Source organism: Tinamus guttatus, unplaced genomic scaffold, assembly GCF_059628265.1.
Source record: "Tinamus guttatus ecotype Peru unplaced genomic scaffold, ASM5962826v1 Tinamus_guttatus_pri_ptg000150l, whole genome shotgun sequence".
Taxonomy (NCBI): domain Eukaryota; kingdom Metazoa; phylum Chordata; class Aves; order Tinamiformes; family Tinamidae; genus Tinamus; species Tinamus guttatus.
In genome coordinates, this window is record NW_028288684.1 from 10113457 (window position 1) to 10185545 (window position 72089).

At 40.3% G+C, this 72089-nt stretch overlaps 3 protein-coding genes across 3 annotated transcripts in view; 1 reads left to right on the plus strand and 2 right to left on the minus strand.

The window, feature by feature from the left end:
- Positions 1 to 5175: 5175 nt before the first annotated feature.
- On the minus strand, positions 5176 to 25102 carry MPHOSPH8 (M-phase phosphoprotein 8). Its single transcript, XM_010219143.2, has 14 exons — positions 24800 to 25102; positions 21109 to 21264; positions 19442 to 20293; positions 15980 to 16076; positions 14645 to 14896; positions 13940 to 14065; positions 13765 to 13853; positions 12410 to 12550; positions 11504 to 11590; positions 9851 to 10005; positions 8239 to 8393; positions 7045 to 7172; positions 6386 to 6469; positions 5176 to 5610 (listed from the first exon to the last, which is right to left on the minus strand). The coding sequence occupies exons 1-14, from the start codon at positions 25037 to 25039 to the stop codon at positions 5569 to 5571; spliced, it is 2604 nt and encodes an 867-aa protein (XP_010217445.2). The 5' UTR covers positions 25040 to 25102; the 3' UTR covers positions 5176 to 5568.
- A 1972-nt stretch (positions 25103 to 27074) lies between these two features.
- On the minus strand, positions 27075 to 59346 carry PARP4 (poly(ADP-ribose) polymerase family member 4). Its single transcript, XM_088522150.1, is given in 30 exon segments — positions 27075 to 27339; positions 28706 to 28750; positions 28752 to 28824; positions 28967 to 29041; positions 29044 to 29068; positions 29461 to 29550; positions 30691 to 30863; positions 32114 to 32169; positions 32171 to 32200; positions 33884 to 34071; positions 35557 to 35627; positions 35826 to 36021; positions 37765 to 37811; positions 37814 to 37898; positions 39501 to 39512; positions 39514 to 39583; positions 41260 to 41324; positions 43042 to 43212; positions 43652 to 43732; positions 43891 to 44040; positions 45678 to 45802; positions 46299 to 46498; positions 48146 to 48278; positions 49198 to 49256; positions 49391 to 49551; positions 50770 to 50943; positions 52964 to 53016; positions 53019 to 53092; positions 54304 to 54449; positions 59245 to 59346. Coding segments are annotated over 30 exon segments (3081 nt in total). The 3' UTR covers positions 27075 to 27188.
- A 3205-nt stretch (positions 59347 to 62551) lies between these two features.
- Positions 62552 to 72089, plus strand: part of CPAP (centrosome assembly and centriole elongation protein) — a 15859-nt gene continuing 6321 nt past the window's right edge. The window contains exons 1-7 of the mRNA XM_088522299.1: positions 62552 to 62955; positions 64094 to 64217; positions 65079 to 65372; positions 65688 to 65835; positions 66813 to 66918; positions 67187 to 68792; positions 70131 to 70263. Coding sequence (XP_088378425.1) covers positions 62563 to 62955; positions 64094 to 64217; positions 65079 to 65372; positions 65688 to 65835; positions 66813 to 66918; positions 67187 to 68792; positions 70131 to 70263 — 2804 coding nt within the window. The 5' untranslated portion in view covers positions 62552 to 62562. The remainder of the gene's footprint in view (positions 62956 to 64093; positions 64218 to 65078; positions 65373 to 65687; positions 65836 to 66812; positions 66919 to 67186; positions 68793 to 70130; positions 70264 to 72089) is intronic.

Here is a 72089-nt window from a genome sequence, read left to right on the forward strand (position 1 = left end):
TGCAGATGAAGATGGACTTGTGCAGAATCCTGCTTCTGCCTTATGACTGCATAAAGGCAAGATCCTAAAACAAGTTGTAGCATAAGGTACGTATTAGGTTATTTAACTTTTTTCAACAACCAGTGAAATTAGGAATCTGCTTTGTGTTCGCATTTGCCAGTTGAAGTAGAATAATTCTGCTTACACTTCAACTAATAACTTACTTTCGGGTAATACACGTCTGTTCTTTGCGTAACTCCTGTCTGTGCTTCATGTGTTTCCCAGTGCGTGGAGGCTGCGCATGGCGCTTTGCGGGCAGCTCCTCCGCGCACCCGTGTCCCCAGGCCACAGGCTGCCTGGGGGCCGCCGTGTCTGAGCTGATGGGTTTTGCTGCGGCCCTGTGCTCAGGAGCCGGTTTGAGTGACAGCGTTGTCCTTCCCAGGGCTGAGCCATCTTCGGGATCCGCACGGAGGCTCTGTGGGAGGAATCTGACTTGCTCGGGGAAGCTGATTTCACTGTAAAACTTGGCTGGAATTCAGCTGCCTTGCAATAGGGATTGAGTTTAACCTGCCCTAGGTGTTGGCAGCACCGGTGTGCAACTATCAGATACAAGTTTTCATGGGAGATTTATGCAGCTTGGTTCAGTTTCCGAAAGAAAGAGTACAAAAAAACTGATGGGGATTTAAGATTTGCAAGTTATACCATTAGTAATTTGGGCAAGTTCTGCCGTGTTCATGTTTGGCCTTGAGAGGTGCCTCGGTTTCTGTATGTACTGCCTCTGTAGTGAAGCAGCACAGTGTAATGCCCAGCCCTTGGGGGCTCTTCTCCCATCTCGCAGGTCTGGGGGAGGCCGCAGGTGGCTTTTCCTGTGCCGAGCCCTGCGGCGCTGCCTTCTGTCCGGCCTCCGCAGGCCCGGACGCATGCGGGAAGCGGCCTGCAAAACCAAACGGTGCCCCAGAGAAGGCCCCACAGCAAGGAAGCAGTCATAGGAAAACTGCTTGCTTTATGTATGCTAAAATAAAGTCCTAAGAGGTTTCCCCCCTTCAACTGGATTTGTCTTGAGCAGGTAGCGGTTTGGTGATTCTCCAGGAACCACAGAGGTTTCCTCCCCTTGACCTATGCCGTTCCCTTTCTGTGAAGGGAAGAGGGGGCGGCTGGGGTTCCTTGGAGATACAAGCACTGCCTTGGCTAGCAGCTGAATGGGGACTTGGTCTCAGTGGAGTGATATAATCCTCGCTGCTCCCCTCGTCTGCAGGGCAGAGCTGAGGCTGCAGCTCGGCACGGCAGCGTGCGCCTGCTGCGCTGCCAGCAAAGCCGAGGAAAGGCCAGCACGAAGCGCGAGGGGCTTCGAGTGCAGCTGGGACGTGCCTCGCTGCAGAAAAAGGCAGAAAAGATTGGGGGAGAGTGAGGCAAATCAGACCAGATCACCCCTGCTCAGTTTGCTCTTTCTCAACCTTTAGATGAGCAGTGTTTAGGGAAGTCAGTGCTGGCTGCAGCCTGCATGCCCCCCCTTCAGCTTTGGGAATGCACTTCTGCTTGTAGTTCAGTTACACGAGGAAGTGTACTGGGCTGATTTAATTTCTGTTGAAGCTAAAATGTTCTCTTGGTCTTTTTGCTGCTGAAATACCTAAAATGTAGAAGAGTTTTTTAGATAACTGCTTGGTGGTGCTTTTTAGAGAATCCTAAGCACCTCCCAGCTCCTGATCCATCCACCTGTATTTGTGAGTATTTAGAGCTTGCTGTGTGCTTTTTGCTATTGGCTGCACTCCAGTTACAGAAATACTTTATCAGGCAGTTTCTTATCACTGAGAATATCGTATACTTCAGCCTAAATCTTAACTTTGTCAAAACATTGCACTAGGTTTTAATGAACGCAACCACAGGCCATCCAGCCTTGGAAATGGAAAATGTTCTGCTGGGCTGTGACCACGTGCAAAATTCTGCTCTTCAGGTCAGCACCGAAAGGATCCCCCGTGTTGAGAATATTACAGTGTTTTTAGTCATGAGAGCATTCCCAGTGGCTGAGACACTTGTGAGGAGACTGTGTGCTGGCTGCCAGATAGTTGCACCCTGGATCTTGCCTGTGTGACCCTGTGCAGCACATGCTGCCACCCGAGTAATCCAGTAAAAGTGTCATGAAATCCTGGCACTGGTTGAGTAGTGCAGCAGGATGAGCGGGTGCAGCACTCGCCGAAGTTACCCCCTCTGCTCTGTGCTGTCCTTGGCAGGTTCTGTCCTGCTGCACCCTGGGAGATAGGGCCCATGGATTGTTCCTGCAGAATGATGCAGTGCGGACATGTCCTGATCCTGGGGGCTGTTCAACTGCTTTGCTCCCATCGCTACCAGCCACCCCACAGTGGAAAAGAAGCACTGGAAAAATCTGCTGATGGTCAGGATCCCTATTGCTCTCTGAGGAGTAGAAGTTGCATCTTCTCCCCCAAAGCACCTGATACAGGAGGCAACGTTGAGCATTTTCTGCTGTGAGGAGACATTGATGCTTAACTTAGCTTTTGACTCCTACTACAGCCTAGACTGTACTGGGAGGTGGATTTAGTTTTCAGGTCTCTAGTGGTGTTTTTGGGAAATGACATTGATAAAAGGAATGGAATTTGCAGATACTACAATTGGAGTCAAGATAAATGATGCATTAAAATACTGTTTCTAGATTATTGTTTTTGGATTAATAAACACTATTGGGGGGGTCAATGAGTAAGACTATATTAAAGCACTGATACAGAACAGAATAAGGGAAAATAGAGTGCTGGACTTACTTAAACACAAAATTCAGACTATTGTTTTAAGCTACCGTACCAAGTTTTGGTTACAACAGTCATGGTAGTTACCTAGCATGAGTTGTGGGAGGCAGCAACTTAAAAATAGTGAGAGAATGTGAACCACCTGAGAGACTAAAGCTGTGGGGAGATCCCATGAGCTATGCAGTGAAGTTTTGCACTTTCAAGCTACAATAAAAGCACTTGCTGTTTTAACATAGCCTAAAAGAGAAAAATGAAAATTTATTTTGATGTGTTAGATGTTAACATTGTGCTGTAATGTACCACCTGTGTAACTATTTCAGGGTTTATTTTTCCAATAAAATTATTTCTAATAAATCTGTAAATAGCAGGAAGCGTGGTTTGTATTTCCTGAAGGGGGAGGAGGCCCCTGGGTGCAGCCGTGGCTCCAGGTGCGCATGGAGGCTGCCAGGAGGCTCTGGCGGGAGCACGGCCTCCATTCTAGGTGAGGGGAGCGAGTCCAGCGACGGTCACCGGGATGAGGGGGCTGAGTGGGTTTTGTGAGTCACAGGCAGCGCATAGCCCCTCATGGCATGGAAGGGAGCCAGGAACCCAAGGGCTGCCCCATCCTGGCCAAGGCAGGTTACAGGCTCCCCCCCAACACACCTTGCCCTGCCCTGCTGCTGGCAGCCCTGGGAAGCTGTCAGTACCTCCATGTCCTCCTTCACCCTGCCCCAAGAACTGGCTTTTACTGTAGTTCCTTTCTCTACCAAAACTTCTGAGCAGGTGGGTTACAAAGATTTAGTAAATTAGACAAAGCTTCAAACACCTCCTCAGTGCCCCTTATGCACCTTCTACAGGGATCTTTGTATCACCCAAAGGAACAATGCCTACGAAAACTCTCTCATGAACTCAAGGTTGTTACTCTTGCCTGGCCCCCTTCCTCAAGGTTCAATCCAACTGTGACAACTGAGGCTTTTAGCTTAGACTGTGCAACAGCAGCACCATAGCCCCTGAATTACTGCATGGACATTTGTTCTGAGCCCTTCTGTGCCACCTTTCACAGCCCATGAGCAGCTCACGCTTCCCCAGAGAGGTATGATACACAACTTACCACACCTGCATTGTCCTCTAAGGGCAGAGTGCTGGAGTAACTGCAGAAGGGGTGAACACACTGCACAAAACAGTCACTCCAACTGGAGGAAAGACCCTGCCCTTATTAGGCTTTGGGATTCTTCCCTAATACCTGGGTATAAAGAGTCATGATCAGTGACTACAAGGAAATGCAGCTGCAGCGAGTTCCCAAGTGCAGCCAGGGCTGTCCCCGAGTCCCAGCCAGTCCTTGCTGTGTCCACACTATAGCAAAATGAGGCATTTACCACTTTTCAGAGAGGCACTTCCCCCCCCACACACAAACACCACCTCTGTGCAGAACCAGGGCTGTTAACATCCCCTCAATACTGGTTAAGCCAAAAAAAAAAAAAAAAACTATTTTAAATGAATGTAGAAATGAGTATTTATATGTCATAGTGCTGTTCTGGTTTTATTTAGCTTCATGTGACATTCCATATATTTAAATAGTGTGCTTAGTTCCTACAATTTGGCATATCTTAATATGAAAGTTTTGAACTTCCAAGAACCAAAATTAAAAATTGGTTCACTGAACTTTACATTAAAAAGTCACAGTTCTTAAAATACATGAATAGATTTGCACCATTTTGATGGTGAACACTCAGCTACAGTAAGAATTTATCCACAACGGTTTTGTTAACAATATAGGCACAGAGTGGCATGTAAACTACAGCTGGCACTCAGAACAGCAAAGGCACAATCTGGATCTTTTTACTTTTTAAGAGGTTGTTTAATTTACAAATAAAAATACTCCATACTTCATGCTGAAGTTTTACATTGGTATTTTATAGCACAGAACCATTACAGAACTGCTGTCAGCTGCTAAAATGGATCAGTTAATTTAAGAGGACAGCCACTCTCCGCACCGAGGACGCCAGTATTGGAACGTGAGGGCAATGCCCGCTGTCCCGTGGCAGGTTTGGGAGAGCCGCAGTCCTCTGCGCAACCCTGTGTCTAGGGCAAGCGCTGCCTCGTGCTGAAGGTGGGTCTGAGCTCCTATTTCAGCTTGTGTTTGTACTGTCTGTCACCTGATTAAGGACTCGAGAGTTAAGATACCTGCAAAACTATCCATTGCTTCTCTAATACAAAAAACAGCGATATAGCCAGGACTGAGCGCAGTGCCCCAAGGATGAGACCTCCTGAGCTCGTGGTGCTCCTGCCTGCAAAGAGCCCCGCGCTGGGGCTCTCCGCAGGGCGCCACCAAACACGGAACCACCTGCTCAAAGTGCTTCAACCCAGGACCCAGCCCAGCCTAACGCCGTCCCTTCAAACTGTAACTACACCCACAGCTCTAAGGATAGACAGTTCTGCATTTTACATAGAAACACCAAAGTTAGGACAAGTAGAAAATTCTGGTTTACAAATGGAAAATGGCTTTCTATTAAAAAAAGACATTTTGTGTAGTTACTTTAAATAGTTATTATACGCACCATTCCACATTGTGGAAAAGCTCAAATATGCAGTCTGGACTCCACAAGTTAAACAGCATTATGTGTATTGGCACAAATACTTACACCTACATCTGTACAAAGTAACCCCAAGCAGGAACCCTGGCAGCCTTGCCCACCAGGGCAGCCTATTGGGATGCTCTGCCAAGGGGTGACGAGGTGGCAGCTTCGTCCCAAGTGCAGTGCTAAGGAGTTCCAAACTGCTCGGTCAGTCCCTGAACGGGAATCAGAAGGATGTCCAAATGGCCAGTGCCCTCCCCACGGTCACAACTTCGAGGTCACTGCAGCTGCACTCTGTAGGCTCCTATCAGCAGCTTCACCTGCAAGAGCAAACAAAGGGTTCATGTGAAAACTGCTCCCTCGTGCGAGTACCGAGACCTCAGCCAGTGTAAGACCAGGACAAGACAAGGTACATGTACACAGGTGCTAGGGACTGGACAAGCAAAGATTGCTCACAGTTTGTACTTAAGAAAAAAGAAAAAAAAAAGATCAGTCTTGGGTAAAAGAGATTCAGGTAAACATTGCTATGTTGGTAGGTGTTTAACAGCTGACTCCCAACCTGACCTGGCGCCAACTGCGCACATTTACTGCTGGCGAACACTTTCCAAAAAATAATACTTAGTAGAGAACATAAGAATAAAGGAAGTTTGAATTTAGAAGATGTAGAGGCTTCCCAGGCCTGTGTCCTGCGATCGGATATCGCTAGTGGAACAGGACGTGCTGGGAGCCGCGGCCCCGGGCCCAGCCCAGTGCGATGCTGCTGGCGCCGGAGCGGGACTCACACCCGCTGCCCTGTGCACGGACCCAGACGATGCCCCGAGCACCTGCCCTGCAGGCAGATCCTTCAGACTGCAGCGTCGCTCATCTGGGCTCTCGTTACAGCAGGAAAATGCTTATGAGGGAACCGACACAGTCCTCGGTTCAGCCCCCTCCGCCTTCCGGCTGTGCCGCAGTGGGAACTGTGAGCGCTGGAGAGAGGGTTGGGGAGAGGATGAGGGGTCCCCAGTGCCTTCACACTCGCACCACACGCCGAGAAGCCCTTGGGGCTCTGCCCCACACTAACAAACACACACATGTCCCGAGAGCGCCTGGTACCTTGGCAGTAGGAGCGTCTGCCAACCGTATAAAAAGCTTGTTAAGGCCTGCAGTAGGGCTGAAGGAATAAATAAAGTGACTATCCTGAAAAGAAAAAGAAAAAGGAGCAGGTTAATGACAGGGGTGGACTTTAGGGCACGAGATTCAACCTATACATTTTTGAAGTCCTGAATGCTGCAGAGACACTTTAGTGCAGCCACAGGGTGAACAAGACTACTTGACAGAGTGTGCACAGCAATGTTCTTAACAGGGGGAGTCATTGGAAACGTGGGGAAAAATTTGTTTCAACAATACAAAGCACTTGTGCTTTAGTGTAGAGATAGCCTGAGTCAAAAATTTGAGGGGTTAGGTGAATTTGGGGATTAAGAGAGCTTTTAAACTCAGAAATCTTATCTGTCTGCTCTAACCCCGAACTCTGAGGTCCCTGCCTTCTAAGACAAATTTATTTTTAATAGACTCCAGTACGGGCAAGGCTTGCAGCTCCCCTCCAACTATAAAGGAAAATTCAGTTTTGTGTAGCACCCCTAGGCCAAATCACAACAAACAAATGATGCATTACACTGCTCAAAAGCCCAATTAAGGATCTCAAAGCACACAGATTGTTCTGTAAAGATTTTATAAAGCCGTTTATAGTCAACTAGTTATATGAAAAGATTTACCAAAAACACAGGAAGCTGAAATTTATCGTTTAAAACCACAGCTTGTACACTGCAAGGTCCACAGAGCCGAGCGATCACTTCTTTACCAAAGAAATTTGTATGGAAAACAAACAGAAGAACTCCAGATCCTGGAAAGGAAGGAAGGGAAGACAATTAGGTGACATGGCCCTGGGACAAGACCCAGGATTTAAAACAACTGCGTGCACTAAACTTTAAGACACTCTACACAGGTACTATAGCCTCCTGTTGTTCGCAATGAGCTAGACTTTTTCCCCTCCAAAAAAGCTACACAGGACTGCACACAGCAACAGCACTGCACACAGCAACAGCAATACACTGGATGCATCTTAAAAACATATATATATATTTAGTATAAGTACTGAATTCAATGCTGCATCACAGAACTGCGGTTCAGAACTGCCAGCTCTGCTGTGCCCCAGGCCGAGGGCCGCGAGCACCAGACGCAGCCGCCTTGGCCGCTGAGTTCGGGTCTTCTGGCAGCAGCAGTTGTGTGGGGCTACCACAAGAAAAGGCAGGACAGGCACGGCAAGCGAGCACCACGTGTCCATCAGCGCCGCTCTGAGGTTTGTCTGCAGAGAGCTGGGAAATTTAATGCAGTCTGGGGTGTCTTTTCGCTTAGGAAGGGAAACGGAATCTAAACAATTACAGATTTTTGGGAACTGCAGGGAAATGTAATGAGTAAGAACTTTCAACACCCTCACATACCTCGAGTTTCTCTTTTAACACATGAACAAATACTATCTTTCTTAATTCTGTAATTCCAGGTCCCAAATAAAGAATGTATTAACACAACCACTTACAATGTTTACAAAGCACTTTGGTCAGAATAATGTACTATTCAGAGAAAGTCAGCACCAGCAGATACTGACCCCTTCCCCAATATACACAAAAGGTGAAAAAGCTCAAGGTGGAGCCAGGAGCTGGACTTGTGCCTGACAGGATGAGAAACGTTCCCCAACGCCTCAAACACAACCCTGAGCTCTTCGCAGGGCTGAAGGGCAGAGCCAACCAGCCCCAAACCAGCCCACCCTGGTTTGGGCCTCAGAGCCGTCTGGCTGCCCCTGGCCAAGCTCCAGGAGAGCAGCAGGCAGGGCCTGCACGTGCTCTTAACAGAACAGTTAAACACCCTTAATACAGAAGTACTTGGAAAGCAGACAGTGTTTTTTAAATTACCTTCTGGCACATTTTGTGGTGGTCTATAGTTAAAATCCGTGGAGAAGTCTGGTCCCTCACAGAGACGGTGGCAGGCAATGGGGAAGACGGGCTCCAGCAGGGCGAGACGCGCCTCGAAGTACTCCCGGATGGTGTCCTCGGCCACGCGCGACAGCCTGGGGCACAGCAGGGAGGCCGCGCGCCGCACGCGGCGCCCAACGGCTCCTCAGCCGCGGGCGCCCAACGGCTCCTCAGCCGCGCCGCACGCAGCAGCACCGTCTCCTCAGCCGCGGGCGCCCAACGGCTCCTCAGCCGCGCCGCACGCAGCAGCACCGTCTCCTCAGCCGCGGGCCCAGGCAGCAGCAGCTCGTTACCACACACCGACCCGAGCGCCCACGCAAAATTCCCGGTTACGCGTTCCAGCCTCCCCCTTTCACGGGACAGGGCCCTCATCGCTAGCACTCACACACAGATGACCCCCAGGGCCTGAGACTATTTTCAGTTAATAAAGCATTTTATCAGTGATCTGTTTGTGAAATTTGTCTAGCTCGTTGCTAAAACACAAAACCATCCTACGAACAAGAAAAAAAAAAAAATCCAGGTTTCCAAATTCCAAAACTTCTCCCTAGTCGTGAGCTTGGAAAACTAGTTACAGAGAAAGGTCTCCCTGAGCACTGCTCTGTGCAGAGGCCAGGCAGGAACAGGCTGTGCAAGTACTGGCAACCATGACACAGAGTAAGGACAGATTCTAAAAATCTAGTTGATGGGGAAACATTAGATAAGAGACAGAAGTCAGTCAAGAACTTCTGTAGACCGAAATAGTTCAAATAAGCTTGACTTATAAGCTACCTGTTAGATATTACCTTACATTATATAGATGAATCATCCAGACAAAATCATCATAAACCAACAAAGGATCCTGTAACGGGACAGCAATCCTCTGGCACCCAACAAGCCTTTCATAAGGAAGTTCTAAAAATAGCTTTAAATTTTAGCCAACTTCATTCAAGCTTTTAGACTGTTGGTTAAGATTTTTCTGACCTAAAGGGTTAACTCTTCAGTATACTTTTAAATTACTATTTAGAGAGCAGCTTACTTTCTCCTCGCATCTATTTCTGTCTCCCTTTGGCATCTAAATTAGTAAGTCAGTATTTTACATGGTCATATCACAAAAAAAACACTCCACATGCTACGTATATTGCACAGATCTTGCTTATCTTGCTTTTTTTTTTTTAAATGAATAAATATTTTCTTTAAGGAAAAAAAAGTCCCCATGCATTTTAGGCTTTCAAGCAAGCTGCTTTATTTAGCATATTCCTAATGAGAATTTACATTGAATTGTCCTCTGTCTCTGCACTTTAAAGTTTTCCCGCTTGCTTTATTTCTAGTTTGATGAATGTCTTTCACTTCTAGTGATTCTCATTTCCTCCTTTCTACCTTCTTACTGAATGTTTTTATTAATCACACACATTTTGATTCGCATCACTTATTTCACATTGATTAGTTAGCTTTCTGCCCAAAGGATATCTGGGTCCTTCTCTGATACTGCCCCTCTTTGTGATTTAACTGCAATATGTCCAATATTTCTAACTTTACCGAAACACACACAGAACTCAAAAAGCAGTTTACTTACGTTTCCAAATGGCTCTTGAGCTGCTCATACACCAGTACATTATTACACTGCTTAGCAAAATGAAGTGCGTTGTTCTGGTGCTTGGACAAAATGTTACAGTCTGCTCCACTTTCAATCATAAGCCGCACAATATCAGAATTCCCTCTTTTACAAGCCTGCAAAGAGTGAGTGGAACAGGTAAGGATGGACAACAACCACCCCTTTAAAGCAAACCCAAAATGTAGAAAAAAAGCAGAATTGTGGAAGATAATTTTTTTAAAAAAATCTAGAATTAGTTACTGGCCAGAAAGATTTTTTCAAGTATTTGCCCTCTGAAACCTAACAGAGTTGGAATTTGAGATGGCACTTCAGATAGCTTATTCAAATGGCCACTTATCTTCTGAAAGTACTCATGAAGATGGAAAAAGGCACAACAGAAAAAAAAATCTAATTCTTTTGTTTCAGACCTGAACTTACATCTGTGTTTTCCATCCATGATTGTAAAAACAAATTAAAAATCCTCATAGAAAAGAATAAAGTGTCAAAACTTTTAAAAGATCCAACACATAAGGCTTTAATAAGAATGACTTGATAAACACATTTAACACTTGTCCTGGTTCTTAGCATCATTACAGCAAAATAATTATCAGTCTCCTTCTCTGGAGATCTTCAAAACCTGCTTGGACACAGCCCTGTGCCACGTGCTCTAGGTAACCCTGCGTGTGCAGGGGGGTTGGACTAGATGATCTCTAGAGGTCCCTTCCAACCTTAAGCATTCTATGATTCTATGATGATTGTTCAGCCTGGCAGAGACAACATGTGTCACCATGCATTAAACATGAAAATCTGGTCTTCAAAAACTGCAAAGCTCAAAAATGAAGTTCAGAGATGTAGCCAAATTCTGAAAGACCTGGGGGTTACGTGACTGAGGAAATTGCACGCCTATCAGAACTTTTCTTTACAGTAGATGTGAATTCCCTGTGCCTGTTAAGCCTCGCAGGAGGGAAGAGAAAGAATATTGTACCATTTTGAGGGGGTGGGGGGAAGATTTGTAAGCTCTTCTGCAGATTTGCTTAAATAGCTTCTATATGAATAGAACTCCACCAGGAAGGGCAATTTTTTTTTTTAATCAATTACACAAAACATAGGAAACTATCAAGAGGAGAACAGACTATTTCGAAACTCTTTGAATTTTCCCAGTACAACAAAACAAACTGTTATTCTTTCTAGTGTGTGTCGGGGGAAACACAGAAGAGTCTTTTCATCCCTGCATCTCCAAAAGATCCGATTTACAATCAAAGCATCTCTCGGGTGAGATGCTACCTCTGGAGTTTTTTGTGTTCCTGATTACAAGCAGATCATCTCAATTTTAAGACTACACACAGGTTTTTTTTCTTTTTAATGGAAATGGAAGGCAGTGGAAGAGGACAACGAACCCCACGTAACACTATGCTGATGGCATGCAACTCCACTACTTATATAAATTAGTATGATAAAGGATCGATTAATACACTGGATGGAAAAACTAGAGTCATTTTCTATTTCAAATGTACCCCATGTTCCCTGACTAAACCAACTCTGGAAATATGCTTATGCCCTCAACCCCAAAATTAGCTCACCAAACATTAAGCATCATTTATTATTAAACCACATGAGGACAAATTCTGACTTTACCTTCATTAAGGCAGTTTCACCACTGCTCTGCTGCATGTTCACAAATGCTCCAGCTTCCAGAAGAATAGCTACTGTGGTTAGAAAGTTCTTAAAAACAAAACCATAAGTAAGTACAGAATACTTTGTTTTGGTTTCAGACTATAAAAAAAAAATCAGTAAAAGGCAAAACATGAAGCATGACACAATTAGGACTGTTCTCTACTGCTCGTGAAGAACAATTTATACTCAGGCAAGTAGGTAGGCCTGCAGCATCTGTTTTTTCCTGGGTATTTCCTATTACAGAATGAAAAAAAAAAAAAAGAAAAAAAAAAAGTAGGTTTGTCTATTAAATGAGCTGCAATCAAGCTTGCTTTTGGCCTTTTGCTTCCTGTAATCACATGAAGAAATGAACCAATTTCAACAACAAAAGCTCACTCCGCAAACCATCATTGACTCTGTGGTCGAGTTAGTCTTAATTTGAGAAGGACTGGCCACTATCTCTGTCCTCCTAACTCTCAAGTATTAAATTCAGAGATTAAAATCAGAGATTTATTCTAATCAGTTCAGCTCTCATGTAGCCAGAGAATACAATAAACATTTTCAAGGACTTTCATCACTCAGGATAGGCATAAATAAGATTTACCTCAATTCTCCTTTTAGCTATGATATTCTTTCCTCGGGGCAAGGCCTGGGGATCACCTACAAGGCAGCTCTGATTTTTTATGTATTTCTTTAATTACACGCTACAGTCACCATGGCCCTCTGAAATATATAGTTTACATTGTCGTGCTGTGTCTAGTTGCCTACATTTTAGACAGAGCCAAATGACGGGAGAGAGAGAGTGTGGAGGAGAGGGATCTAAATTCAATACCACTTTTAAATGTAAATATAGGAGACCAGTACTAAAAATATGACAAAGAAACTGACCTTTTCAGCTGCATGTATCAATGCAGTTGTTCCATTTTTCTGTCTGCCATTCACTTTAGCTCCTTTCCTGATGAGGACCCGAAGAAGGTCATCATGCCCCCCTGCAGCAGCAAGCATTACCAGGGTCATTCCACTGGAGTCCTGCAACAACAATTGTCATAAAGCAAAACTGCAGAACAAATTGCAGATGTGTCAAGAGATTTCAGCAGAAAACAAACAAACATCCTCCTCCCCTACAGGAAGATTCACAGAAGAGTAATTACAAGACACTGACAGTCTATCAGCTCCTACTTCTCTTCTTCCACAGGCCCTACTGGGAGCTCTGTAGCCTTTGCTTTACCTAATAAACTCAGAAAGAGAGCCACAACGCAGAAGAAAACCACAACACTCTAAAAGAACTGGCAATAGTCCAAGACAACAAACTAAAACCCCATAAAAATGTCTCAATTTCTTGATCCTAACAAAGATGATAGCTCAAATTTATTTAAAACAGAAAAAGACTTCTATTTAGCTACTCTGAATTCAAAACTAAAATATTTTACTCTGTTTTGGTGTGGTTATGCCAGCTACTACCACAAAGGTGCTTTCAGATTTACTCTAAGCATAAATATGGAGAGACCTCTCTGAGTGGCCAGTCTTAATCACTCTTCATTTTCCACTAGATGTTACAGTCCAAAACCTGCACTCTTACTTCAGTCCTTCACCTGGCATCACCTTTTCTACTACTCAGCAGAAATTTTAGCATAATTTATGGCGAGAATGTTACACAATACAAGTAAACAAGATCACCAATTTAAAAAAAAAAAACAAACAAACAAAAAAAAACACACACACATTAGCGTAAGATCTAAATTTTCAAAATTTCCTTTGGAAAGATCTCAAAAGATCTTTGAAAGAAAAACAAACAACAACAACAAAAACCAATTAGAGCACAGCTGAAATGAAGAACTGTCAGAAAACAGATTTCCGATGGGAGTGAAGCAGTCCAAACCAGCCACACTGAACATTTTGTTTTTGCTTGCTTGAATACGTATTTTTATATTTTAGCCATCTGACCTGCCAGATTTCAGCCTACCTCACAGCATAAATAGTTTTACATTTAATATTCAAATAAATCTAGCAGACAAGTCTGTTCCTGATCAAACTACCAAAATACTTCTGAAAAGCTTTACTTTTCTTTAGAAGAAATAGGGAACAAATATCAAAGCTTCAAATTCTACACTGCCTTCTCTTGTGCTTACATTCACCAGAGCAGACAGAAAACTGCTCCTTGCAAGAGAGACAGGGAAAAGCTTTCAGAAAATCGTTCTATTTTTTTTTCCCCAATATAATTTCCCTTCCCTCAGAACAATTACCTCTTGATCCAGATTATACTCTTCATTTGAAGAAAGTGCCATCTTCACTGTCATATAATCTCCATTTTTAACTGCATCCCTCAGGAGAGCTGTAATATAAATTTAATGCAGATATAGGATATTTCTCTTTAAAATGTCAGATAAGAAATGTTCCTTCTTCCCAGCAACTACTCACTACTTGATATTGGTTCTGTAGAGATAAGATTCTCATCTTCTCCGTCAAGGTGTTTCTGAAAGTCTTCGAGTGTCAGCCATTCCAACTGCATGTCCATACCCAAACTCAAGACTTGTTGCTTGCCATCTATCATATATTGGATTTTATGGAAGAAAACCAGAAAATGAGTATCAACTAACTACTGAATTGTCAACTCATTCACTTCTCGCCATTCCTTCATCAATCAGCAGTACAACATACATTTCTTTTCCCCTCATTCAAGCCCACTCTGAACACAACTGTTAGGGAACCGCTCCCAACACTGAAGGCCACATTACAGATATAAAACATGAGTTTAAGTAACACAAGTCACCACTGGCTGCTACTGCCAACATAAGTTTTTGCTTAAAAACAAACGAACCCAACAACAACCACCACCACCATTCATTTGGTCTAAGCAATCAGGCTAAAGTGTTCACACGTGGAATACTCAACTTCTGCAACAGCACAAGCATGCTGCATACTCAGGAAGATTATCAGAGGTTTTTTTTTGTTTGTTTGTTTGTTTTTTTTTAATAAAACATTGTTTTAGCCTCCTGGAAAACATGGATTTCAGCACTAAAAGATGCATTTTTATTTTATTTTTTTCCCTAACAGAAGGGAAAAAAATAAAATAAAAATGAATGCAAGTGCTCGGCTTTCTCCTGATTTGTTTCTACTGCTCACCAGGGCTCTCCTCCACCTGACACACATCCATTACTTCTCGATCCCCTTCTGCAGCAATGTAGGTCCACGTATCTGTCTCGTCTCTCACACTCCTCCTTTCCTTGTACACCTTGCTGTCTTTTGATTTTAATTCTTCCACAATTTTATAGTCCAGACAAGATTCTTCTCTTTTACGGTTATTCTCAGAATATTCATTTTTTTCTTCTGAAGCTACATTGAACAAGTCAAATGCATTTTTGATGTCCTTATAGCCTAGAATATAGTTTAAAGACAGATACCAAGAGGGATTATTTGAGTCTCTATTACATAAAAAGGCCTCATAAATGAACCAGAGTCAAGTTTAAAAACAACAACAACAAAAAAATCTATTCCCTTTGAAGAAGTCCATCACTATGTAAGCACAGCAGTAAATGTCACAGCTTAAACCAAAACTAGGGAGAACTAGCTCACTTTTGGCTAGCTTGAGTGCATTGCTTTGAACCCAGTATCATCTTTAAAAGAAAAAATATATTTAGAATTATGTATAAATTACTACTTTGAAAATCATTCCATATTTCTGATAAATGTACAAAGGCCACAGGCTAAGTCTTGAAGAATAAATATTAATTTTTAATTAATTTTTGTTAAAATTAACAAATTGTCAATTTTTCTAAGCATTGTAAATATCTCAAAAGATGTTTCTCTTTCACATGCCATAGTTCCTCCTACATCCATTCATAAGCAGAGGCAATTACCTACTTTCCCCCCACCCATTGTCAGAGCAGTGAGAAAACTTACCCTGAATAAAATGACACAAAATTTTACTGAGATCAGAGGTAGTACCATTAAAAGTCTATTATATGGCTAAAAATGGAAGTAAATGCATTAAACTTAGGCATTTTTCTTCATGTTTCAAAGCATCTTGTTTTTGTGATATTGTAAGGTTCTCACAGCTAACACAAGAGGCCAAGCAAGCTGTCTCAAGGGAAGTTACTTTCTCTAAACATACCAAGCACACATTCAGAGTATTATCAAAACACTAAATTGTTATATGAATTCCTCCAAAAAGATTAATATTACCACCATAATATGAAAGCATAGCTGACAATATGAAATGGAAAAAAAATCTTGAGTTTGTCTACAAATTCCTAGAGATTTCTATGTATAGAAAGCCTCCATGTTTCATTCACTCATAGATCAAGAAGCCATTAGAGACTTTTGCTTCCTAGAAATACAAGCAAAAATTGTTCTTTCTGATGACTGTTACAGAAACATAACTATTGTGCTCTTGGGGAAGCAAGAGGAATATATACTGAATGGTCATTCCCTTCTCTCTTTTAAGCAATTAGCACTTACTTTTTAGGCCCTTCTGTTCTCTTCTGCTCTTTTCTTCTTTCTCAGATTCTCTTTTCTGGGATTTTTCTTTTGTTTCATTTTTCTTTACTTCTTTCTCCTGTCATTGAAAAAGTAAAAAGATTAAACCGGTAGAGAGAAAATTAGAAAGAACCTCCTTTCACTACTCAAATGAGGCCATGTACTTGGAATCGGTACTACTCAAAACTGTACGTAACACACTTGTGAACTTTCCCCAAAACTAAACTGGTGACAGTGGAATTTTTCTGCGACAGCTTCTGAAGTTAGAGAGCAGATGCCATTTCTAAAATAAAAGGATAGATCTTCAATTCTTTCTTTTACAACACCCCAGTCATGCAAGATACTTTACAGCATGACATGCAGATATGCCAAAAGCAGTTATATTTAAAATTAAGACTATATTGCAACTTGGCAATCTGGTATCAAAAAGCCTGCAAAGACAAAAACCAACAGGAAACCTATTTAACACTGTGGGTCTTTAAGGTTAGTTGCAGCTTCCTATGTCAAGCAGGTAGAAACTAATATTGTTAAAGGCATTCTGTCTATTATAACCAAGATAATTTGTAGCCTTGTTAAGATGGGATTTCAGTTAAGGAAACATCAATAAATATGTGAAATATTTAAGTAGCTTCAAGTATTTATTTAGTAAAAGAAAATTCAATAATACAAAATTTTTATTTGTTCTGAATGTATAACGTGAATAGAATAGAATTATTTAAAAGTATTTAGCATCTTTGCAGCATTGTAGTCAAGGCAGGTACAACAGCATCAACTTCGGTCGTAACGGAGAAAACTGTATTTGTACATACAAGTGTCTAGGTGTCCCAGCAGATACAAGCAGAAAATTACAGCAACAGTAATTTGTTAAAAAGGGACAGGCAGACAAAATCTGCTCCTCCCCCACCAAAAAAAAAAAAAAACCCAAAACAAAACAACAGACTGAGTGTAGCAATATCCTGCATCAGGAAGAACTTCATGGCAGACGTGGGGATAATCAAATCCAACAAATCCTACACCAAAGGCTTCCTTTCTCCTCCTATAATCCTTTTTCTTTATTTAGCTGGCAAATTCTGAACTGCAGAGTAAGTGGCACAGGGTTTTGTGTCAGCTTGACACTATCTGCTATGTGGAATCGCATGTGCTTTGGAAACCCCTCACAAATAACACCCCACAACACCCTTGGACCATGAATTTGTATTAAATGTTACGATTTTTCTAAACACAGGACAAGTTTGAATCAAAAAGGAAGAATTTAATATGGCATAATGTGTTAGCAGAGCTGTGACATTTAATCCTGGTCCCCGCTTCCTATCCAAAAGTGCAGCTTCTGATCACCAACATTGTTAACTAGTAGCTGTTATTCCCTGCTGATGCTCAGTAATCAGGAAGAAATAGAAATTCACTAAAGGGATTACCAGATATTTACTAAACAGAAGAGCTGTTAAAAACAGTAATTTTCTATTCCAGACTTTAGATATTGATTGGATTCAAAATGTGCCCCACATGTTTATTTCTGGAGCCAAAACAAGGGGAAACATCAACATAAAGGAGGACTCCAAACAGAGAATGTTGTATTACGAACTGTCCTGACAGTGCTCTGTAGTCACCAAAGGAAGGACAGGTATTTGAAACACATGAAATTACAAAACTTGGAAGAAGTAATGCATTTGGGACAATAACTTAACAAAACACAAAACCAACAAAAAAAACCCAACAAATGAAACCCACCACCAGAACGGATCCACAGCTATTCTGAGTATTAACTAACCAGGCACAGAAAACTTGGCTTGGTTTCTGCAGGAGACTCAAAACAAAGGGCAGACTTAAGACTGTCTTCTGCCTCCCTGGTATCTCCAATCCACAAGAGCTCCAGGAATGCAGCTTACTCAAAAGCTAAAAGCAGACACCTTTTCATCTGTTTTCTTCATATTTGTGAAGATGGGATTTTTATTTCACTGGTAAATCAAATAAAACTCCAAAGATGTGTCTGATTATCATCACTGATTTATGTTTCTAAGGAAGTTATGGCCTCAGACCATAACAAAAAATACTTGGAATACGAAAGGGCCATAACATTAATAGAGAGAATTATTTAGATAACTTTTTGAAACACAGCTGTGCCTCATAGCTATGCTTAACCTTTTTTTTTACAAGAGCTTTCACCCCAAGTTCCATCATTTTATGTAGCTCTACACTGAAATAGCTCCACGCAACATTTCTCTATCCAAAAAACAATTTGCTCACTCTTAACGAGGCCAATTTAAGGTGGGCTACTCCATACGTTCAGTCTTAAACAGAGGACCACAGCCAAGCTTAAAGAAATAAGACACACGCTGCCACGGAATTATGACCTCAGGCAAAGCAGAATATAATCCAGTGGGTTTCAAGGGATTTTGGCTGCGATCCTGTTATAAATCATAAAGTGGTTTCCTTTGTGCAGCCAACAAAATTGTTGCATATGCAAACTGTGTTAGAGTATTTACAAGCAGCTGAAAAAACACTCACAAGTATTTTTCTCAGAAATATTTTAGAAATACTGCTTTAACTTTTCCATATTTACACTTTCTTTTCTTTTACCAACCTGCTTTTTTGAAAGCAATAGTGCACCCAATGAAGAAAAGTATTTTAGTCACCGATCAGCTCATTTTATAGATCCAGAAAAGCATTTGTAATGAACATAGAATCAAGTCATTAAACTAAGCACTTTTTTTTTTTCTTCCTTCACACACACACCACAGATTCTGGCAAGAAGAGCCACCCACGGAACTTCCTAGGAGACGCGGATTTGGGAGCCATTTCAGTATCCCATTTCCTAGGTAGGTGCTAGCTGCATGGCAGGTTTTTGAGACAGGCCAGGTGCCCACGTCAGCTCAGAAGGGCACTTCCCTGCGCAGCGCTAGATCCAGCAGAGCGAACGCCTTGCCCTACACGCCGACTACACAAGCAGAAGGAAGTCAAAGTGAAGCAATGGTTGGAGGCAGGGGAGACGAGGCTAAAACTAACAGCACATATTTGCAGAACCAGTAAATTGCATTTTAAGTAAATATAACAAGTAGGAGAAACCTCTTGCTTTTCTGGTTACTCAAAAAAAAAAAAAAAAAAAAAAAAAAAGGTTATATACAAGCTTGATTCTGGAATACCACTTTAAGATTACCTTCAATAACTTGCCTCTATTCTTCCACACCTTCTCCATCCAGATTACATTTAAGACACTCCAAGTTGCTTCGTCCTTTATAGCATTCAGAATCCAGAAATTTTCAGCGTGTCTCAAATTATGCAGTGGGCCTTGCCTTTCTTTTACCTTTCTCCTAAGTCTCCCAATTTGTATTTTTCTCTTTACCACCAGAAAAAGTGGCCTTTTGAAGCATTTATGTCCCTCAAATACCTGCCTGACCTAAGCAGCCTCCTCTTCTCCCCGCATCCCAGTGCTTCCACACTGCTTACCTCCCCTGCTGAATCAGTTGACTTGCGGCCTCTTTCATCAGTGCTCGATTTTAAACCCTTCTGCACTGGTACAGGTGACACTTTTTCCAAATCTGCAGTGTCTACTTTTATTTTCTCTTGACTTCTTTGCCTTTTGTGTATGCTTTTCTTCTCTAAATAGTTCTCTGATTTTCTACCTTCCTCTTTATAATCTTCAACTTTCTGAATTTTTTTCTTCTTTCTTTTAACCTTAACTTCAATACTATCATCTTCATTACTAATTGATCCATCAGGATGCCTATCAGAAATTGAATCTTTTTCAGCAATATCTTGTCCCAACCTCTCCCTTCTGCTTCTTACCTTTTGCTTTTCTTCTTTGTTTTCAGAATGTAAGTCTGAATTTTCAATATCAGCTCCTTGAGAAAATGCATCATCTAAAGTGCTTGATTCTGAGTCAAACTGAAGGTCTCCCTGCTTCTCCTTCCGTGATCTTTTATTTTCTTTAGAGTCTTCTTTAGATTTGACTTTTAAATCTTTAGATTCTCCCTTCTTTTTCTTTACTTCTTTAGTATCTTCTTTCTTTTGTTTCTTTGGATCTTTTGAATCCTCCCTGGAATCCTCCCTGGTTTCCGAAGTTCTTTTTTTTGGTTTTGAATCTGAAACCAAACTATCTGAAGAATTTTCACGTTCTATTTTGGGTTTTTCTTTGAGTTTTGCAGACTTAGACTTTTTCTTCCTCAGCTTATCTAGGCTTTTATCCTCTCCATTTTTTGACTTTTTCTTTTTCTTCTTTGGTGAAATATCTTCTTTTGTTTCACTTTGCCAGTCACTGTCCGATTCTGCTTCAAATACATCATCACTTAGAGAAAGTTTCTATAATGCAAGGAAAAAAAGAGAAATAACAGTAAAAAAAAAAAAAAAACTCTTTAAGCTGAATAATGTAGGCACAAACTATACAAAGCTGAAACCCAAAAAGATTATAGCTAGTGATGGTGAAGAGAAAAAATAATCCTCCTTAAACGCTGCGAGTCTTATTCCTCATTGCTAAATTGTAACATTCATGAATGTTACAATTCTGTTTCGTTTACCTAAATCACATTACTAACTGCTTGGAACAGAATCTACACAAACAGCTAAACCAGACACCCAGCAGGGCCAGAACAGAACTCAGCCTCACTCTTCTACATCAAGTTGACCTGATTTTTTGCAAAATACATCTACAGCTTTCTCAAGAGGCTCCAAGTTTCCAAAAAAATTCTTTATCATGATTTTGAAGCTAATCAGACAGTTTTCAAAAGGGTACATGCCATTCTTCTTGCAAATAAATTTTCGTCCTTTATTTTTGCCTCATTATTTCATTAATTGCAATGATCATGTATTATTTACATGGTCCCATATTAAAATTACATTTACACTGTCCCATTAAAAACTGGCATACAGGTGAAATGGATTTAGAGAGTACAAGCAAACTCATCAGTTCAAACCAATTCCCTAAACATACAATTGCAGCCATGTTCAGTTTCACCTGAAGCACTAAACAGTTTCCAACTGAGGAGATTCTTCACATTTTGCTTAATTTCATACACAATGCCTTTCTTTATCCCTCTCTCTATCACCCTCCCCCTCACACCAAAGTCTTCCCCAAAGAGAAGATGTCTTCAAGACACAGTACCAAAGGTGAAACATACCTGGATGTCTTTTTTAATAGGTTTGGGCTTATTGTCCACAATTTTCTTTCTGAATTCAAGCAGCACTTCTTTGCAGTCTTCCAAATGAATCTCTGGTTCCCAGGTATCATCGTCAGAGGTGTATCCTTTCCACCGTACTTTGTAGAGAATTTTACCCTGTAAAAATGACAATGATAAAACAGAAGAAACAATTCATACCTACAAATCATATATACACATGTATATATATATAGAAATTGTGCGTGTATGACTTTTAATGGAAGTTCAGCCTGCAATTGACATGATGATCATGGAAATAATTGAAAAAGTTGTCATGTACTGAATTAGTACTGAGCTACTACTAACTGAATTAGTTAAAATGTTTAAAAATTTCAGAAGTCAGAGTGATTTTATCCAGGAAGTATGAGTACCTAAAATTTCTTCATAAAAGCAACAAAGTAAAAAGATCACATAATCCCAATTATTTTACAAAAATAGATTTTCTGACAGCTACAAAACTAAATATTACTATATTTTTATCTTTTAATATAACAGCTATAAAAATTTCAAGGTTAAATTGCTCCTTTTTGCTGAAAAAGTTACCAAAATGTGAAGATCAAAAATACAATAACACCATTCACCTGATTTTATATTGGAATTTATAACTTGGGCTAGATCTATGCAGTTCTTCATAGACTAAAATATCAACAATAATGAGGGGAAAAAAAAAAAAAAAAGAGTCAATTATATTGAGACAAAACCTGAGCTTCTGTGTTTCAGCAGGGCTGTTCTTAAAGATTTCGGTAAAGATTACATACCATAGCCCTCAGCCAATTGTTTCAATGGTATTTAACCTCACTATAGTAAGAATAAAGAGCTTAGTCTCTATCTTGTAAGTTTTTTTTTTCCCTCCTTAGTTTGGAAAGCTTTTTACCATTAAAAACAAAACAAAAGAAATTAAAGCCCAAAACTTTCCACCAAATCACCTCTTGCCCTTCTCCTCAATAAATTTGGTAGTCTGAATCCTTCAGTCTCTCAGGCCAGACGCTTTTTCCTCCTGAGCTTGGGCTCGGGCCTAATGCTCACACAGCCACACAAGTGGCAGCTCTCACCTCCCACACGAGGCTTCACTGCAAAGCACAGTCATGTCCTACAAGATCGGCCTGGCCATCCTGACTGACTGAACCTGCGGGGAAGACTAGAACCTGCACCAACCCTAACAAAATCCGCCTTCCTTAAACACATACTGAGTACCAGGCAACATGATGACAAAACTTATTTTCTGAAAGGAAGTCTCGACTCAGCATAGGTACTAAGGAAAACACCTCTGGAGAGGCAAAACAGCAGTAATTATTTCAGGAACAGACTGGCAATGCTCCCAAGATCCTACGTTGTTAATCAAGCTTGGAGAAAAGAATCTTCAGAAGAACTGCCATTTACCACTTACTATTAAATATATTTCTACAACTTTACATTTTTGCCAGATTATCATTAACCATTTTCCAAGGTTATATGCATATGATATATGTGCTACTCAACTTCAGGGAGCAAAACTGGTTATACTCTTTATCAGTATTTTGATTCACAGTCACTTAGATAGTAGCTAATATTCACACACAGTAGCAAGCTTCTCCTCTTGCTATTTAGCTTAGCAATATACCTCTGATTCAGGAATGTGCTTTCAAAATCACTTTCATCTGTCTCCCTTTCCTTATTTTAATGTGGTCCCTCATCAAAGAAGCAATTGGGAGCCCCCTTACTACACTCCATCTCACCGCCATCCTCACAGCAAGAGATTCTTCCTTGTATTTAATCCATTTCCCCGCACTGCAGCTGGCGTCTGCTGCCTCTTCCCCTTTTGCTGGGCACCTCCGCGATGGCTCTGACCCCATCTGCTCACGCCCTGCCCCGAGTGGGGCAGGCAGGGCTACGACTCTGACTCCATCTCCCAAGGAGAAGAAAAGCAGCTCTCACCCTCTCCTTGCACCTCCTGGGCTCCAGGCCCCTTATCTCCTTTGCTGGACCCACTCCAGCAGGTCCATGCCTGTCCTGGAGACACAAAAATTGGGCACAGCTCTCCAGACGTCACCCCACTAGCACCGAGCAGAGGAGAAAAACACATTTCCCTTGATCTGCTGGCTACACCCATGGATGCATCTGCAAAAACTTCTCTGCTGCAAACCCTGCTGACTTACATTACATTAACTTGTTCGTGGGGAACTTAACACGTTCACTGGAATGTAAATACAACTCTAAGTTTACACTATGTTTAAGAAACGAAAGTGAGACTATTCAGCTGCTGAACGACTCTGGGTTCAGTACATGCTTAAACAATATATCAAAATGAATTAAATCAAGGCAAGAGATGATGTTCATCATATTAAAGACGTAGAGACTTTCACTCATCTGCCAGAATTATTTTACTCGCATTATTATTTGTTCTGTTATTAACAAATAATTGAATATTTTCAAGTGTTTTTATACTAGTGCAGCTTCTCTGAGACTTAGCCATAGGCCAAACCCAATTCTTATGGAAAGGGCTATCACCACGTAATTACAGAGCAAGTTACCTGCTTATAGGTTATGCTATAATTTGTCTTGGACATGTTATTTCTGAAGAATTTTTGAACAGCAGAAGCAGCTTTCTAAGTATGTAAAAAAAGCATTCCCAAACTTTCGTTGCCAACTGCCTTAAGCAGCACCCTCAACGGTTCATTTAACTCAGAACCTGCTTCTGAATACACAGGAGCCACAAAACAGGGGTGGGCAAAGTGCACCAAACTTGGCTTTTTTTTATTTTATTTTAAAAAGAAAGGACTGTAATTCATTTACACACTGATATTCTTCAGAAACATGTGGAGTGCTACAAGCCGCTGATACACAACTTTTGCATTCCATCCTCGCAAGGGAAAGGCACTCATATTTAAGCCTGACTCTCTATTTGGACCTATGATTCTCACAGACAAAACTACAAACATTGTCTCTGAAGTATAACACGCATGAGAAATCAAGACACAATCTAACTGGGGCAGCATCACGGACATTAAAGAATTCTTGGTCCAAACAACCTCTGATCTAAGGGTTTCAAAATTCTGACACATTACATGTTTGACTGAAGCCTAAAGCCAAACTTACAGATCAGTTGAAATAACAAATCTATGCTTGCAAGTTGAGAGCGCTGCGTTTTTTTTTTTTTTTTAATGTATGAAATTTTAGACTTCAAACAACGCAGGCTGCTTTCAGAGAAAGAGCACACGACCTTTCTCTCTAAACAAAGATGAGAGGGGCACTATGTACAGCTATCTTCACTAAGCCCCTCTGCTCGGAACACTTGATGCACTGGTCGCGTTTCTCAGTGACCGCACTCTGAAGCTCCTTCAGGTTCTCTGTCATACTCGGTCCTGCACATTACAGCACTCCAAGTTCACACTGAAACACAGGTACAGGCTAGGCAAAAAAGAACAAGGAAAAGGGGAAAGCTGGCGGGATATTCCAGATACATCTTGCATTAACTGAAGGAATAGCAGGAAGGAAGAAGAGCTTCTCTGCAGCACTGCTGCTCCGAGCTGCGCATCTCAGGGCGCTGGAGCTCGGCGTTTCCCCTGCACGGAAGCGGGGCCGCGCACAGGAGCAGCCCGAAACACCGTCCCCCGTGCAGCGGGGCGCCCCGCCGCGCTGGGGGCCGCTCTGAGGCGCGGAGAGACCCACTCACCCCCTCGGTCTTCACGTCCAGGATCTTCTCCACCTCGAACACGTCCTCACCCTCCTCGCTCTCACCGCCACCGGCGGCCGCCGCCTTGGCGGAGCCGCCGCCGCCACCACTGCTGCTCCCGCCTCCGTCCTCCTCCTCGTCCTCCTCATCCTCGGCCGCGGCCGCCGTCTCCTCCTCTTCCGCCGCCCCCTCCCACCTGGCCGCCGCCTCAGCGCCGCTCCCGGCCGCCGCCGCCGCCATCTTGGGCCGGATTTCAAACGACGACGGCGAGAGGCGGCTGCGCCAGCGCCGCCGGGGAGGGGCGGGGCCTCGGGCGCGCGGCCAATGGGCGCCCCGGCAGCCCGTGACGCAGGAGGCGGGGCCGCGCCGGGGCCTCCGCAACCGCTGAGGCCGCGCGGGAGCCGGAGCGGAGCCGGTGGCGCCTGCGGGGCTGCCCCGGCCCGGGAGGGGCGCGCGCGGCTCCCGCCGAGGGGGCTCCCCCCTTCCCGCCCCCGCCCTTCCCGCCGAGGGGGTTCCCCCCTTCCCGCTCCCGCCCTTCCCGCCGAGGCGGCCCGGGAGGCGCCTTGCCCTGGCAGTGCAGGCGCTCGAGCGGCCCCCGAGGTTTGAGGGAAACGCACAAAAATGCTTCGGGAAGGGGCGGATGGTGGCCTGGGGAAGGGGGTTTCCCTCTAGGAAAGCGCATTCAAACAAACAAACCAACCCCGGAACACTTTGATTGCCATAGTGCTTTGTATCTTAAAATAATTGCCTATAGGCAAGCACAACTGCTTTAATGTAGCGCACACAATAAAAACATCCTTCTTGTGTGTGTGTGTAAAAAAGAAATCCCATTCACAATGCTTGTTTAACTGCCTTTCCTAGATGCATTTGCTAGGTCCTTTTTGTACCCCACAAACACTTCCTCAGCAAACGTGCACTACTCCAGGTCACGCTTGAGCCTGTGGAGATGTGTGCAAGTGTCTGTGCAGGATGCAACGCTGCAACGGTGACAATGCTCAACCAGTCTGAGTCTGTGCAAGGTGTTACTAAAATAATCTTTTATTTCCACCCATGGCCACTTTCTAACAGGGCTCCACCATCAGTTGATTGAATACTTTTCAGCAGACCCTGAATCTAGCTTAGAATTGCATTAATTCAGTCTTTCTAGATCTTATGACACCAATATCCTGTTTCTTTTCAACTAAAGTGTAGCCCAGCTCTTTCCTTTGTATTATTTACTGGAAAGAGCAAGAATCTTACAGACAGGAAAACAAGGATTCACAGCACCTCGGATCTCGGGGTACGTGTGTGGCAACTGCCTGCACTCACACAGGACGAAGTCACCCTGCTCCACCAGTGGCAGATACTTGCTTAGCTTCTCCTGAAAATACCTACAAAGGAGACTGCACAGTTTGTTTCTGTGTCACTCCTAGAATGCACTTGGATTCCTCAGGCATGGTAACATGCAACCTATGAAGGCTGATGAATCGTCTGCCTCTGGTGTTTAAAATAAATTTTCAAGACAACGGAAGAGCATGTCCTGAACACCCTGAGCAGGTCTGAGCGCACGCACTTGTGCTAAGCCCCTAGCTAAAGCTCTTCAGACCACAAGGTACCTGGCTGCGATTCTGCCCAGCTCCATCATCTAGAAGACATAATATGTTCATTTTAACACCTTTTAACACTTTAATGAAAAGTACATTAAGATAAATCACTTTTACTCTGCTTTTGTTACCAGGCTTCAGTATTCGGTCCAGTTTGAAATAACATGTCAGCTTTTTTCTGCAGGAGAAAATCAGAATACTGACTAACAGCAAGCAAAATAAAAGGGTCCCCATTCATTCTCAAAAACTGACCTATCTATTCACAAATTTACCTATGATAAGAAAAGCAGTGCAGGAGAAAATTAATTGTTCTGCTGGCATCCTGAAGGAGTTACAAAAACTACCCAATTGGAAACACTCATCTGTTACAAAAATATTTATTAGTTTTTCCTTAAATACATTCTATTATCTTTCAAAACATACACTGCAGTTTTTTCAAATTGGGTTAGTATTACATTAAATTTGCATAGTACCATTAATAAAGTATACAAGAGTTTTCAAGAAATCAAGACATCAAAGACATCATTAAAGCACTAATAATGTTCAATGAACCAGAGATTTATGGCAAATAATTACTATGGCACTTAACAGTTGCAGGTAAGTTTGCTCCTACTAAACTACTACACATGCAAAACTAAGACTTTAAACTAGAAAATCCTGTATCTCCATACCTTTAATTGAAGCCTTAGAGCATTAAATGTCCACATTTAAAACATTTTATGTAAGATTGCAAGGAAAACTAACTCGGCTGTTATCTTAAAGAATCATGATGTGATTAAATATTTTAATTAGAAGGAGAACTGATGTTAATTAAAGTTAATACCCAGTATCTTCTTGGTGGCACAATCCCAGTCCTTCCCAAGTTCAAGTTGATAGTAAATAGCTGGAAAATGTGGTTCAGCTCTTCTCACCCACTCTACTGATTTCTTGATCAACACAAAAGCCCAATGAACAGTGCTGCGGATACAAATAAAGCTTTTCAGAATAAAATCCCCAAAAGAAGCAAAAAACATATTTTCTTCTAAAAAATTACCTACAGCACAATGACCCAGCTTCTATACAAAATAATTTAATACAGGAAACTATATCAGCATCTGTCCTGCCCAGATCTTTTCAGAAACATCCACATGGAAGGTATGTAGACTTGCAATCATTCCTTGTACTTATTCACATTATTCCGATCAGTTCAGTGAAGCAAAACTGATCTGTACAATGTACAGAAGGAACCTGAGTCCTCAGTACATTCACCTATATCAGAATTCTTTCACTTTTCACTTTTTTTCACTCAGCCTGCTTTCATCCAGCAGTCAATGTGACTTTATTTTTATTTCTGATTGGAGTAGCCAAAGTTATAAAAACAAGACAATTTATCCCTCTGTCAAGGAATTTCAAGAGAGGATGAACAAACTGTATGTTTTTATATTCCCTGTAAGTACAAAGGGTGTCCCCAGCTTGGCACAAGAGTCTGTTGGTAGCTGGGGCAAGCTGGAATTTCTGGAGACCTGCTCCTCCTTGGCCCTTTGTCTACATCAGAAAGTTTCCAAGCTGACAGTTGTTCACCACACTACAAATGAAAGGGAATTTCTATATTCCCTGGGACACACTGAAATGAGTGGTCCTTGCCAGAAGCAAGGCAGCATTGGCATCCCCTTGGGCTAGTAGGGAGGGCGGAAGCTGCTGTGAAGAATCTTCTGCCCTAATGATTTCAAGTCATCTGCAATATTTTATGGTGTATGTTTGTGAACAACATCCAGCTATAAATATAATTATAAAAATATTCACATTCCAAAGACTACAAAGGGTAAGAGCTGGCACACAAGTTACATTAAGGAAAAATTGATAGATACATTTTATTTTTCCTAATTTCCAGGGTAAGTGTAGTTGAACACTGGCACAAGTGGCCCTGAAAAGTGGTGGGATCTCCAACCTTAAAAATATTCCAAACTCAACTGGGCAAGATCGTGAGCAACCTTTCTAACATGAAAGTTAGCCCTGCTTTATGCAAGGGATTTGGAAGAGATAACCTATAAAGGTTGCTTCCAACTTGAATTATTCAGCGACTCTAGTAAGAGGTATAAATATCTTGTTACTGCAATACATTGTTTTTTATATTTAGCATTTTTTGAAACACATTTTGTGGATTCCCTCCTCCGTGCATCCTCTTACAAAAGGAGCCATATGCTACCAATATCATTAATATTTTCTATTCCCTTCACTAAGCAATACACAACTGCAAAATCACTGACTCTCCACAATAAAATCTTCTGTATGTAGAAAGGGTATATGAGTACATTAAATTATAAGACTGTATTTAAGAACACACCTTGAAGTTGATAAATCACCCAGTTTCATCAGTGATTTTCCCTTTCTGTGTGCAGTGGATGAACTGTAGCACAAGAAGAGTAGCAATCAACTGCAGTAACTTTTCTTTTCCATTTTGACCTAAAGAATGAGAGAAGGGAAGTAGTAGTATTTCTATTTAGTTTTTTGGCTTAACAAAGCATCTTTTACTTTTCTGCAAAGTCTCTATAGAGCACATTGAACCAGTATTTGTCCTGATTCTTAATGAGATAAAATTATTTACCAAGTGACTGAATGACTTTTCCGATAAGGAAATCATTAATTAAATAATTAACGTCAAATTCTAAGATTTTCCCAACTGTGAATTGAGATTCCATGAGCCATACTAGGGAATAAGCAAAGATATGGGTAAGTAAAAACTTGAGACACTGAAAATATATTTGATAAGAACACAGTAACAGACAGGAAAAATATTTTTAAATAATCAAAATCTTACAAAAATTCACAAGCTGAAGTTCGCATCTAAAAACCAGCACTCAAATAACAAATAATCATCTCGATGTACTAAACAACTACTTTATGAACTCACACAAATAACTTGCTGTATTGCAAAAGAAACAAAAATAATTGCAAAAATCATTAATTTCAGCTCTACTGTAAAAGAATGAACATTGTTCAGCAAAAGGAGAGACTGTTTTTGATGTCTATAAGGCTACACAATTTAGAATCTTTTGAAAGAGAATCCAAAGGAAACAAGATACTTTAAAGGAAACATACCCTTTTCTCAACTGTAACAAAGCTTGTAAATTGGGTTAGGATCGAGTTCTCCAAACTGAGATTAATAATCCTGTTTTTCAAGATTTGCTTCTTAGATTGTTAAATATTGAAAAAAATATGATCAGCTAAAAGAAACACTGATGTCAAAACTGAACACATACATAGGAATGAGCACACTTACACACTCTGAACAGGGAGACGTTCAAGGAAGAACTTGTACGAACACACTGGCCTGCCTAATATCGTACTCCTTCTAACTTTCCCTAACCCCTCACTCAGTTTTGGGCAGGAACATGCATTTTCCCTATAGACTTTTTTGCTCTTGCTCTATTCTTCTTCCAGGCTAAGAGAAAGTTGTACTCACAATTCTTACAGGAAAAAATGGTCTAAAACTCTCAAATAAGCTAAGATAGAGGAAAAAAAAATGTTTCTAAATTTTCAGCTAGCTAAAAGCCAATTTTTGGAAATCAGTTCCTTAAGGCAATCTGTAAAAGAAAGGTAATTATCTTCCGCATTATATAACAACTACAGACTCTACATTTCAGTCTTCAAGTCTTCAAAACTAAAGTTTTGCCTAAAAACATTTTCCCTTACAGCAAGAGGACAGTCACAAATAAAGGAACCCAGTCTTTATCCAAGGCAAAAATGGACATTGATATATCTGATATATTGAGAAAGATCACATATTGAAGATTGTCTTCCTCTAGCAAGGCGTTTAAACAGTTACTTAATGAGATTTGAGTGGCTAACAGGTGTTATCAGCAGCCAATAGATGGCTGTTCTGCCATTCATAGGGACCTCAACAGAATGGAGAGGTGGGCAAAGAAACCTCATGAGGTTCAAAGGCAAGTGCAGGGTCCTCCCCTAGGGAGGAATAACACCAGGCAGGAGGACTAGGACGGGCTGGGGGAAAGCAGCTCTGCGGAGAAGGACCTGGAGTCCCTGCGGATGTTAGAGTTGAGCACAAGCCAGCAACGTGCACAGTGCTAACCTGGGGTGCATCACGTTGTAGCCACCAGCTCGAGGGAGGTGACTCCTCCTCCTCTGTTCAGCCCTGATGAGGCCACATCTGGAATTCTGTGTCCACATCTGGGCACCCCAATACAAGAGGGACGTGGAGAGAGTCCAGGGTGGGCCTATGAAGATGATTAGGGGCCTGAAGCATCTCTCTTATGAGGAAAGACTAAGAACTGGGACTGTTCAGGCTAGAGAAGGGATATTTTTTTTTACCAGAGTACAGTGAGGGATGAATCCGTAGACAAGAAGCCTCTCGTTGTTAAACAAAGACTGCATTCGAGCAGCAGCCTGCATTGGCTCTGGTGCATTTATATCAAACTGTTGCCATTTAATAGAAACAGAACTGCATCCCGGAGAAAATATTCTAGATACTTGGCTCTGTATCTGTGTAAAGACACAAAACAAATTACTCAGCTTTCAAAAAAAAAACCAATATTTAATTTCACAAATAATATATTTTGCTATGTGTATGGAAAACTTCCAGATATTACAGGTAAAAATGAATGTAACATTTGGAAGTGATAAGGATGCTCACTCAGCCATTATTGCACTGACTTCTGGAATAACAGGATTCCTTCTAAGTGAAAGCTGACACTTAAAGGGTATTCATCAAGGCTGCCAAGCAGCCTAGGGAGTATGGCACCATACAGCACCATGGCTGACGCGTGAACTCACCTCTATGCAGAGTACTGCACATCTCCATGGCCTGCTATGGCTAGTGCTGCACACATCACTGACACTCAGAATAGCAACACCGATAATTTATGCTCTCATCTTTTCCCCCCAACACAAAACAAAGCAGAAAAATGAAAAAACAACAACAAGGTACAGGCCAGAGACCAGCCTGCTGCTGCTGCTCTACTGACACTGCTTCAAGAGTGAACAGACCCAATGCACAGGGTAGAGCTCTAGGAACAACCACATAGAGAGCCTAAAAAAATTACACGTGGGGTCCTGGATTATTTGAAAATCATAAATACATCCAAAGTTAACCATTAGAAGTTAAAGAATATAACTGCTACAGGCTTCATCATTATAACAAGGCCGCTGTTGGAGATGGATGGTGAGTCATGACAGAAGTGAAGCACTGTTTTTCCATCCAGGTACAGTACATATACTGACAGTTCAGAGTCCTTTTCTAAGTTATGTTACTGCACTAACCAAGAAAAGTATTGAAGATCTCCCATTAAGAGTAGGAAAACTAAGTCATGGCTTCCTCGCTTTAACACATTTAGTGCCCATTCTGGCACTAAGGTGGGAAATGAGCAGCAAATTCCCTCCCTTATCACAGAGCCTGGGGTGTTCTACAATTCTCATATCCTTTCTTAGCAACTTGTGTTCCTGCTGAAAACAAGGAACAAACTTGAGACCTTAATAATACTCAGACTAAATACTTTCCATTCTCACTTCAGTTGCATTTACATTAAAAATAAAAGAAAACTTAGTAGACAAGCATCTTCGATCTTTTATCTAATGCATCTTTTTAAGTTATGCTAATGCAATACCAAAGCCACGTGATCCCATGTAACTTAATTTCCATTTTGTGTTGTTGAAGATTTTCAGTATGAGATATTGATATATTCATATATTGATATCAATTATATATTGAAGATATTCAGGATTTATTAACATAGCTTTTCCTTCCAGTTATACTTTGATTTTGAGTCAAAGTATTCAAATGCTCCAGGACCATGATCTCAGAATGTGACGATTTGCTGTGGAACTAACAACACAAAAAGTTTTCTTCATGCATTACTGAGTTAAATTTGTCATCCAATAGCATTTCCAAATACTTTATTTTGATTAGTGCTGCTATTTTTCTAAATTCCACCCTCTTTTTAGGATACAGATCAAACAACAGCAACTGAGCCAACAAATGACTGCTTGTTACTGATTTCCTAACAACATCTGAGGGAATTACCTGGCACAAGAGTTTTTATGTGGCATGGTGGAACAGCTCAGGTAAATTAAATTAGGGTCAAACACCTATAAGGCTGCATCGGCATGATTCTAATATTCAGTCAATTAACCTTAATTTTAGCATAACTATTTAGTGAGGACACAGCTAAGTGCAGTGTCAGCTAGAGAATGTTACTGTCTGGACAATATGGGTGTAACTGATATAACACTTATTAGCCTGATAGAACAGAAGGCTTTGCTTACTAACAGGCCACTGTCAAGCTATTGTGTGGGTATGAAGGCAAATGAGAGTTTTATAGAGGGTTTAAAAGGAAAACAATTAAGTAGATGGGAATTTTTGTGGAGAAGAAAGAAGCAGTACACCTCAAATCTTTCTCAAAAAGTTAACAGAATCACTCCTGGCCAGAGCCACACTCCTGTCCTAGTGAAAGCTTGGGAAACTCTACCCACTAAAATCCCTCAAGGCAAAATAAATGCAATGCAACTATATTTATTCTAAAAACATCTATCATCTGGGATTTAAAAAGGTTTACTGTCCTCTTAAAAGCCCTTTTCCGGATTTTGCTGCTTTGTACAACACAGTAAATTGAAAGTCTTGCACTATATTTAAAGATTCTTCATTCTCCCGCAAAGAATTGTTATTACAGACAAAACAGAATTTCAGTGAGGTTTTACCTGTTCCTCTGATCTTTGAGAAGTCATTGTAACACAGATAACCAGAGTTGACACCTGATGTTCCCAAACGTCATTTCCCCTCCCGCTGCCCTCTCCGGGCAGGCAGTGCAGGGTGAAGCACAAACTGTGCTTCCCTCTGCTGCCCGCTCCAGAGGAGTAAGCACCAAGTTGGCTTCTCAGGAAAATGTTCGCTGTCTGGAACAGTCACTCCCTGTCTTGCCTGCTGAAAGGCAAAGGCTGTTTTGGGGTAGAAGAGGTTTATTTTGGCATCATTTTGAAGTGGACTGCATTCTAGGAGGAACACATGTACCACAGGCTGATGAATGCCCACAGGTGTATAGTGCTTCAGAAAGCTACTATCACTTCTTTAAGACATTACCTTACAAAGCAAATGAAAAATCAAATTATCAAATCATCAAATTTTATATTATAGTACTATTTAAGATATAATTCTGTCACAAAAAATATGATAAAATGATATTTGCAACTATCTTAATGTTATACTGAAATTATACTATTGAAATTACATTATTCCAAAACATGAAATTCAAAAATCAAAAATTCAAAACTCTCTAATTATATTCCTTAAAAAGTAAAGTTGTTGTCATAAGGAAAGTTATGAATACGTAAGACTACTTGCACACAAACTTGACTTAATCTACAAACATTTCTGCATTTAATCAGAGCATACATGCATATTTAATACAGCACACACTGGTACCTGACAGTTCTCAACTCATTAACCCCTTGCTTCAAATCAATTATCAGTGATTTTAAACCCAATGCATTTGCTAGCTAACTTTGTACTTACCCAACCCCACACGTAAATAACCTGGTATGTAGGACATTATCTTTCACAATCTGGAAGGTCACACTCTCATTCTGAATGTGTCCATCAGATATAACAAGAATGTTACGCTGCCCTTGAGAAGAAAAAAGCAGACCAAAGTAACGTAGGGCCTTCTATAAATCAGTGTTTCCCAATGTTGCAGTAACAGACTGAAAAGTAAAGAAAAACAGTTTTAGTTTGACTTCATTGCCTTTTCTAAAATAGCACAATGCATAATTTAATCTTTATTTTACTATACATTTTCTTCTGTTTTCCAAATACAAATGATTAATTCATTCTTAAATTTTATTCTATTCCTGCTCTTTTATAATTATTATTATTAGAGATAGAGAGTAAGGTCCATCTAGTCCTGCATCCTTGGCAGGATCTCCTGTATCTCCTGTAGCCTTGGCAAGAGGATGCTTAGTCAAAATATTTGAGAAACATGGTAAGTATTGTTTGGGAAGTATTCTCAGAGCTCTCAGCAATTAGTAGGTTAGGACATCTTGTATGTCCTTAAACTGTTTTCATCCACATTATTATGTCTACGAGCTACTTCAGCTGTGTTTTCTAACGCCTCTAACCCTCTTTCTGGACTTGATTACAATTCTAGACTCAACATCATCATGTGACAAGAAAGTCCACTATTTACTGAATGCATGAATATTGCTGCACATCCTGTGATCCTCATGATGTGAGAAACAGTAAATAACCATCCCTATTCTCCTTTTCCTCTCTGCTTATCCTGTAAACAGGTCACTGAGCAAGGCAGCAATAAAGACTTATAGAAAAGCTATGAAGAGTCCTTTCCTGGCACAGCAGGTCTTCTGCATCTCCAGCCATCTTGCTTTTCTGTCTCTCTACCTTTTCTAAGTCTCCTCTGAGAAGAGCTTACAGCATTCAAGATGCCCGAGCAAAGCAGATTTATGCAGACCTTCCTGTGTGCCTTTTGACTGCTGCTGAATATTAAGCCACTGTTTAAAAAAAGGACTATCCACAGAGCTCCAAATTCTCTTTCCTCCATGAAGCCCTGTATTTTATATCTATATTTAATGTTGTTTTCCCCTTTATGTTACTTTGTATTGAACTCCATCTGCCATCTTCCCATCCCATGTTCAGAATATGCATTATGTTAGCATTTGAAGTGTTATGCTAGCATCATACTCTTTAGTTGCAGATGAGGAGCCTGTATTTGGGAACAAGAGTAATAACAAAAACTGCTGTCCTAAATAGTTCTTTCTGATATTTTGGTGTCAGAAGCATTTTTCTTTCAGTAAAACTGCTTTAGCCACTAAAGTGCTAGTCTTCACTTACAAATTATGGACTTCCAGTGGAAATTCTAACATTTCTTCTGCTGTGAGCAGGCAATGGAGAGGCGTGAAACTCAAAAAGGTAAATTGAGGGGAAACACTGAAAAACGTTCTAACACTGGTATCTACTAACCTTCAAAATAACCACTTAAGCAGTCACTTAAAATCAAACCAGATCTGTTTGCTAGGGCAAACAGATTTCAAACAGACTAAATGATAGAAGAAATCCAAGATGTTGGCCTAGAAAAAATAAAAGAGTAAGAAAATCTGCACTAGTATTTTACAATTACGAGTATCCCTTGCAAAGAAGCGTCCATTAGAACATGGCCAAACTAATTTGCTTACTGTGATAAACTCCTTCAGTGGTGACAAATCATCCGAGATGCTCTTTGGAGATGAATAAAATTTTGTGAAATCTGTGAATAAAGATTGATGCTAAGAGCGTTAAAATATTAAGACTGTGACAACAATATGGACATTAAAGTTCAGTTTTATGACTAGAATATCAGAATATCAACTAGAATTCCATATTGCTAGATGTTCCAGATTGAAGTTCAGTCATGATACGGAAGTAAAAGTTGGCTGTTATTTAAAATGGAAACAAAGAAACTCACTTGTGCCAAGTTTGACAACATTTACTCTTCATCTTAAATACAATTGTTCCAAAGCGTGTAAAGCAATCTGCTTTGCTTGCTGTAGGGCTGAACCTGCCATGGAATTGGAGCAATCTAAGCAAATAACAATTTTGTTGGACAGTGGCACCTCTGCAGCTGCTGTCATGTGCTCTGGCTGGAATACAAGCATGCAAGCCTGAGGAGAAGCAAGATCATCACTGCAGTCGATGAATGTAACTTCATTTGAAATATACACAGATTTTCTTATTATGAGAGCAGCATATAACCATATATCAAAGCTTTAGCAAATATATTTAATTTATTCTTAATACGGGAAAAGCACAACCTCCTTGTCTTTTACCTGCTCTCAAATGGAAACCTAGAGGAGGAATTTTGTTGACTTTTTGTTCCTATCCAATTCATTCTTTTGCAATCAGCACTGGATTCAATTCTCTAAGTTAACAAGTTGCAAGTAGTATGTTTTATAATCACCACTGCCACCATCAGCTTGCGAAAAGGTACTAGAACTAAGAGACATGTGAAGCAGAAAAGTGCACATTGCCTTCTCTATGAGCACAAAGTACATACTAAAAAAAATATAAAAGCTCTGAAAAGTGGAGCAATAAAATGTTCAAGGAATGAAAGGGTTTCCAAAAGAAAGGAAAGCTGTGTGTCTAAAAACAAAATGCAAATTTCTTTCTCATCTCAGGGGATCAATATTATTTTAGGCATCAGAACATAATCCCTGAACTAAGTAATCCCTTTAAACAGGCAACTCTGATTAAAAGAGGAAAAACACAATGGACATAACTAGACGTAAGTATCAAAGAAAACAATTCTGTCATTTTACCGTGATATTACCTTGAAATTAATCAATTTCAGCACTGAATTAACAGAACTGGTAACACCAAACCTTACATGTCACCTCTGCAGCATTTTGTCTTATTTAAGAAAATACTTTGATAAGAAGCAGCTGAAATTGGTAACACCAAACTTTACATGTCACCTCTGCAGCATTTTCTCTGAAAATAGCTAAAAGTGCTGGGGGCTCCACTCTTATTCTTGTGGTCACAGAAAAATGCAGAGGAATGATACAGATTGTAATAACCTGAAATCACATATTTAAAGCTCTTAAGCTTTAAAATTATTTCTCAGGCAAGGAGAGAAACTGAAACTGTAGAACTGCCATCTATTTTTCTTCTAGTGAAAAGGATAAGATTTAAATGTCTTTGCAAATAATCACTGCAACTGTAAGAACTACATTAGCATGTGAAATCATCTAAGAAGGTCAAATCCCATAAACTAACACACTTAGAGATTCTATAAATATTTTGGGGTGTACGTGTATGTGTTATATAGCCCCACAAATTTAGATGTTATCCTTTTTTTTTTCCTCCTTTTTCGTTGATCTCTCATACATTCTCTATATAACATTTTGAGCTATTTGGAGCTACCTTTAAAAAATAGCTTAAAATGCTATTTTTTTTAAATTAATATAATGACTGCATGACTCTGAAGCTATCTAGTCCCAGCCTCTGCCATGCAGCATTTCTGTCAAACACAGTATTTTGCAGAAATGCCACTACAAACTGCAGCACAACAATCAGAGGAAAAAAGGTGTTTTAACAGAAATATGACTAGATACAGCATTTAAAATGCACCTCAACATTCACTCTATTACAAGAAAAAGGATAAGACAAAGGGGACAAGATTCTAAGCAACTAAAATGAAAACGTCATTTTTGGAGAATACTCAGCTTGGGAAGCAAAGAAGGTGGGGAGGGAAGTGAATATTGTACATGATGTGAAATTGTTCATCTTTTACCCATCAAAACCAAACTGTTTTTCTCTCATATATTTTATGATTGCCAGTACTGCCTCATACAATAGGATGTGCTTTTCATCTTGGAACTTGGGCCATGCCCTCACCATTACCCCGCCTTGCTCCTTTTGTTGGGATGCTTCCCTACCCACATTCGAGGAATGCTTCAGAAATCCAGATTTCTAGAGCAAAGCCATTAACATTGAGGGAGCTGTTCTCCACAGTCTTAATCACAGCCTTGCAATCTGTTCTCTAGAAAAGAAAAACCATGTACAATCATTTAAATATTTATTTAGCAGTAACCGTGCAGTAAATGGTAATTCCTTGTGCCAAACATCATGTTTTAAAGCAAACTTGTGATTTGTGAGGTCAGAGAACAAAGCATATCTAATGAATTCCAAAAGTTTTTACTAAAAAGGTTACACAAAGTTTACAAGATGTAGTTTCTATTTATGTAATCATAGAATCATAGAATCATAGAATGCTTAGGGTTGGAAGGGACCTCTAGAGATCATCTAGTCCAACCCCCCTGCATACGCAGGGACACCTAGAGCACGTGGCACAGGACTGCGTCCAAGCGGGTTGGAAGATCTCCAGAGAAGGAGACTCTACAACCTCTCTGGGCAGCCTGTTCCAGTGCTCTGTCACCCTCACTGTTAAGAAATTTTTCCTTAAGTTCCTATGGAATTTTTGATGTTTCAGTTTCCGGCCATTTCCTCTAGTCCTATCAGTGGCCACCACTGAAAAGAGACCATCCCCGTCCTCTGCACTCCCTCCCTTGAGGTATTTATATACACTGATTAGATCCCCTCTCAGCCTTCTCTTCTCCAGGCTGAACAGGCCCAGCTCCCTCAGCCTCTCCTCGTAGGGCAGATGTTCCAGGCCCCTGATCATCCTTGTAGCCCTGCGCTGGACTCTCTCCAGCAGCTCCACATCCCTCTAGTACTGTGGAGACCAGAACTGGACACAATACTCCAGATGCGGCCTCACCAGGGCTGAGTAGAGGGGCAGGATCACCTCCCTCGACCTGCTAGAGATGCTCTTCTTAATGCAGCCCAGGATTCCATTGGCCTTCTTGGCCATGAGGGCACACTGCTGCCTCATGGTCAACTTGTCGTCCACCATGACACCCAGGTCTTTCTCTGCAGAGCTGCTCTCCACAAGGTCGGTCCCCAGCCTGTACTGGTGTCTGGGGTTATTCCTCCCCAGGTGCAGGACCTTGCACTTGGCCTTGTTGAATTGCATGAGGTTTTTCACCGCCCAGTTGTCCAGTCTGTCCAGGTCCCTCTGGACGGCAGCGCAGCCCTCTGGGGTATCAGCTGCTCCTCCCAGTTTCGTGTCATCAGCAAACTTGCTGAGGGAGCACTCTGTGCCTTCATCCAGGTCATTGATGAATAAATTGAACAGGACTGGACCAAGGACTGACCCCTGGGGGACCCCACTAGCCACAGGCCTCCAACTAGACTCTGCACCGCTGATCACCACTCTCTGGGCCCTGCCATCCAGCCAGTTCCTAATCCATCTCACTGTGCACTCATCTATCCCACACTTCCGGAGCTTGCCCAGGAGGATGTTGTGAGGGAAGGTGTCAAAAGCCTTGGTGAAGTCGAGATAGACGACATCCACCGCTCTCCCCTCGTCTATTCTTTAAAATATCATTCACTTTCTTGAATATTTTTAAATACAAGTTTTTAAGTTATTTTGAAGTTTCAGGCACAAGCAAAGTTTTCATCTGAGACAGGAACAACCAGTCTTCAGAATGAACCTTCTCTACAAACCACACACACCTAGTACATCCACTTCCTAGCATATGTCCTAGCAGAACTGCTAGGGCAGAGGCACAGTTGTAGTTACCTTTATTTTAACCTTCATGTGTCCAGCTATTTATTCATTCAGTAGTGTATGGCATCTCAATAGACATGTCCAAGGAGAATTGGCTGGATAAAGAAAAAAGAAGTGATCATAATAAATTATTAAATCATTGCATAAAGGTGAAGGAAACTGAAGCATCAAAAGTTCCACAGGAACTGAAGGAAAAATTTCTTAACAGTGAGGGTGACAGAGCACTGGAACAGGCTGCCCAGAGAGGTTGTGGAGTCTCCTTCTCTGGAGATCTTCAAAACCCGCTTGGACGCAGTCCTGTGCCACGTGCTCTAGGTGACCCTGTGTGTGCAGGGGGGTTGGACTAGATGATCTCTAGAGGTCCCTTCCAACCTTAAGCATTCTATGATTCTATGAAAGGGCATTCTGGAATAGAGGATATTTAATCTGCAGGCCATGACATATCCATGAGAATGAGCTATGTCTCCTGTCCTTTTAAACTCTTTGGACAGAAGTGTAGAATACTGAATACTTAGACAAGTTTCTGTTCCTAGGATACGCAAAAATTAACCTTGCTGATTCACTTTCAAAGGCCAGAAATGATCAGCAGGTCATTGGACACGATCTCAATAACACAAAAGCCTTTTAATCATTTTCTCGTCATTTAGCCCAATGTTTTATTTGTTTAAAGCACAACTTAACACACCCCACCACTCTGGATTCCAGAGCAAACAAGTTCACCATTTCTCTAGCTAACTGCTCCAGTCCTCATTGGTAAACCATACATAATATTTTTTTCCTCCTTCAGATTTCAGTCATTGGTTTTGTTTAATTTGTAGCCAGATTAATAAGTATTTTGTCAGATAGCATTTTTGGTCCCTGAGTTACATGATTTTTTCCCCACACAATATCTATTCTTAAATGTTTTCCAATTTTTACAGTTTGATTTTTCCTTCATACCAGTTTAAAATTTTCTTACATTTCTAAATACCTTTCCTGCCTCTAGATGCCTACTATATGGTTAATTTACTCCTCATGCACAGCAGAAACTGCACCAAACCTTTATCAGAGCAGTACAATATTTCTTTTAAGGAGTAGTACACATACTGAGCAAAACCAAGACAATGGGAAACACCATTTTAGGATTAAATAAAAATTGAGAAAATTATAACAGATGTAATTTTGTGCCTGCTTTGCACATAGAAAAGAAAAACTAGGACACGCTTATGAGAAGCCCTTTTCATGTCTCTTTTTTTAAACTGAAAAGCCAACTCCTTGAAGAACGGCTGTCTCTGGCATATTTACTGCTATTGGCTATCTGCATGGCTTTTAGTTTTGGTTGAGAATGGCCATCTGTGAGGTGTTACAGGAAATTAAGTTATAATAATCAGTTTACAAGAAGTATTGCCTTGCCAGTAACATTGTAGTTTCAAATTATTGTGAACTGCAAATGCAAAGAAACATTAAACTATAAAGTGCAATGAATGATATTCAAAATACAAAGATTATGCAGCTCACTGACATACAACTTGTGATTTAATATGAAAACCTCAGTAAAAGAAACAAAAGGACCATTTATTGGAAAAAGATGCTTAATTAGGTATTATTCCCCAATAACAGCTAAAGGTGATAGATGAGAACAAGTGAAATTACATTAATCTTTCGATAATGCAATCTAGTATCACAATTTCTACACAAAGAGAAAAAAAAAGGATAATTTAAAATGACGTTTTAATTTAATGATGTAAAGTACTGCCCATAAGGCAGATTAATATAAATTGAAAGAACTTACTACTTTCGTGTATCTACTTGTTTAATGCAAGACGTTTTTACTGTATCCTGCAAAATAAAAAAGAACTTTTAAACAACATCACTCAAAGTACTTGCATGCTACTCCACTTTCTACTATTACATCGCTAAGCTGGGATTGCATTGCACCCTCTCTGCTTCATTTATTAATACAGATGTTGTGATTTGAGCATTACAGTAGCTAAAATTCAGATGAAGCAGATACTTCCCTCCCACAATTAATCTGCAGAACTCAGGACAGTAGCAGGCATGAAGTAGAAGGCTCGACTGTTCAGTCAGAAATGTGATATACCCGTTCGATTGAACATCACCAAGAACCATCTCTGGCTCTTTGCCATCATTCAAGCACAGAGGTGACCTCTTCTCCCACTCAGAGAACTTTGCAGCTATCAAGGGCATCCAAGGAAACAAATGGGCAGCCCTGTGCAGGAAGCAGAGGACAGTGTCAGAGTGCTTAGCAGCTGCTCAGCTGCTGTTTCATGATGGAGACACAGTGTTTTTCTTGCCAACAAATGCATTCTGTGTCACAGAATCACAGAATGGTTGAGATTGGAAGAGACCTCTAGAGTTCATCTAGTCCAACCCCCCTGCTCCAGCAGGGATACCTAGAGCACAGGGCACAGGGTGGCATCCAGGCAGGTTTGGAAGATCTCCAGAGAAGGAGACTCCACAACCTCTCTGGGCAGCCTGTTCCAGGGCTCTAGCACCCTCACAGGAAGGAATTTTCTTCCTCACATGGAGATGGAACTTCCTGTGCATCAGCTTGTACCCATTACCCCTTGTCCTATCACTGGCCACCACCGAGAAGAGTTTGGCCCCATCCTCCCTACATTCACCCCTCAGGTACTTGAACGTGTCGATCACATCGCTTCTCAGTCTTCTCTTCTCCAGACTAAACAGGCCCAGCTCGCTTAGTCTTTCCTGATACAACAGATGCTCCAGTCCCTTCACCATCTTTGTGGCTCTACGCTGGACCCTCTCCAGAAGCTCCACGTCCCTCTTGTCCTGGGGAGCCCAGGACTGCACCCAATGCTCCAGGTGCGGCCTCACCAGAGCTGAGTGGAGGGGCAGGATCCCCTCCCTCCACCTGCTGGCAACGCTCCTCCTGATGCAGCCAGGATCCCATTGGCCTTCTTGGCCACAGGGGCACATTGCTGCCTCATGGTTAACTTGTTGTCAACCAAGACTCCCAAATCCCTCTCTGACAAGCTGCTTTCCAGCAGGTCAACCCCTAATCTGTCCTGCTGCCTGGGGTTATTCCTCCCCATGTGCAGGACCCTGAACTTGTCCTTGTTGAACCTCATAAGGTTCCTCTCTGCCCAACTCTCCAACCTGTCTAGGTTCCTCTGAATGGCAGCACAGCCCTCGGGAGTGTCGGCTACTCCTCCCAGTTCAGTATCATCTGCAAATGTCTTGTCAAGGAGGAACAGCATCACAGAAACACCAGATAACCCAAAATAAAATATGGCATCTAACTATAACATGCTTCAACTCAAGTCAGCTTTCTAAGTACTGCAGGTCTAAATTAATACTCAGAGACAGGAAGAGGTTTGCTACCAACTGCAGCCCTTCTGCTTAAGTTTATGCTCGCTTTGCTTTTTGATACCCTTGTTATGACTAGAAAGGTTACAAGCAATTACCTTTTAATAAGAGATAAGAGGAAAATAATCAAGACTGTACAGAAACTTCTTAAGTAACTACAATGTGCTAGGCACACAACTGCTTCAAAACAAAAAGATGCAGAAGATGCTATTTTAAGACTTACAAACCTGTAAGAGTTCTCATTTAACTCTTTGTCCTGTTGCCATGGTGAGACAGAAGCAGGCAAATGAAAGGAGATACAGCCATTATGAGAACTCAGTTCAGTGAGGTAGGAGATTTTGATGAGGACTGTAGAATTTGGTGGCAGGTTTCCAACACTTATTACAAAAATATCCTAAAAGACCAAAAAAAGAGGGGGAGGGAGAGATCATCATTAAAGTCTGCATTTTCCCCTCCAAAATTTAATTGTTGTTTACGCACACTGAGATCAAACAATAGCACAGAAAATACTACTTTAAATGGGCAAAACTCATCAATTATAACAAAAAAGAGGAGCCTTTGTAAAGAAATCTAAACTTCTTAGTGAAAGAAAAGCTCCAGAAAGACATATCTTACTTAAACAGTAGCACATATAGAAAAAAAAAAAAATACTTGTTTTTAAAAGTGATGCCATGTAGAGCCTAAATGAGTTCCAATAAAAAGAAGCTACCCAAGAAAGAGATGATTCTCTAAAGACTCCAATGGGAATATGCACTCGTGTCCTAAATTATGTTTTGTACCCTGACCATTCCAAAATTTTCAAATAGGTAAACAAACCACTATATTCAACATACTGGTGCATCCTGGTCCATTAGATAAGCTCCATCACTCTATCTGATAGCTTCTCTATATTCTCTATGTGCTTGTGTCTCCTTCTTTAACCTATGAAATGTTGTTCCAAAACAGTACAGAATACAATAGTCAATATCACTTCAAATGACACGACTACCTTGAAATCCAGCCAAGTGGCAAGAATAAAGAACTTGAGAAAAAAATCAAATCAAATACTTTTGAGTCTGGAGATTGGCCGCACCTAAGTGTAACATCTTACCTCTCCAATGATGTGTTTTCCATTGATAAAAGCTTCAAATACACACACAGCAGCTTTATCATCCAAAGGAAAGACATATTTAGCTTCAATCAGACTACTGCTTTCATTGGTGTAAGTCTGAAATATCACTACCTGAAATGAATTAAAATAAGATAAAAGTAGCAATATTTCAAGTGAAACAGCATACCCACTTTGTACTGCAAAGTGTCAGTAAGTATGCCCTAACTGGAAGCTGCATTAGAAGTGAATGTAAAATCAGTGTGTAAAGAATAGGTACATCCACAAACATGAAGGAGCTGTGGAACTTTTAATCTTTATATCATTAACCAAATCTCTTCCAGAAGAAAAGTAAACCATGACCTTCTACATGTTACTTGGTCTACCAGTAGAGCTTGAGCTGTCAGGCTACTCTTCACAAAACAAGGGCCCACATTAAAAAGCCACCACTGCAATATGTCTAAAAGTTTCAAGCTCATAAAAACTAAACGAAGAGTAAACCGTCACTAAAAAAGGGTCTATTTTTAGGATATACTGAAAAGGATGTTTGGAAAAGCCAATATTCTTTCTATATGCCAGTACTTATTTTCTAATTACAGAATTTGTCTCTGAAGTGGCAGATTGTCCAACTTCCTACATCTGCTCTTCTGTTTAGTCGTGTCCTAACAAGATCCCAGGAGTTCCTCATCTCCCTTTGCTGGCGCTTCTGCTGAGCCTCATAATCTGATGATTTCTGCTTTATGCTCCGTTCCTCAGCCTTCGAGATTATTTTCTGCTTTGGTAGACTGGGTCATAAAACTGATACTACTGGACAGTAATTCATTTCTGTAGAAAAACACAGATTAAAATAAGACATTCTCTCATGAGAAGAACAGTTGTTAAAAAGAATCACCCTAATCAGATAACAATTGCGAGTATCAGGTTCATCTGAAGAGGATTCTTTAAAATCTCTTTTTCTTTTCCCCCCCATTTGTTCCCTGCTTTCTTTACCAAGGCTTTAGTTTAGCAAAAATTAAAGCAAAGGCTTTAGTTTTTTAACTAAAAAAACTAAAAATTTTACTATGGCACTTGAAAGCCATTCTTGTGGAAAACCATTTTGGTGCAGTGAGACACGTCAAACACGCTGGTTCGCAGCGTGATTGAGACCGCTCTATACAGAACTCAGCTGCAGAGGGAGTATTTTAGAATTATATTGCCGGATAAGTAAATACCCATGACTTGATGTGACAAAATTTATTTGCAAGGCACAAATATTAAAATAAGGTGAGCCCTTAACTTTGCTTTGCTAAATTTTATTAGCTAATTTTCAGATTAGAATATCATGTTCTTTTTGAGACAGCTAACTTGTCTAACCAAAGTTAAAAACAAACTACAAAAATGTAATTCCAGAGACCTCCAATCATACCACACATTTCTGACTGGTTTCTAATTCAAGTAGCCAATAGATTATCAAGGAACTCTTCAATATATAAGAGAATGTATAAGCTGCTGCAAAAAGCTTCTTTTCAGTGGCGACAAGATGACGCAAAGACAGAAAAAAACCCACAAAAAAACAAAACAGTCAAGCTTTTCACTGACCAAAGAGATTTTGTCATTTGTTGACTATGCTTCTTTATGAATAAAATCTGCTTTCTCTCACTGTCAGAATTGAGCTTCACTTAGAGACTGAACTTTTTTTTTTTTTTAGTAGCTATATAACAATTAGCACTATATAACAATTGCAATATTTCAGGCCTCCACAATGGCAAAGGACAGTAAGTAGTGTACTCTACCTGTGCTACAAAGTCTATCATCCTCCCCTTGATGTTAACACTTTCCAGAGGGACTGGATTTCCTGATCTGTCCTGAAGACCAGCTTTTATGGCATTCATGGGATCTGCACTTGGAAGGGCATAGCCTAAACAAAGAGTGTAAGAAAGATTAGGAAGGCAGCTTTTGAGATATGTGCCTGTGAAGGACAGCTGAAAATAACCCTATCCATCAGTGGCTCATGTTTATCTATGGAATTTCGAACACATAAATTAAAAGTAATACTCAGGTTCTGTTAGGAAGGCTAAGCCTGCCTAAGCAGGACTTCTTATGAAGTCTAGGTTTAGACACTGGCATTTGACTTATTTAGGACCAGCTGATGATTTATGCAAAAGCATTTCCTGCTAGGTCTCTTGAAACACACTCTGACAGAGGCAATTGCAACTGCTGTCAGTAATCATGCCTGCAGGAAATCTGTGAAACAGATGCTGCACACATGCCACATGGTCATGTCTAATTTGGCAACATCTGCAAACCAACTGCATTTTTTTAATTAAAATGCTATTTTCATGCTCTAGGAAGTGCTGTGATAAATATTTAGGGCATCCTAAATAATCAAATTACAAAAACAAAATATTTCTTACTCTCATGCTGCAAAGAATGTTGTGATACTGGCTGATCTTGCTCCATCACAGCTTAAGGCTGAAATGGTTTTATTTGGTCTTCAGCAACACAAAGTTTAACAACGTATCTAATTTTAACTTGATTGGTTTTATACACAACAAATTCATCATCCTGGTGAGCGGAAAAAAAAAAGACATTTTGTAAGAAAAACAAGCTATTACTAAAAAAATGATAGTTGGGTTCACTTTCAAAACAGTGAACCTTCCGTTACTTCTTATTCCAATCACAGTAGAATATCATTTTCAAATAACATTCCAATATAAAATCTCAGATATTTATATAATAATTCAGACATCATAAAAAGGATATTAACTTTTTCCATATAGTTATTTTTTCTTGCAATATTTTTAAATCTCTTTACAAACAGTAATAAAAAGAATCTTACAAGTTTTATATGTGCTTTCTAGATAGTAAGATAGATACTCACTTTACTCCTCTATCTACTGATCTAGGGTCTGAACTGAAACACAGGTTACCTTGTGTTTATTATCTATCACTGGTACAATACATTCTGACTTAGTATCTTTTAAAGTGCCTAACACTGTAGGATCAGTACCTCAAAATCCGAAGAGACATCTGGTGTTTTACAGACTCTGTGCACACACATCACACACATCACACGAAGCTTGTTTTTTTGTACAGAGTATTTGAGGAATGATTTTTGTATATCTGGGCTAATTTGGGGCCAATTCATATTGTGCAATAACAAATTATTCAGAAGATTAAAATAAAATGCACTTTACAGAAAAAGCCCACAGAGAATCAAGGAAGCCTATTAATTTTTTTTTTAAAAAAAACACCATTCAAGGCAATATTTAGTCTTCAAGATTGATTACATAAGCAATAAAGACTGTTTGCTTTTTCTGTGTTTAGCAGAATGCCACCTAAGTAAAAGAATTTTAAAGGGAGAGCTGGGGGGGAATGATATTTGGAAACTTTTTCAGTGTTTGATTTGCAAATATTATTAGTGTGGAGATTCCATCCTTAGACTTTCTATAAAACATTTGATTTATTATTGATGGATGCCCTCATAAATCCTTTATATAAAAGGAATGCAAAAATAAAACATTTAAGCAAGTTCAACAGTTTTGTAACCTACAGTTAAAGTCTGCAGTCTTAATGAAAACCGAATGCTAATATGAATTTGAAATGAATTTCATTGTGATTGTATTATGCAGACATACTGAAAATTTAAGGACAATGAAAAGAGCACCTAGTATGCACCACATATACACTATGATTAGTATTTAAATATAAATTTGGGTGTATGAGGTTATATTATAATAGGTTCTATTATTTTAGCCATGAACATTATTACTATGTTTTGAGAACTAATAGAATTTGATCGCAGAACAAGATGTCAGGTTACTCCAGAAAATTAGTTGGCATATTTTAAAATAAACATAAGATGATCATAGAGAAATAATGTATACAGGGAAAGGAGGACATCATCAATGGAATCCTTTCCTGAAACACAGGATAAATTAACCACAGAGCCATTTTTATCCTCACTCCCTCCATTTTGCCATCCTTCCATGCAGATTTAAACTATGCTCCTCACCATATCCAAGTATTTCCATCTCAGATATAAGCCATTTGGAGAATGACTGAATTCAACATTACAAACGACTGATTTTCCTTTTAGAGGTCTGTAGAAGTATCTGGAAGTATTTGCATAAATCTTAACAATTAGGCTAAACATAATGTAAAAGGGCTTTATAAAAGACAATTAATGAAGTTAAAATAGTAGAATAGAAAATAACTAATCCCAATTCAGCTTTATAAAAAAGGGAATGTAAATTTTTACCAGCAGAGAATTCCCACAAAGTTGCACACAGGTGATGCGTGGAATAGGCACTGAATATTTCCAAGACTGCTTGGAAATTCTGATGTTTCACCTATCCTGCCAACTCTATATATTTGTAAAATTCTCACAGTCACTACAAGAAATTTGAAATTATCTTTGAATCATATTATATGACTCATATATATATATATATATATTATATATATAATATATGACATTACTCTGAATATGCAGTCAGGATCAAACTATTACTAACAGATAAAGGCTGACTGAATTCTCAAATTAACATTCAAAAAGTTTTTTTGACAACTGCTAGAGAAAAACAAGATAACAGAGCACTTACTGAAATCACTGGAGATACTAAAAACTTAGTGACTAAAGTCAAGTGCTACTTGGAGATTTAGAGATACAGCAAAATGTTTTTTTCATGCTTAAATTCAGACTACGGACTAAGGACTGAGCTGCTTCACAGCATCAGGACAGCCGGACCTTAAGGAATACTCAAAAGACAATTTTTAAGATTCTGGGATACCTAACTGTGACACAGTGATGTACTTTGGGATTTACAAAGCAATTTCGATTCCTTATTGGTCACAACGATTAAATACCAAAAGTAGGCATTGCTTGGGAAACAAAAGCATAAATCAAAGTTACACTTTTAAGGCCCAGTGAACATCAGCCAGATTTGAGTTAAATATTAAACAAAATCATAGGCAAAGCTGCAGAGTAACTTTCCAAAAAATGAATAGTTACCCAACTGAAAACTAATTGGAAAAGAAGTTCTGTAAATATTTAAGAGATGACCAAGTATTCCCCCCGCCCATTATCAGTGCCTTCTAATAATGCACAGAAAACTTGTTTTATTTGAACTCAGCAGAACTCTATATTTTCTAACTTTTAGGTTACACTATAAAATATCTGGAAATAAACACTGAAAAGCAGAAAAAAAGTAGCCTAAAATGTATACAGGCTATTTTACTAGCTTCTATAAATAGTCACCATTTCAAAATAAAAAATTAACAATGTCATCATTTTCAGTTTTCTGAATTTACTTCTATTTGGTTCTGGTTTAGAATATGGTAAATATGTCTGTTCCACAATCCCATTTGTTCTAGAGAGAACATTATACTCACGTAAATCAAAACTGCACTGTAACAAAACCTGGTAATTCAGTTCACTTTAGAGGTATATCGTGCATTATCCCTGGAATGGTATAGGATCACTGTATAATCGCTGAACACTCGCTTGTAATTCTTTTATAACAGCTGTTCTTTAATACTGAGAAATTTGTAACTCTCCGGGGAAACAGCTTCGATCCTGGACCTGAGAGCCTGGTATTTGGCCAAAAATGATGGGTTTGGGGATGACATATTTGTTTCACGTATATTAAGTATGTCTCGGATTAACTAGAAAATAGGGATAGAAATTAAAATTGTAGCATGGTTAACACATATGAATGAATAATAAGGATTTTTTTTCAGTTAATTCTGCTGCAAATGAATACTTGGTATGTTTTTAATTAGGGAAGCACACAAAACTCGAACTGAATTACATAAAGTTATACTGTAAAATCACTGGAGCATAGAACATTTCCACCTGTCAGATATAGTGAAGAACAAGACCAAATCATCTATTGCATCCTATGAAAACAAATCAGAATAAAAAGGCATGTGAGAAATGGTTAAATTGCTTTTGTACAACTCCAGATCCAGTTCTGGATGGAGACTGCTCATAAAAGCTCCACAAACCAGAATTTGTGGATTTTTCATTTTGCTTACAAGGCAATCCTTATTTATTTGAATCTGTCATATATTGTTGGTGGTACCGCTATCTAGTTAGGATAACAGAACAAGGCATCCACATAATTTTCACAGACCAGGAGGAAAAGCACTGTTAATAGAAGAATTATTATTACATTTCACTTAAGTCATAGTAAAGTACATGGACATAACAGCAATGTTCAGGACATAATCATTTCTTGTCCTTGGTCTGTGGCTGAGCTATGTTGCAGATACGTCTGCATCTGGCCTGGTACCTCCCCAGTTCTGACTCTGATCCTGCAGACTTGACTTCCTGGCTTCACCTTGGACCTGCTAAGGCCATAATGGTGAGGGGATCTGTTGTCTGTCCCTGGTTACTGCTGCTGGCACTCACTGCCCCCTGCTCTGCTCTTCTTGCTTGGTACTGTAGGCCTGTGTCCTGGCTGGTGAGGTAACTGCCCTGGTCTTCCTCACCTCCACTCCCGGCTCACTCGCCCCTGCTCTCCCTGGCACCCGCTGGCTGAATGAACTGCTTAAAAACAAGCTAATTAACAGAGGAGATCGAAGAAGGGGGAGATTTTCCTAGGAAGGTCAGCTGCCAAGAAACCATTTGTATGTTTAGACGTGTCAATTAACTCCTTGCACAGAGAATCCTGGGGGACTACACCCTAGTTTGTGTTGTAGACCTACGAACTGATCAGACTGTACATAGATAGGTAATTTTAATCAGCTTCTTGAAACTGTTCCTGCATATGCAGTAGAAGTCATACAGAACAGTCTTCAATACACTAATAAAATAGTTAATATATGTTTTGTGTTGGTTTAAGTGCAGATCAGGAATTACGAGCAATCTGGAAAAGTTACCTGACAAAGGTCTTGTTTACTAGACAACAGCTTTCTGGAAACATTACAGTCTGGTTCTCCTTTGTGACATATAACTCCATAAAATTCCTTTATCATCATTTGCAGTGTTGCCTCATGGGCTCCCTCATCCGGTGCATTCTTTATCTGGAGTAAAATACCTTCTGCTTTGCTCACCTTTAAAAGAAGAGATTATTAAATGGGAAACGATCACAAAATTGCAGGAAAAGCAAAAGCAAAAAAAAAAAAAAAAAGAGAGAGAGAGAGAAAATGGATCATTTAATTCCACACTGAAATTCCACTTCAGCTTTTTGTTAGTATAATAGCGAGAAAACATTTTCCTATAGTAGGATATGAAATTTAAAACTTGGATATTATTCTGCCATTATATTTATCTGTTTGCAAAGTACCTCAGCAGAGCTAAAAGCCAGTAAAATAACCTCCATAAAAGAAAATGGAATATGAATTAGATGGAAAGATAATGCCCTTTAATTTCTTATAGATTCACTTTGTCACCTCTAGTACATTGATGAGATAACTACAGAAGTTAGACTATAATGTTTCTTATGAAAATCCTAGGTACACTAATTTATCCTGAAATACATAAAACAGAGCAGAGATTCTATTTATAGCCAGAAGCTTCTAGATCACCTTAAAGTAATAATTCATTAAATGCTTTGTCCAGACAGAACATAAATCTGTTTTGCACACTGCTTCTGAGTTGGAAAAAAAAAACACAGAGTATTCACAATGTTTGATTTTCTCAGGGCAGGAGGGAAAAGGCAAAGTGCTCTTTAAACTATATGAACCATAGGCAAGAGGCAGTAAAGTGTTGATAATAAAGACAACGAAGTGTTACCGCAGTTCTAAAATTGACCCAAGACTGGTCTCTGTTTTACAAAAGCTTTTGAAAAAAAAAGAATGGAGAATAAATCTGACTGAATGGAAATTAACTTAATTGTGTTTCAAATATCCAGAGATTTTTCCTTTTTTTTTTTTTTTCTCTTCCTTGAAAAAACCCACTACTCTTAAAATTATTAATGAAAAAAAGAGTGAGAATAGTTTTAGCTCATCCTTATAGATAAGTGCTTTGGAATACAGAAACTCTTAGGACAGAAACTTTCAGTCTACGATTCAGCTCTTGCAAAAGCTATCAGTGACCGAACAGAACATTATCAAATTTGTTTGTTCGCCTACCTCAAATACGTTAGGAATCTTCATAGCCAAACAACTGTAGCTCAAAAAGGCATTTACCACAATAAGTATTTCATTTTTGTCTTTGCTGATTTATGAATTGCACTCATTGTGATCACTGAGTACATGCATAAAATATTCCTAAGGTGCTACTTACTCCCCAGTGCCAAGGCAAATGTATATTCCATTTCAAAAAGTGAAAGAGAGATTCTGCTACCATATATCTACTGATAACAATATCAAAACTGAGTTCTGTGTAAGAAGATATGGACATGGGCATTCCAGAATTGAGGAACTAGCAAAGCTCTCCCAATTTAAAATCCAACTTTGCCTTCAGTGGTGACAAAGATAAGCAAAAGTGCATTGCTAAACAGGCAGACCTTACTCATAAATGTTAACTTCTTATGTGTCTAGGGAGCAAAGCAGAACTACTGAAGTATGTGGAAAAAGCATGATTAAATGACCCCTATATTTAACAGAAAGATGGATGGGCAGTTAGTCTCAGCAACATCTGCAATACCCACAGGCCTTCAAGAGTAGCCATGTGTTAATCATGTCTCACCTGACAATACAGACCTGGACTATAGGTAGAACTATTTTTCCATTACTAGGTAATGCCTGACTTAAATACAATTGACACATATTGGCAGGGGACAAAACCTTACTATTTATGCACACTTCTAGCATCTGAAAATAAAAGACTGTCTTCTTATGTGCCCCAATTTAACCCACAGAAGGCTTTCTCCCATAAGAATCATGTAAATCACTATAAAACAGAAAAGACAACCATCTGCTCTAGGGAGTACTGCATGTTTTCAGGGTTGTGATTCTCAAAATTCGATATCAACATTTCTGAAGCATAGTTATGCTTAAGTACAGTATTATCAAGTGTAATTCCAATCTCCATATGTGAAACAACATATTTGTTTGCTGGGACAAAAAACAAAAACCTTACAGTTGTTTTTATCTATTCATTCCCAGAGAGTATCAAGAATTAACTTACACCATTGAGGCTTATGTTTTTTATTGGTTCAAGTAGGAAACTATTCAAGTGGCCCAGATCAGTTTCACAAAACCACTGACTTCTTCAAATAAATCACTTGAGTTTATGACTTCTTCTAGAAGTAACTGTAGTAAAACAGAGTTCAGTGAAAAGACAACGATGCAAGTCTTTAAGTTCTCACATAAATAAATAGGCTTTCCTCTAAACAATATTACACTGCACATTTAGGCTTAGTATGATTTCCTCAGTTCCAAAAAACTGAAGGGAAGATTTTTGGTCTAAGTGGAGAACATGGCAGACAGGTCTGCCAATGTCTTGGAGAAGACAGAAGTTGCTTTGCGTGAGGTATCTTCATCAGTACCCAGCATTATCAGAGGTACAGAAACAACAGTCTACAGATCTCAACCACTTCATTTTTTGCACAGCTGGCCATAGAACAGATGGATTCAAAAGGCAATTCTTTTGAACCATCTGTAACAGATGACTATTTTATTTCTAGTTCAGAAAGCCCTGTTTGGAAAGATACTTTTGTGAAAATAAAAATTGAAGCACCAAAGCACTGGAGAATAGGCCATGAAAATCAGGGCAATTCATATATTCAGAACAGTTATGAAAAAATGTAATTTCAAAGAGCACTTAAAGTTGAATGCTTCATTTTTTTTCCCACTGTTCTTCAACTCTAGCAGCCACCATTACACTTGGTATTTCCAAAAGTTATCATATCAGTCTGGCCATTCTACATTACTTGTCTGTATGGCACCAAACACACAGCCTTGGAGATCCCTAGAGGAGGTCGTATATGCTGGATAAAATCTAGGTTCCTGTTGTGCTCTAAAATGCAAGTTAACCATGGCAGAAGAAAAGGATGTAACTAATAATGAGAAAGGTTTTTCTCATATACTTTGTGACACCACAACTAGTTTAATAGCAGTAAAGTGTTGTCCGAACTATACCCTTGGGACCAGAAGTATATTGGTGGGAGTCCTGATACTGACTTCACTAAAATCTACCTCAAGCCTTGCCTAGTGTGGGAAATAATTAGTTCAGTCTAAGTCATACAGGGTACCACAGTTCTAGGTGCTGTATTAGAACATCACTCTGTGGGCATCACATTCGCTTTGATAATGCAACTACTGAAAATCTGTGCTAAAATGAAAATGGGTATGTACGCTCTTAATGTGCTTACACTCCCAGCCCTCCATATTAAAAAAACACATACAGTTTCCTTTAACCTATGATTGGATCACTGCAATCCATGTGGTGTTTACCACTTTCAGAAAGCTGAAAACAAAAATAATGAAGGACAAGAAAGTGTAAAAATGGAAGTTGTACTAGTCTCCTGCAATTTTGTAAAAGCTAAATAGTCTGCTCCAGGTGGAAAAGTTTCCCTTAATAGGAAATCCTGTCTCTTCAGGTCTGCAATGAAAGTCCCGTAATTTTCTCTTATACCCTCATCAGTCTTAGTTAATATGAATTATTTATTGCTCTGTAATTTAAGAGAACAAAATTAGTCAGAGAAATATAGAGAAACATACAGAGTTAACTTTACAGCCCACTGCTCTAACAGCTGACAAATCCACAGTTAACTTTCCGGTTTTGCTTGCGTAATCATAATTTAATATCTAAGGCTTGGGTAAGGTTCATTCTGAACAGTGGATCTCAAATCTTAGAGCTCACAATCTCTACTGAAATTCTAACTTTGTATTACATTTATTAATATTTTTCAAGGTACATATTTCAAATGAGATATGTTTATAATGCATTATTTTTTCATTTATTTGCTATATTCAGGAATTCCTTTTTTATCCTTTTTTTTTTCTACCATAGGTCATTTTTTAATGAGGGGATTTTTCTTGACTCCTCTTTTTTCCCAGCTCACACTTACAGGTCGCCAGTCTGAAGGGATTAATGAGAACTTTATTTTTTGTCCAGTCCTTGTTCTTTATATCACCAGAGCTATAGCACGCTGATATGTCAAAACAACTCAGAAGATCCTGACTTTACAGTGCAAAACACCAGCACTCTTCCTAAATTGGGTTTGTGATTTTTCACTTCTCTCCTAACTAGATGTGCATGGTCAGAGTTGCCAGGAAACGGCTGTGCTCTGAGTAAGGTGATAATGCATCCGCAATATTCCTTTTCTTCACACATTCCTTTTCTTTTGTTCGGTGTCAGTTCATTATGTTATGCATAATTTAAGCTGCAGACTCTTGAGGACAACAGCTACAGATTTTGCTGTTTGTAAAATTACCATCAGCCATGGAGGCTCTATGTACATTAGCAGGCTTTCAAGTAACATGTTTCATGTTGTACTAGGAAAAGTTGCGCGTAAGTGAGAGGGAGAAATTAGCTCACTTAATCATATTCTTCATGAAACTAAAAATAAAAAAAATAAGAAACAGGCAAAGCAACAAATAAAACCACTACCTTCTCCCCGGGGTGGGGGTCAGAAGTGAGCGCTATATGAGGATATAGACAAGCCTGCCATAACTTAGGAGTTACAGAGGAAAAATGAATGTCACTTTCTAGTGCCAGAAGTAGTAAGATGCGAAGCATCTTTATGCTAGACCTTCACTCATAAATTGCATAACCCACTTGCTGTGACTGGTATGTGAATATCTATATTGTTAAGGCCCCTGGAATATTCCTTGGCTCCACTGATGTGCATCCCAGTTTTCTGAGGGCTGCGGGAGCCAGAACAGCACCATGACCCTTCCCAACGGGCAGTGTGAATAGGACCACTTGGTCCCAAGGGAGTTCACCAGCACAGATGTGGCCACAGTCCCTGGAAACGTTCCCAGTCAAGCTTAATACTAATTTATATTAATACAAACCTAGTTTACAGCCAGGTATTTTCTCTCAGTAATCAAATGCTTTCAGTAATATAAACTATAACATGACTAAATCCCAATTCACGCTGCATCTCCTTATTCAGAGTTTCGCCTACATGATGATGAGAGGAAAAAAACAGGATGGCGGTTTCATCCGGGAAAGAAACTTCCTGGTTCTTTTGTGGAGAAGGAATATTGCTCTTAACGTTTTTATGTCACATAGCCAGACGCATTATAAATATAAACAGAATTATTTTTACTAAAATATTAAACACACAAATAATCTCTACATTCCTGGTGACTGTTCTAGAAGAGGTAAGATTAACACTCTACAATGCATAATAGTATTTGATATTTTCCAACAGAGATCTCAGAAATAAATCTGAAACATACCTTTTGATCAAGCATAACATTAATTACTCCACCATTTTCTTTAATGCATTTTTTGAGCTTATTCTTCTCCTGAATAGGTAAGTGCTTCAATTTTGTAAAAAACACACAGTTTGCAAAGATTGCCATCTCCTTCCTATTGAGAAAGGAAATAGTTTTTTGGGGGGCTGAGAAAGCATCCATCTAAGTAATCTTTTACCAAATACTCTCTTTTCTACTCTAGGAAATACCAAAACAAATACCATTTTACTAGCATGGTAATCAAATCCACCAAGAATAGTTCTTAATAAGTTTTATTCATTTGTTAAATGCTGCAAAAAACTTAGTGTGACGGCCAAACTCTTGACTTCTTGCTGCTAATACCCACGGCTAGTAATGTGAAATTATGTTATTTTAGACTAGAAGGATCTTTCTGTTCCCCTTGCAGACAATACCACAAGAGTGTAAATGGTTTCTCACAGATGTATACAATCTATATAAACACAAAACACAGAAAAGCAAAAATGATCCAGAGCAAACAGAGGAAAGAAAGGGGAAAAAACAGGAAAACAAAACAAGATGTTAGTTTTAATCCAGATCTATTTTCTGATTTAATTCACCCTGTAAGTTGGGGCAAAGATTCACACGGGAGCCTGGGGGGGAGGGAAACCAGTGGAAGGGAGTAACCAGTGGAGGGATGGAGGGAAGTGGCGGCTTCTTTCCATAGCAGCGCCTGCCTACTGGGTCTGCAAAACAACTTCAGTGAAAATTGGCGAGGTGTTATTTGTGTGACAAACTACTCTAAAATATGGGAGGCTGGGAATATTTTAATCAAAAGTAGAATTTATGATAGCAGAATGTAAAGACAGTGTCTTGCTTAAGTCATTAAAATGTATCTTCATGATATATCTATTTTCCTGGCTGCTTGTGAGGAGAGTGTATGCCTGTAAAATAAAATATTCTGGTCAGAAAATTCTTTTTACTAGTAATTCTTCAGCTAAGCATGGGGTCTGTATCTCAGAGCGTCAGTATGGTGTTACTGGCAAAGCTTTGTGTTTATTCTAACTTTCAAACTTCTGGAAAAGTTACTTGGTGATAGAAATTTTTCACCATGATTTATTGCAAAGTATTTCTGGCTGTGAGATGCTTGGACAAAAGTGACCATTCAGAGTATCTACTTCCTCCAAATTCACCCTGGACTCACAGGATGAGGTTGCTTCTGGAAAAGCAAAGGTAATGTAAAAGCAAATAAATTAATTCCTGTGTTGGCCAAAGATGCCTGGATAGGCAGGCCATTCAAAAGGAAAAATACAAAATAAAGACCTCTGTCCAACACAATGAGAGTTCCCACATGCACTGCAAATCCTGAGCAAGCCTCTGACTCCTAGAACTAAACATTCTCATGGAAGACTGCAAAAAGGAAAGCAGAAGCAATCTGAAAAGTACACTTCCATTTTCCACCTTCCATTTTTCTGCACTAAACATAGGCATACATGAGCAAATGTTTATTAGAAAAGTTTGTTTAGCAGTTAATTAGGAGTAAAAACGAAGCCTACCATTAAATTAGCTAATAGGTTATTTTGGGTTAAAAATAGTATTAGTCTAATTGCCCCAATATATCAACAAAGCTTTTACACCAAATCTGTGAAAAGATTCAACTATCTTGAGTGGGGAGAGAACCAAAAGAGTTGGTGAGAAGCAAATCAAAAACAGTGTGAATGCAGAGGTGGCACTGCCAAGATGCAACTGCAGAGCAATTACTAGCACTGGGCTTCAGATAACAAATGAACCTGTGGTAATCTAGGGGTGGGCTGTTGTTTGAGACCTGAGCACATTTTCCTTCTCTAGGGCGTATTTGATTTTCAGTGAATGCAAGAAAAGTGTTTTTCAATGTAGTAAATAAAGCAACACCCTCACCAGCTACTGTGTAATAACTAAGTGATAAGCTGAAGAATAGGAAGGAGTCACCCTAAGGGGGAGACCAGCATAATTAATTTGAATTTAGGGTTTCAGGAAAGCCTGGAAAAATGAACATGACATGAACATCAGACCTGAATTTATAATCTGTACAATTTGATCTCAGAAAGAGATCTGTAAGAAGGTTCAGAACACACTATACCTCTAAGAGAACTGGCAACACTGTCTTTCTAATGCATACATGTAGATCAGGCAGGCACTCCCTGACAAAAGGGCCCATGAAGATATATAAACCTGTATGTCGTGGCTCTTCTTTTGTTCTCTGAAATTAGCACCTCTTTTGGTGTAGAAACATACTCTGCTCACACAGAAAAAACAACTCTTGTTCCATATTTTAACTAAGAGGTTACCTCTTTTAACTAAGAGGTTGCAAGTCAATCTTCTTGTAATTAGGCTCTGTTGAAAACTAATTTTAAGAAGCTCTAAGGCACAGTTTAAGTTGCTTTTATGAACTTCATTTTCAACCTCGTCACAAATAAGATACATTAACTCGGGATATATATAACAGCGAATGTGCCATCACCAAAGATTTCCCCTAATAACAACAGAATGCACTGTCTCTGCACTGCCTCCCTCTTTACTACTAGACCTCTGCATGCACTAGTTTTCTCGCTATACTCTCTAAAGCAGATCCTGACCACATTTAAAGTTTCATCAAAAGTTGTCTTCCCAGGGAATATTGAATTCTATCCACATAGCCTAAGCAGAAAGGTTATTAAAAGGCAATGAAATCAATACATGCTATTACAAGCACTGATCCTGCTGGCACTCCCATATCTCACTTTGAAACACCAGAAATACCTGAAACTAGTAGCATCGTGAGGTGTAAAAGCTCCACAATGTTATTTTATATGCAGTTTGTATTTCAAAATTCCACTGCTCATTAGAAACTAAGGAAAAGCCTTTGAGGAAAAACCTGTAAACAGACCATACATCAACCAGCCAGCAAGCAGAAAGGAATGCGTAAACTTGAGGGAAGGACAAAATAATTTCCTCTGAGTTGTCTGAAAAGTAAAGGCCCTGCCCCTCTGCACTACAGGGATAAAATGCGCCTTGATCCCACTCCTCTCTCTGGATTTTGAGCAAGGCTAATCATCTACTCACCTGCTGAAGGTGCCCTCCCTGGAGGGTCCTCCTCCTGCTTCCCCAACAGCCTGAGGTACAGTTGGAGAGGCCCAGTGTTGTGTGAGAGGAAGGCACACGCATTCCTCAAACACTGTAGGAAGCCCAAGGTGGCAGTAACTCCTATTGTGTCAAACGAATCAACACCTAGAGCCTAACACCTACCTCCAGAGAACAGCCCTCCCCAGGGTTGGAAGAATGAGGAAGTTGTCACTGCGAAGCACAGGTGGATTTTGAATTGGGCAATACCCCAGAGGAGAGAGGAAACGGAGCTGGAACAAGCCCCAGCTCTGCTCTCAGGGGCATTCATTTCCCTTGAGTGAGGGGAATTTTATTCACTTTCACTGCTGAATACTATCCTATCCCCTGCTTCCCTGGGGAAACAAACCTTTCCAGGAATTCTAGCAAAGCCTTTGGCTTTTCTCTTTTGGAACCGTAAAATCTTCAAACTCAGAATAGGGGATTGTGCTATTGAACCTACGTGTTGAAAATTAATTAGCAGCTGATAGTCATTTTTAAAACTGAAAGCTGTTGTGGCAGCACTAGGTAAGGAGTAAAGGAAAACTGGTGACAGTCACTGCTGGCTTAATTCCTATAATTTAAATTAATGTTGGTGGAGATCATTAAGCACCTATTTGCCCCCAAAGGCTAGTACTTCCTGATCGAACAGCAAGCTCGGGACCAACCTGAGCAACAGATTACGTTTTTAGCATGCAGAGGGAGCCAGAGAGACCTTTTTCTCATCCAAAAATAGTCCACAAATAATCTGGAGTCCTGTAGAGCCTTCAGCGTGCAGAAGCACTGAAACAAATCTCTACTGTATTTTCACAATAAAAACATCAAAAGAATTAAGTGATGCCTTAAAAAGCCACAGGTAGAAACCCTCACATTTTCTATCACAGCAGCTTCATGTTGCTGAGACAGAATGCAGTTTGCAGACAGTCACGTAGAAAATACATACATAATTGGCAAAATGGAAGTGCAGGGAAGATGACAGAAAAGTTTAGGAGGAGGAATCAGGTGGAATTACAGCACTGGGCAAGTGGAAGCACTGCCACGGGTACAACGAGCCTGGAGCAAAGCTCTGAACTTGCCCACAGGAAGAAAGAGCAGAATCAGGTCTTGACTGCAACCAGCAGAGAGTGTTTTCAGTGGGTGATGCTGTGCCTTTTATCAGAGTTTAAAGGAAAGCATTGATTTTGCAGGAGGAAAAAAAAAAAACAGTAACTCGCCAAGGCAGAGCACACGCAAAAATCAAGAGATATCAGAAAGACGAGATGCGCTCCTCGCTTCTGCGGCTATTTAAAGATTAAAGGGGAGCAAGCAGCGGCGGTGAAGGCGAGCGGAGCCCCAAGCGTCACCCCGGAGGCCTCGCTGCCAGCGACTCTGAGCGGAGCCAGCGTGACGGGGCACCTCGGAGCGAAACGAGCCGCTTCTACCTGCGAGGGCACCACAAGGCGGGCCGAGGAACCACAACAAAACCACCCCGAGCAGCTCCCGCCGCCTCTAGCGGCCCCGAGCAGGAAGAGAGGGGCGGGCGGGACCGTTGGAGGCCGTCAACGGCCGCTTGGCCGCGAGGGCTGCCGGGAGCTGTAGTTCGGAGACGACAGAGCAGGCCGGCGGCTGGCGAGAAGGGTGGAGGCGCGGGACTACAACTCCCAGCATGCCCCGCGCGGGGCGCTGTTCAGCCTGTGGCGCTAGGACGCCGTGCGATGGCGGCAGGTTTGGAATAGGCGGGTCGGGGGCTGCGGCGGCTCCGGGGTGTCCTCGGGGAGGGGGGATCCGGTGGGTCGAGCGTCCCGGCTCCTCGCAGCAGTATTGTGGAAGGGTTGCCGCCGAGGAGCGCTCGGACGGCTCTTTTAGGGATTCTTTCTTCCCCTCCCTGCGGAAAGTTGCCGCTTGTCTTCGATTCCGCCAGACGTTTAGTCAGCACAAAGGAGCTGCAACCTTTAAGATTTAGAACAAGCTAAAGTAGGAGAAGTAGATCGTGCTTTTTTCAGAGTTTGTATAAATTCTAGGGGTTTGTTTTTGTTTTGTTTCTCCTTGTGTGTGTGTCTCAAAACCTGGTGGGCTGTGATCTAAGAATACTTTCAGTGTGTTGTCTGGCTTGCAGGCTGACAGGCTGACCTGAAGGGGTCTTCGAAAGGTGACATAAAAAAAAGTTTAGCTCCAGCCCAGCAGGTTTAAATCTGGACTCTGCATCTGTTTGGGAAAGTCCCAGGGGTGTCTGGAAACTGAAGGACGTTGAAAACCTCCCTTAAGGAAAACTTGCTGCCTCCTGTAGTTACAGGCTGCTCTCCTGCTTGAGTTGCTGCCTCTGGGAAACTTTGGTTAATAGATTAAGCCCTTTTACAGCTTCTGCAGGTGGGAGAATTAAGAGCTGGCATGGGCTCTTTTGTTGGAATGAGGAAACTTGAAAATGTTTCCTTATCCGCACGATTCTTGAGGACGGTTTTCTATGGTTGAAGGTCATTGTACCCTAGCCCCTTCTTCTACCTGTATTCCTTAGGATGCACCACACACGCCTGGAGGCTGCTAATTGCCCTGGGACTCATTAGAGGCAACAGTGCTGAGCTGATTCTGCCTCCGCCCTTAGTGGGGATGTCACTGCAGGCTCCTTAGCTACATGAATTGCGTACTGCTTCACAAAGGCTGTAGGAATTTGATCAGCACTGAAACTTTTACAGTCTCCAAAATCTTTCTGCACTAAAAAAAAAAAAAAAAAAAAAAAGACTGTGTGCTGTGTATTAGTGTTCCCATGGAAACCAAGGATAGCATGGAAACGATGCTAAGTTCATGAAAACGGTGCTAAGTGCTGCACTGACGTATACGCAGTAAAATGATTACGTTAAAAGTTACACTGATGCGAAGGTCCAGTGAGGGAAGTATCTTTTTCAACTCCTTAAAATGTTTCCTTCTGTTGTGAATGCTTTTTAAAAGCTCTGAACCATCTCAGTGGTGTTGAATAGAGTATTATGAATAGCTTTTATAACATTTGAGCTGCTACTTGTTTGAGTGCAGTTAATATTAAAGTTTAAAAGTTAATCTGTGTTAATTTCTGTTATAGTAAGTGTTTGTTACCAGTGCTCCAAATTGATTTTATTGCATAAGGGAAAAATAGGTAGTGACTCAGTTTTATAAATGGTTATAGGAGAGTAGATTTCTGTGTGAGGATCTATCATTGTAGATTTCTCAAGTCTGTTTATCTGTTTAATTTCCAGGTGCAAAAAGAAGATAATTGCTGTTCTAACACTAGATAATGTTATATTGTTGTTGTTTGTCATTAAATTGGAATACAAAATGCCAGCTGTTGAAGATCTATGTAGTGAACCAAACTTCACTGCACGCTGGATGTCTGATACTTCCCGTGCTGGAGTCTTATTAGATCCTAATTTTCCTGGGCTGAAAATCAACAAAAAAGATATTTTATCTGGACATGAAAATATCACAGCTGATGTTGATGAAGTGCTGCATTTTTCAAGCAGTTACTCTATAAGTGAGGACTCCTTGTGTGAACAGCAAATACTGGAATCCAGTAGCTCTTGTAGAGCTCAGCAACATAGCAATGAAACAACTTTTCCAGCAGCAGCAGCATTTACTTCAGAAGCCTCTAAAAGAGCGCTTGTCCATGGTGAAGAGGATGGTCAGAATATGTTGCACTACAATCATCCACTCTTACAAAAGCTTGAGCAGGTAAAAGTTAGAAAATTATTGACATAAGCCAGCTACTATTTAGCTGCATATGATCTTGCACATGATTTGTCATACCTAAAAGTAAGCAAAACTTTCAGTGTATAGAACAGACACTGCTCAAACAGCAAGTCTCTACACATGAATAAAGATTGTTGTCTTCCTTTTTACGATGTGCAGTTATTGAAGACTTAATGTCTTTTTTTTTTTTCAGCTGGCAAATGTTCCAGGTCAGTAATGAAAGTGTATTTGCTGGCAGAGTATATGTTGTCACTTTTTTTTTTTAATTGAAAAGGCGTATTTTGTTTTAGAGCAAACCATTATTATTTCATTCAAGGCTGTCAAAACAGAGTGCTAATGCTGGTCATTACAGTGGTAGGTAGTACTTCAGTCCAAATATTTCAGTACACTGGAAAATCACAGAGGAATGCAGTGTAGTTGCATGTCCTTGCAACATAGCAAGGAACATCTTCTAATAGTTCTCAAAATAGGTATGTGGACCCATATGCCAGGCTCTGTTTAGATGTTGAGAGATTTTAGTATCCAAGACTTTGAGATCAAAAAGCCTAGATTTACGACCCTATGATTGATTCCCTTCCTACCCACACCCGGCCTCTTGGAGTGATCTTGCCAGTTAAGTCACTGTAATTGGCTGTGTCTGCTTGTAGCTCACCCTGGTTGCCAATGTTATCTGAAAATGTTGAGAGACACTGCAATAAGTCTTGCTTTTTGCAAACAAGAACTTGCTAACCTCCCCATCCCTTTTGCTAGATGTTATTGCTATTTTTTACATTTAGGAAAATCTCTCCACTTTTCCAATAATGTCAGTAGTATGCAGCTTTTCCTCAATAATGGATATTAGTTGATCCTAATGTTGATATATGAAGAGAAATTGTCAAGTGTTAAGACTAGTAGAATTGTTAGGTAAACTGGAAATAGTTATTACCATTTATTAGAAAGAGCATTTATAGATTTAAAAGACAGTTTTGTTCAAGATAGCGCTTCATGCTTTTAGATTTTTTAATTTTATTTTTTACTTGTCTAATGGAGTATCTTTAAAATAGCATACACTGTTGTTTTGATAACGCTTATTTGGATATATATTCTAAGTAAATTTATACTTTTTTTTTTACTTGAAAAGCTAAAGGAATTGCAACAAAAGAAACAAGAACAGCTGAAGAAACAACAGATGGAACAACTTCAAAGGCTTATGGAAGAGAAGCAGAAACTACTTAGCATGGTATCTGCTCAGACAGCAGTTTGTGGTAAGTTGAGAAATAAAGCAGAGGAGATGCCCTGAATAAATTGAGGAGTTGGATTTCATTTTCCAGCTAAAATGTGAAAGTATATTTGATGTTCTTCATCTTAAAACTACTTAATTAGTCAATGATAAATGCTGCATCATTTCGGTGATTGGTAATATTACTTCTTCAGTAGCATTCAAATATCCTGTTGTTATAAAATGCTGAATAAACCTGCTTTATGGAGGGAGCCTTTGTTTCAAAGAACATAGTCTAAATATAAAAGACAGTATAAAACAGCTCCTGTCCTCTCTGATTAGCTCTTCCTAGCAGTATTTTTGATTACTTTAGCCTGGTGCTGTATCCAAGAGACCTGGTCCTTGTTTGTGATTGGGCAGTACAAGTTGTTCAGGTGGTGAGCTGGACTGGGAAGCTGATCGGTGTCGTGGGTTTTTTGTTTGTTTGTTTGCTTAAATAAAAGGGGTGAAAAGAACGAACCAACCAAAACCAAACACTTGTAACCTGGATCAGTTTTCCAGTTGATTTTTTTTTTTTTTGGTGTGTGGTGGGGTGTGCTGTGTGTGTGCAAAGGGAGGGGACAGCACTGGAATGAAATAAATAAAAAAATCCAGTCAGCTGAGCGTGGGCACTTCATTTGCTGGCCATGCCAACTTGAATGACTATCTTCCTTTCTCTCAGCCCCTGAGAAAGGTAGCTTTGAGATTAGTCTTATGTGAAGCAAAAAGCAGATTACCTCATGGCTTATTGTTATCAGAAATATAAGGATGGGCGATCAGTCTTGCTCTTCAGTGCCATTTCTTTTGTTTTTGGAATAGTAGTGATATAATAATACAATGAGAGACCTTTGTTTCTTTTTACTTCAAGGTTCTGCTCTAGTAGCTGAAGGTCAAAACCTAAGATCTGAACACTCACTGGGCTTGACAGCTTTACAGTTTCCATCATCTCTCTATCAGAACCACAGTGAAGTCAGAGCTTTTGCTGTCAGTAATGTTTCTTCACAGACCCAGGACAGCAGGTTTTTACAGAACAACAAGGAACGCATCTCATCTTCGGCGAGCAGCCTTCCAGCTGTGTCTGCCTGTGAGAAACAATGTCTGGGTGCACCTCTGAAAATGCAGAATTGCTTGGAAAGCAATGAAGAAGACAAATATAACATGGGTTAGTCATTTGTTGAAAGATGCACCTTTTTAAGATAACTTGGTGTGCATGATGGTTTTGTTTGTTTGTTTGTTTGTTTCCCCTGATGGGTACTGAGTGTGATGATTTTCTACCATTTATTGTGAAGTTTTTAGGCTGGTGTACCAATTAGTGTTAAGGCCTATGTATGATAAAGACTGTGAAAATAATAAATAATGACAAATCTTGGATAGCTTGGTAAATGCTTTGTAAAATTAGAATGCTTTGTAAAAAGTAGAGAAAAAAATGATATTATGTTAGAAAAAAAAACCCCACCATTTTTCTGTCATTTCATAGGAAAAAGCTTGCGGTGTCCAGAACAAAAGATGGAAGAATCAGTGGAGAGCAAAGAGTGCCACATGGATCATGTATGTGTTGAAAATGCAGATTTCTCAGAAAATTCCAGTGGAGAAAACCACTTACGGGTGACTAATACAGAAGAAAGGTAATTAAAGTCCTGGTTCTGTGTATTTTTTTTATTAAATGACTAAGATTAGTTTGACCAATTTCTGAGTCTTGATTGAAGGAATCTAAAATGCTCAATTTGTATGGCTTTCCCAACCAGGATTTCATTTTGCTAGATACTGTAGAGAGCAGTTTTAGAGAAGCTCTAGCTTGAAACCACTTGTGCTGTGAAAGACATGGCAGAGAGATGCGTGCAGCACAAGGTAATGATAGTTTAGAAGCACACTTGCTATAGAGTTAGTTATAATTACTGCTCTGAGCTTGGTTAATTACAGCCACCGTTAGATGGGAAAAGAAGTAAAGTGAAGGGGGCATCTAGGGCCCCTTCTATTACCAGGAGTTTCGTTATAAGCAGCTGTGCATGGTCAAGAAGTAACAACTGCTTGTGGGAGAAGCCTTCTCATGTATGGAAATAACTTTGTTCCTGGAGCTGGTGCAGTAAAAATAGTGTCTGGAATTGTTTTAAAGCTCAGCCTTAGCTGCCTGGTCATCGCAAAGCCAAGAAATAGTTATTCCAGACAATGAAGGATTAGGAGGATCTAATCAAAGTGGGATCTAAGGAACATTATCTTAGTAGCATTACTGTGAATCAGCATTATAACTGTGTTGCATAACTTGGCAGCATGACTAAAATCTGAGCAAAGTTTTGATTCAGACAGATGATCACATCGTTGAAAAAAGCAGTGAAAGAAGAAACAACAAAACTTGCATACAGTATCTTCTGTATATATCGTTTATTACAGCAAGGATTTGATAAACTCATTCTCCAAAGACAGGGATACAGTGGTATTGCAATTCTTGGGGTAACTTTGGCACTTAATGAGTGAAGTACTTCATAATGTGTCATCTTTTGTGTAATTAGATCTTAGGTCTGTAAATAGCAAGGATGTAAATAGCAATGATGTTAAACACAGTTATTTTATATAAAATGTAAGACATGGTTCTGAATTGCACCAGGCCTATTAAAGCTGGGATTCAGGAGAAGAAACGGACATTTGAAGAATTCCTGGAAGAACAGATACAGCTAGAAGAGCAGCGTCTGAAGCAAAACCAAGAGTTACAGGTTCTTTCATTTTTTTTAACTTTATTATTCTTTACATATTGTGACAAAACATTATAGGTGTCTCGCACAAATGTACAATTAAATGGAATGTTTTTTTTTTTAAAAAAAACAACAAACCTCAATTATTTCATTTGTTTTAAGAGATCTTTCAAAATCTAGTAGAGACACCCTATATACCTACTCATATGTGGGATTATTTGAGGAAGCCTTGAACTGTGTAAGGGGCTTTTAACACTTTGCTGCTTTTTTGTTTTTTACCTGCTTACAGGAAAGAAGTAGATCAACCATTCAAAAACCAGTGATCAAAAGACCCTTCCTGAAAAGAGGAGAAGGCTTAACAAGGTTTACTAGTGCCAAATTGAAAGTAAAAAAACTTAGAGAAAACAACCCAAAGCCTCAACAAAGTGTTGCAGAGGACAGATCACAAATACAGAAGAAAACTCTGCCTCTTAGCAAAGAACCAGTCTCTCAGAGCTCTTTTGCACCATGTAAAAAATATAACCAGTCTGGTAAAGTAAAGCAGGGTCTGATACAGAAAACCCTGGTACCGAGGAATCGTAGTGGAAAAAATTCCTTCCCATTAGAAACCAGGGTGCAAACAGGAAAGAATCTTGATGGACAGACAAGAGATTCTTTCCTATCAGAAGTTAACAACAAAATAGAAAATAAAGAGAACATCATGGAATTTGGTAAATCCATTAATATGGGCAACAGAATCAGAAACAAATTCCCTGAGATGGAAAAGCCTCAGTTGTGCTGTGAGCTTACCAGTGCCTCTTCTAATCCTAAGGGTTCTGTAAGTCACTCTCTCAGAGGTCCAGAACAGTCTTTTGAAGTTTCATTTCAGAATAAGCTGGAAAACTGGGAAAAAGAAAAGGAAAAAGAAAATCTGGAATTAGATGAATTCTTGTTCCTAGAACAAGCTGCGGATGAAATATCCTTCTCAAGTAATTCCTCATTTGTGCAAAGGATCTTGGATCAAGATCAGCAGACTTTAAAAGGACGGAGAATGTCGTCTACCCCTATCAAGGCAAAACAACAGCAAGGAAACGCACTGTCTGTTACACTTAAAAACAAGAAAAATAAAAAGGCAAACTCTGACACACAGGGAAATAAAAATGACAGAGCAGTTCTACATACAGCATCAACTTCAGGGACAGCTTTGAGACTGAAGGATCAGTTCAATAAAACAGATAGTGTAATGTTTTCAGCTTCTTCCATGACAGTAGCTCCTGCTCTAAAAAATACTCCGTGGATTGTAACTGAGGATAAGGATGAAGGAACTAGTGATATTACTACAGATTCTGAGACAGAATCTGAGACCACTTTAAAATGTGAAAGTGAAGATGCTAATACATCTTTTCTGAGCCATAGAGAAAGTGATCCAGAACTTTTTGGTTATGGAAGTACTGTTACAAACATTAACAGAGAAAGAAAAAGTGGAGATGCTGACCTTGACTTGCCAGACAAAGATTGCAGTGCCCTGTCAAAGCAAAGCAGAGCTTCAGACTGTCAGAGAAGCACATCTCGTTTAAATAGGAGTAGGTTTGAGTTTGATGATGAAAGAACATGGAGTGATCTTGATGAAAATTTGGTTCAGAATGATTTACCTGAAAAATGTGCAATTAAAATGCCCATACAGGCCGAATTTTCCTGTAAAAATGATACCTTTGTCCCAGATAAAACAATAAAGAGAAAAGTTGCCTCAAAGAGAGGAGATGAACTGTCTGAAGAGCCTGCAGCAGACGATGATTCAAATGGACCCCCCGCATCAAACCTGATGATGAAACTGTTTCCTTCACTGAAACCAAAACAGAAACCAGGCTGTCCCTCAGAGCATGAAGTCAAACCAAATGGGGAACAGGAGCCAGGAGGTGAGAAAACAGTAACTGGTAGGAAATAGTGAAATGGGAATGTATTATGTCTTTCCTTCTAAGATGTAAGATACAGTTTAACATTACACCACAAGGAATAATCCTGAACTTCTGCTGGAGGGAATGCCCCCCTTAGCCTTAATCTCATCTCGCAGTTGCATGTCTGCTGTTTCTCCTCGTGCCAGATCTAGCAATTGTGCAGCTTGCAGAATGAGTACGAACAGAGAACATTTATTTATTTATAAACAAATTAGTTTCTTTCTGAGGGCTAGTTTTCTGTCAGACCAGCACATACTGGCATAACCTGAAGCTGCTTAATCATGGCTCCTAAATTGCAGGAAGCAACAATGGGACGCAGAGGATGAAGTTGGACCTCCCTTTTCTGTGGCAGAGCACACTTACACCACAGTAGGGTAATGTCAGGCACTGGGAGCTCTTGTTCTTACAACATGGGGTGTCCGTGTTCTAACAACAAAATAGAAAATAAAGAGAACATCCTATCAACTGATAAATTCTCTTCTAACTTGGGAAGTCCTTTCTTTGTTTAGAAGTAACAGTTCAGTACAGAACTCCCATGGAAAATGGGAAACGTTCATTTTCTTGCTCTGCCCAAGCTGATTTCAACTATTTCTAAGGGAAAGGTTAATAGTCTGGGGAAGGGCTGCCTGTGAAAGCTTCTGTAGAAGCTGTTGCAGCAGCAAGATTGGGAGAAATGCAGTTGTTCAATAGGAGCCTGACAGTATAAGCCTGGTGTTCAAATCTTTTCCCCAAGCGGAAATCCTTCCTCTGGAGGTAATGGAAGTTTGATTGCAAGCTTTGGCCCAAAGAATGTTAATGACTTTTTTAATGAAAATTTCATATGAAAGCTGCTTTCTTTTCTGTATGTTTTTTGGAGAGCTTATTTTGCAGCATGTCTAAAAATGACTAGTAGATCTTGTTTGCAGGGAGCAAGAGGGTAGGTATTTACTGACTGAGGAGCACTGCTTTGGGCACTTCCTTGCCTGCCTAGAAGCAGACCATAAAAACTGCAGGTAAGCTGAGGCTGAACAGGAGACTTGTTAGAGCAAAGAAGCCAACAAATCCTCCTATGGATCCTCTACACTTTCATTTAATCTCTCAAGCTTGACATGAAAATCTGCTGCAAATTCCAATTCCTAATACATATTTAGGTTCATGAAAATAATGGATATATGCTTGCTATTCAACCTGCCTAGGTTAATGGTGCATGGTGCTTTTTAGAATATCATTATTATCTTTAGTGAAATTAAATTTTATTATTTTAAAGTGGGATAGTTGTTTGCTTGCTGTGTATATAATTTATATCTTGTTCTTTGTTAGGAAACACTGTTCCATCCCAGTTACTAAAAGAGAAACTCACCGAGTTGGAAACTGAGATTGAGCGATTCAGAGCTGAGAACACAACTCTAACCAAACTCCGTGAAGAAAGAGAGCATGCCTTGGCAAGTCTCAGGTACTTCCATTGAAAATATTTTTGTGTATTCATCTCGAGAACATGTTCCAAACTGTCATATTCTGTTCCTACCCACACGGTATTACTGTAACGTAAGTATATAATTGGTGGGTTTCAATAAAATATACAGAGCAACCACGAGTTGCACTGTATTTACTACTCATACATGAAGTGCTAATCTAGGAATGTGAAGGTTGGGGGCAGTGTTGGCTGCAGTGACCATGAGATGATGGAATTCACGATCCTGTGAGGAGGAAGCTGGACAAGAAGTAGGATTGCAACCCCAGATTTGAGAGCTAACTTTGACCTCTTCAGGGAGCTCCTTGGAGGGTCCTAGAAGGAAAGGGGGTCCAGGAGAGTTGGACAATATTCAAGTACCACTTTCTCCAAGCTCAGGATTGGTGCATTCCTACAAGAAAAAAGTTGGGCAAGGTGGGCAGAAGAGCTGCATGGATGGGCAAGGAACTGTTGGGTAAACTAAATGAGAAAAAGAGCACGTACATAATGTGGAAGAAGGGCCAGGCCACATGGGAGGAATATAGGAACATTGTCAGAGAGTGCAGGGATACAACAAGGAAGGCCAATGCCTGTTTGGAATTAGTGTTAGCGAGAGATGTCAGGGGCAACAGGAAGGGCTTCTACAAATACATCAGCAGCAAGAGGAAGGCTAGGGAAAACGTTGCTCTGCTGCTGAATGGGGAGGGGAGCTTGGTGACAGAGGGTGTAGGGAAGGCAGAGTTACTAAATGCCTTCTTTGCTTCTGTTTACTGCTAACGCCAGTCCCCGTGAACTAGTGAGCCTGGAGACAAGAGAGAGAACCAGGAGAGGAGAGGACTTTCTGCTGGTCAAGGAGAATTGGGTTAGGGGTTATTTAGGCAAACTGGACACCCATAAAATTATGGGCCCGGATGAGATGCACCCAAGAGTGCTGAGGGAACTGGCAGGGGTCATTGCTCAGCCGCTCTCCATCATCTTCGAGAGGTCATGGAGAGCTGGGAAGGTACTGGAGGACTGGAAGAAACCAATGTCACTGCAGTCTTCAAAAAAGGCAAGAGGGAAGAGCCAGGAAACTACAGGCTGGTCAGCCTCACCTCTGTCCCTGGAAAGGTGATGGAGCAGCTCCTCCTAGAGACTATCTCTAGGCATGTGAAGGAAAAGGTGATCAGGAGTAGTCAGCATGGATTCACCAAGTGGAAGTCATGTCTGACGAACCTGATAGCCTTCTATGGTGAGGTGACCGGCTGGATGGATGATGGGAGAGCCGTGGATGTTGTCTACCTTGACTTCAGCAAGGCTTTCGACACAATCTCCCATAACATCCTCATAGAAAAACGTAGGAAGTGTGGACTGGATGAGTGGACACCGAAGTGGATTGAGGACTGGCTGGATGGCAGAGCCCAGAGGGTGGTGATAAATGGGGCCGAGTCTAGCTGGAGGCCTGTGGCCAGTGGTGTCCCGCAGGGGCAGTACTGGGCCCGGTGCTGTTCAACTTGTTCATCAATGACTTGGACAAGGGCACAGAGTGCACCCTCAACAAGTTTGTGGACGATACCAAACTGGGAGGAGTGGCCGACACTCCCGAGGGCTGTGCTGCCATTCAGAGAGACCTAGACAGGATGGAGAGTTGGGCAGAGAGGAACCTCATGAGGTTCAACAAGGACAAGCGCAGGGTCCTGCACATGGGGAGGAATAACCGCAGGCACCAGGACAGATTAGGGGTTGACCTGCTGGGAAGCAGCTCCGCGGAGACGGATTTGGGAGTCCTGGTTAACCATGAGGCAGCAATGTGCCCTGTGGCCAAGAAGGCCAATGGGATCCTGGCCTGC

Coding starts and splice junctions, on each gene's coding strand:
- MPHOSPH8 (XM_010219143.2), bottom strand. CDS start 25,039: ATGGCGGCGGCGGCGGCCGGGAGCGGCGCTGAGGCGGCGGCCAGGTGG. Junction 14,066..14,644: donor TCAGGTGGAGGAGAGCCCTG/GTGAGCAGTAGA, acceptor AATATATGATAG/ATGGCAAGCAACAAGTCTTG. Junction 11,591..12,409: donor TGATACATGCAGCTGAAAAG/GTCAGTTTCTTT, acceptor TTTGTTTTTAAG/AACTTTCTAACCACAGTAGC.